The following is a 72,089-nucleotide window of genomic DNA, read 5'->3' as shown; positions in this document are numbered from 1 at the left end:
GATTCGAGGGACAACCGGATCCCTCTTGCGATGATTGTGTGCCATGTGTGAGTAAGGTTTTGCATTTGAATCCATGTTTGGTATTGACGTCTAGAACTTTCCCTGTGTGTTCGCAAAGCGAAATGAGGTCGGTTGAGCCCAGAAAATGATAGAGGAGTTTCTTTGATTAGTCACAAAAAGCCTAAAAAATTAACCTACCAACTCGCAAATAGCACCCTAGTTAACCCTTTTGAGCCTTTAGCCTTTCTTTGATAGCAGTTACTTAGCCTTAACCCCTTCGTTCTATTAAACTTGATTTTTGATCCAAACACTCCATGAGCACTTTAATCATTTACATGTATAATGGGAGTTGGGATGTGAAATAAAGAAGGGAAATGGTTGTTAATTGTAGTCTAGGAAGACAATGGGAGCACCGAATGAATAGAATTAATTCACTTATTAGTTGGGAATTGAAAAAAGAAAAAGAAGAAAAAAAATGTAGCGAAAAAAGTTTACCTTCTAACTTGTGTGACTTTTTTAAAAAAAAGAGTGGTGCTTGAACAAAGAAAATGGGTGAATTGGGAGAAATTTAAAGGTTGGTTGGTGTCGAATCAGAGCTAATAAAGATATTGTGCAAGAATAATAAAAGTATATGTATTAAAGTGCTTAGGGAGGTTAGTCACTATTATCTAAATAATTCCTACCTGTCCCTTAGCCTACATTACAACCCTCGAAGTCCTACTTGATTCTAGGTTCGTCTTACTTGTATTAGTGGAGTGGTTACACTACAGGCAAGCCTATGGTATGTTGTATTTTACATGTGATATTCTTTGTGAGAGTGAGCGTACTTATTGATTTTAGGTCCATTGATTTAAACATATGTGATTCTTGAGAGATATGGACTACTTTATTTTGGTGAGGGCACATAATTAGCAATAGAGTGGTGAAGTGTTGATTTCTTGATCATAAGGTTGCTTATATACGTTAAAGTGGTGTCGTTAAGTCAACTGGTTTTTAAATTTGAAGTGTTTTTTAGGAAGGAGGTCCTTGGTGCTGAAAATGAGGTTTTTAAATCTTTGGCATGGCTTTCGAAACTTGGGTCATTGTTTTGGTTTTGGAAATCTTTCTTTAGAGATAGCCATACTAGCCAAATCCCGTTGCAGACCTATTTGAATGGGTGGAACTAGAAGTATAGTCTGGTGTTGGTTTGTGTTTGCTCGAGGGCGAGCAAAGTCTAAGTTGGGGGTGGTGATATTTGGCACAAATATCATGTTTTGTGTCATTTTACAGCCTACTCTTATGACTTTTATCGCTTAATTCATGATGCAATCGTCGTATTCGAACTTATGTCATTATATTTCATGTGTATAGGTGCGATGACGGCAATCGATGGAAAACTGTGCTTAAAGTGATTGAGTTTGAAGCATATGTCAAGTAGACGAGGTGACGAGTCGAAGCCCACAAAGGATGAACCAAAAGGAAAATAATTCGACTGAAGGGTCCGCTTTTCTTCCGCATCGCGTGAAGAAAGCGGACAAGACCAGCCAGGCAATACCATCAAGCGATCCTTCCGCGATGCGGAAGGAAAGCGAGAAGCCCCAGTACTTTGCGCGATCCTTCCGCGATGCGGAAGGAAAGCGGGGTTCTGCGAAAGTTGTCCCGATTCGACTAGGATTTGGATTACTTATTTTTTGTTTTTACCCTAGACTATATATAGATGTTTTAATAGCTGAGAACGGTGTGCTGGGATTATTCAAGGAATTGTAAGCCACCGTTCTATTTTCTCTCTCTAGGTTTATTTTATTTTTCATCTTTTTCAACCCTAGTTTATTCATGAATTCTTTTGTCTATGATCGAATCATGAGTAGTTAAACTTTTTAATTCTAGGGTTGTGGTGAAAGACTTGAAAGTTGGTTTGATGACAAGTATTATCTATTGATTTTCCATATTTTGGGTTGCTTATTTATTCTTGATCTTAATTGTTTGATTATCTGGCCAATAGTTAGACACTATCTGTGGTGCGCGAATTGAACTTGAGAAAGGGAATTCACGTACGTAATAAGAATAAATAGAGTTTGTTCGATTTAATCGTTTCGCTACTGAGGATAGAGATATACCCTTTAGCCCTACTTAGTTGAATACGGAGAAATAAATGCGTTCTTGTTACCTCTGATGACCATAGAGATATAGGCATTATAGTAACATCTACAGGCTTGTGAGTAGTTCGAGAGAATATCATGAAGTATAATTAACCCGTCAACTAGTAACCCAGGAAATAAAATAGGTGAAACTGTCTGAAGATCAACTGGATTGTCGAAAGCCATAACCCTAGATCTTTCTCTCATCTGATAATTCTTACTATCTTTGTCAAGATAGTCCCAGTCACAAAAACACCCATCACAAATTGTTTACATTCCAGTTTTAGTTTAGTACAACAAACATCTTGATTTTCACTTTCTTGAATAGTTTCATTCGAATTTGAATTAGCGTAACAGTAGAATCTAAGTCTCTGTGGGATCGATATCTGGACTTAACAGTCTATATTACTTGTACGACCACGTATACTTGCGTGTGCGTTTGGGAGCAACAAGGTGGGTCTGGAAACTCGACCTCTTCCTCGTTGGGAGTTGCCATCGCAGGCGCCGAAGGATGAACCTTAAAAATATATAATAATTAGTACCATTTCTTATTTATATTGAATACATTAACGTTTGTGGAATAATTAAACCTGTGTATCCATGGGCGCTTGAGTAGGCTCCTGAGGTGGGTCTGTAGACGTCTGAGATGGGACTGGTGCTGAATATGATGTAGTCTCCTGGACGAGATGTTGTTCGAGGCCCAAATAAAGGTTAAAAAATTAAGTTAACATTCACCTTATATTGAATAAAATTGGCTTTAAGTAAAAAGCTTACATGTGGCTCGATAGTCTCATGAGAAGGCTCATGAATAGGTCGCTCCTATGGACCCACTGACGCTGAATTCTAAAATACAAAAAATTACGAAATAATAAGTAATATATATATATATATATATATATATATATATATATAAAATATGTATTTTAAATATTCACCTTATATTAAATAAAATTAATTTTAATAAAAAGCTTACCTCTGGCTCGACAGTCACATGGGAAGACACCGCTGGTTCGGCAGGCTGATGAGAAACGCCTGAGTGGGTCGCTCTTGTGGATCCACTGGCGTCGAATCCTAAAATATGAAATAATAAGTAATATATATATATATATATATATATATATATATATATATATATATATATATATATATATATATATATATATATATATAAGTAATGATCAAATAAGTATTTTAAATACTAACAGGGATTAAAAATTCATCGGAGTCAAAAATCCTGGGTCCGTCTAAATTCCTCACAGGCCACTCATCAGCTAATGAAGCCGGTAACGCCGCCCAATCGACGTCATCACGGTCTTCCATGTACGCATTCTGGCTCGGCTGAGATGAAGACCCAGGTATCTCAATAAGTAGGAACGCCGACGTAAACGTAGGTGACTGTCCAGGTGAGCTGCCACTGGCCTGGAACGGCTGCTGATGGACTAGAACGGGAACAACCTCTGGAATGGGAGCAGCCTCATCTGCCTCATCTACTAGATGATATCCTCCACCACCAGGTCCTCTAGCAGCAGCATCACGTCCTCTACGCGCACCGCATTCTCTGGTAGCACGGCATCCTCTGGCAGCACCGCCTCCTCTTCTGGCAGCACTATGTCCTCCTTCTGACGCTGCCTAATACTCAGCCTCTGGAACTGGCTCCTCTATGCGCCTAAACTCTCCTGCTTGCCGGATACCATCCTCGGATATCCGTACTATCTCCGCCGCAACCCCGGGGTAAGGCATATGCTCTAACCCCAATATGCATAATCACTGTACGGCCACCAGCTGCATTTGTGTTCAACGGTAAAAAAAAGTTATTTTTAAAATGTAACAATTAATACAATTAAATATTCCAATTGCCATTACAAAAGTAATTAGTATTTTTTAATCTAAATACGATAAACTTACCAATGCCTCGTACTGCCCCGCAAGTGCTGAGTATCCTACATCTCTTGCAGGACGTAAAGTTGGGTTGTCGATCAATCAGCGTGTGATCCGATGATACCAGCGCATGTAATCCTGAATGGGAGTCCAATGGCCGACCACCGCTAAAGCGTCCAACCTGTGCTGCCAACGGTAGAGCTGGACAGCCATGAAATCCAGAAATGCATCATCAACGGCGGCCCAATCGTCCCGCTGCTAGTGTCGGAGCTCATGACGAACATCAGGGGGTATACTCTGTGTATGCCCAAACTGTCGTAAGACGCGCTAGGGCACATGGTCCTCAACGATGTTCAGGTGTATCAATGGACACAGTGACCTCCACACCCCCTTACCTGCCCTGCAAAAGGCCAACAACCCATACAATATAGCAGCGTACTGCATCCATATAAATAGCTGCATAACATATAAATACAAATTAGTGATTACCAAGTAGAAAAGACGTTTAATTAAATTAATAATGTAAAGGTAAATAGTTTACCGCATCGTCCGTCATGTGATCAAGCTAGTCTCGGAATGGAAGAATAATGTGGTGCATATCTACATCCCGGTCAAAACCAGCCGTCCACCTCCTCGCATGGGGCATGTCAATATTGAGGTGATGCCTAGGTACGGGTTGAAAAGGCAGCATCATCTCCCACGCCCATAACTGTAAGCGATATTAAAAAATACGATTTTTTAGTCGTCGTTTCAAGAGGTTTGTTTACATTAAAGGAACGCACACTTAAAATATTACCTGGAGAAGAACAAAAAATCCACATACGAGCAAAAAATTCAAACACATCGCTGACAGCACCAATAGACCCTCGGCATAGGCATCTGTAAAGGTCCGCCAATACAGCACCGCTCCAGCTGTAGTCTCCCAAGCGGTCCAGATGCTCCAAGAAGAACAAATATCGTAAACTGAAAAAGGCACCCGATGAGTTCGGGAACAAGATGCCCCTGAATATAATAAGCAGGTACAAACGGGCATGACGATCAACAACGTCTTGCTGGGTGTCGTCCTTAACAGGAGGCTCTGCCTCCAAATAAATGCAGAGTGCACTAATCTTCACCCGACTCTGTCCCGAGATCTGGGCCGCGTCATCAGGCACAAAGTGGGTGAGTCTAGTCAACTCTGTCACCCATGTAGTACCAGGAGGAGGCTTGTACCGAGTGTATAATGTCTCTTCATCTACCCGCAATTCAAACAGGACCTCCACATCCTGAAGTGTAATCGTAGCCTCACCGGTGCGAAGATGAAAGGTATATGTCTTCGGCCTCCATCGCTCAACCATGGCCGTAATGAGCGCCTAATCATGTTGTACCCGACCAACAGACACGCAATAATAGATACAGTCCCGAAACAATATCTCTAAGACACAGAGGTGTGGGCGGCTCTCGCGTAAAAGAGCCCACGCTCTCTGCAACCTACGGGGACAGAGCCTAGTCGATATCCTTATAGTATCAGCCCATAATAACTCTGACCTATGATTGGCTTGCAAAGACAATACCGATCTATCATCGGGCCCCGGGAGAACATTCGGATCCATAAAAGAGTCGGGTCTGTAGAAACTAAATTAGTCATTATTCTTGAAATTAAAAAAAAATTATATTAACTAATTAATCATTTGTAGGGAATATGTGAATTATGTTGTATTATATCTTGTGAATAATTAACACGGGATAAACAATTTCACAAATAAATAAAGTAACAATGCCATAATTAACATAATAGGAGATTACTATATTTTTTGTAACTAGTCTCTATGTACGTGCGTTGCACGTCTTGTCGATTTTTATAATATTATTTATATTATGTTGATAAGCAACTTGAAAAAATAATATCCAATTATTATCTTGAATACAATATTTATTTTGAATGTATAAAGATCAAATATTTATTGCCTCGCACGATTCTGAATATTTGATTTGGTAATTTTGTTAGCAATCTTTAGTAGATAGTCTTTTTCAAAAATTATTTTCACTCTCTGACCAAATATTGGAAGAAAATAATTATTTTTCAGAATAATTTTCGTCATATTAAATGTGCAGTAAATTTAATATATGATAATAAGGACACGGAGTTTTGAATTATGTGATAGTAAAGACTTTTAAGTTAATTAGTTTGGGAATCGAAATTCAGCATTAGTATTTGTTTAGAACTCTATTTTGTATATGTGATATATCTTTAGTTGGCCAAATAGCCAACACAAATATGGTAAAATTAGACTAAAAGAGTATATACGTTGACCACATATTTTTCGAGAAACTTTGCATTTTATCGTTAACGTATCTATTTATGATATTCATAATAATTTTTATTTCCGTGAACACAAATATTAAAAGAAGAACTTTAACTGTTCTTTTTTAGATAATCTTTTTTTATTTAACATATATATTCATGCTTTTAAAATAATATAGATTTAACAATTCATAATCAATTAACAAAATAATAATTCATAAACAATGAACAAAATATCAATTCATAATCAATAATTGACAACTAATTAATTAATAATTGCATATTTTACAAATAATAGTACATTAATATATTAAAAAATTCATAAATAATTAAAAAATTAACAATTCATAAACATTTAACAAATTAACAATTCATAAACAATTAACAACTCATAAACATATAACAATTAATAATTCATAAACATTTAACAAATTAACAATTCATAAACATTTAACAAATTAACAATTCATAAACATATAACAAATAATAAATTAGCCAAAAAAAAGGGAACAGTAGCAAAAGCTATTGAGCCCGATCAAGAACAAAAATAAAATTAATATTTTTTGAAAATTAACGACGATTAAATGTTAAACATGCTTACAATATAATGTATATAACAAAATAATAACAAAAGTTCATAATAGAAAACCTTAATCGAAGATTTTTGTAGGGTTGTTTCAATGGAGTTGTACGCTGATTTTTTCCAAAATTCGAGATTAGAATCTTGCTCCTTGACTTGAATATACCGAGAATCTAAATTTTCCCGACGAAAATTAATAGAAAACGACGTATTATGAAGTGGGGACCACCTTGAAATTGCCTTCAATGGCGTTTTTTTTTTAAAAAAAAATTGCCTGTAGAGGGACCAGTGGTGGAACCCGACGGGTTTTTATGGGGACTCCTATAGCGCAGTATTTTACTGCGCTAAAGGAGAGACAGAAATATCCTTTAGCGCAGTAAAATACTGCGCTAAAGGCCTTAATGGTGCCGTTACAGTTAAGTCCCTATACTGCGGTAAAGGTACTTTTGTACCAAATTTTTTTTGGGGGGTATTTTGGTTCATTTGAATTTTTATTGGGTCATTTTGGTTCCGGACTCATGTTAACTCGAACGCACCAATTGTTCATTCTGCTTCCTTCCCCCCCCCCCCCCCCCCCCCCTTTGTTTTCACTATCATTCGTCTCTACTTCTCTAGTCCTTTTTACCCTGTTATAAAAAATAGGGAAAATTTCAGAAGTATACAATTTGCTCACTTACATTGCCAAAAAATAGCCCAAAACTTACTTTACAAAGCTTTGGCCCAACAACACATTTATACAGTGTTATACACTTATATACAAAAGACAAGTACATCATGTATATAGCTGTTTGAAGGTATATAATGTGTACGTATATACACTAAAAAAATTTAATGATACGATATTATATAGGAAAATTCGCACGTATACATATTTATACACAATTATACAATATTGTATAAGTGGGTATAAACATAGATTTGGACTGATTTTGAATCAGCTTTATACATATTTATACACCTATATATATAAGTATACAAGACAAAACATTATGTATATAGGTGTTTAAAAATGTATAATAGTGTATAAGAGGGGTGTATACACCCATATACACTATTATACACTCACTGCCCCTGCACCTACCAGTTTCTCCACCTCCAGAGACTTCCCCACCGCTGATAACTTCATCTCCACCACCATAATCGTCTTGGAAGTAGTAATAACTAATAAGTCTTTTTCTTAATTGACCAGATATAACTAATCACATGCAAAAATAGTGTTAGAAATTAATGGAATGTGTCCACAGCTCTGTCGAGCACCATGCCAAACTTCCTGCCAGGCAATTAACAAATAATTTTAGCTTTTAACCTAAGACGAAAAAGCATCATTGACTGCTACTGCAGAGCAACAAATCAGAGTTGTATAAATGGAAATTGACTATATAGACTTATTTGAATAAAAAAATTGAAAGGGATGAGAGGTTTTGTTGTGGCAAAACTATAGCGTGAGAGGGAAGAAGAGCAGCAGCGAACAAAGTGCAAGGAAACGCAAGGAGAGAGAGAGAATGCGAGGGAGAGAAGAGCAAATATGGGTCACTTTTTGTAAGATTTATAAATATGGGTCAATTTTGATAGCATTATTACCTAATTGATATACAACATAAATATCCCTAAAAAATATTCAAATCTACCAACTTTACAAATGTACTTCTCAGAAACTTCCGTCATTTTTCAAAATTCCAAGGCTAGATATCGGGCTATTTTTTTCTGAAGGAAAGGACGTCAAATTAAAAGTTTTAGAACTATAAAAAGTCTTTGCGGAATAATTGAAATGCACAAATGTTGAAAAAGGGATGCAATGAAAAGAAAACAAATGGAAAATGCTAAGAAGACTTTCGACCATGCCAGACATTTACTTAAACTGCGACAATAATTTAGATATCATTTACAATTATATTGAAGAAATGTTTTTGAAAGGAACACCTAGAGAAGATCTTTTTATCATCTGTAGTCATAGTCAGTCATCTAATTGCATTAAGCCAGTGTTTATGATGTATAATAATTCAGTTTTTTTTTCTTTTGTTTATAGGAAAACAAGTATTTTTATACTTTTAACTTCAGCATATATTTCACACTTATTAAAAACTTTTGAGTCTTAGACCAAATTTTAAACCTAGGATGTGTTTAGTATGAATAAAAATGTTTTTTCTCAATAAATAAGTGATATTCTTATTTATTTTTTGGTGTTTAGTAAGTAAGTAGAGAATATTATCTAAAAACGTTTATATATAATCTAGACAAATATTATAGGGTAAGAGTGAGACCGTGAGAGCTCTGAGAGTGGAGGTAGAGTGTGTTGGAGGGTGTGGAAGAAACAATCAATGTCACTATTAGAAACAAAGGTTTTTTCTTACCAGCATTCAGTGGGAAATTTATGTTATAAAACATGATTTTCCCACCTCATTCTCACCGAACTACTCACTAGAAAAACGCATGGTGGGAAACAGTTTCCCATTGATACGCTGGAAAACTTCCTAAATTTTCTGTGTGAAAACATTACTATTTAAGTTTTTCTTACAGACATTCAATGGGAAATAGCTACTGGACATTTTTCAGTGGAAAAATAGATATTTTTTAGTAGTGTGCAAATACTAGTTACGAAACTTGTTTTCCTAAAGAGAAAAAACTTTTTCAAAAAAATCTGACCAACCAAACATGAAAAAAATTGAGAAACATTTACCAAACATACCCTTAGGGGCCGTTTGGTAGCCGTACAAGAGGCAAGTTATTCATGTCTTAAATTTTGCATTAACTTACACCACATTTGGTAGTTAGTAAAGAGACACCTTATTCATATATTAATTTCTGCATACTTATATCGCATTTGGTAGCTAGTTAGGAAGTAAGTTATTTATGTATAAAATTAGTATGACGTTTGGTTTGCAATTTAGAAATCCACATAACTAATACATGTATAAGTTATGAGAGAATCTATGTATTACTTTATGCGGAATAGAAGATAGAATAACTAGTTCATGAATAAAAAGTTGAAATGACAATATTACCCTTATCACCCTCAACTTAAATACTTTCCTTTTTTAAACTAATATTTTTATATAATATTTTAATATTTTGTAAAAAAATAAATAATTGCAAGCAAATATTTTAATTTAAAATGTATGTAATATTTATTAACTTTTAATATAACAAACCAACATCAAAAAAATAATTAATGCATAAAAATCTTGCATAACAAATACCTGCATTACTAATATTTTCTATTTTTCTAACACTTTTCACCATTGGTACACGATATATAGTGCAGACAAAATGTAGGAAAAGATAAAGAAAGTTGGCTTAATGCATACACGGCTCCTAAACTTAATTTAATTTTTACTTTTAATAAAAATTAGATTTAGGGGATTTGATAGACATACTTGAGGACGAGTTTAGCAAACAACACTTAATTAAGATATCAAAATAAAAAAATAAAAAAGAAAAATTTAGGGAATGCATATGCATTAAGCCAAGAAAGTTCATTTGTCATACAAACTGGGAGCATTTAAATATAAGTGACCTTTAAGTTTTAAAATTGAGGGGAGGTAATTCAAGTTTTAATTATTGAGTAGATGTAATGATTTTTTATTAGTGATTAAGGGGTTTTGAGCTTGCCCAACAGTTTTATTTTTGACACTTTGACCCTCAACTTTATTTTTAACACTTTGCCCTCAAGTTTTATTTTTAAAAACTTTGTCCCTTGTCCCCACCCCCCTCCCTGCCCCATGCCCCCACCCCCTGCCCTTGCCCCCCACCCCCCAAAAAAAAAAGTTTTTTTGAAAAATATTTTGAAAAGTTTTTTTTTTTTTTGCACCACCCCCATCCCTGCCCCCAGCCCCCGACCATGCCCCCTCCCTTTCCCCCCACCCCCATCCCCCACCAAGAAAATGTTTTTTTTAAAAATATTTTTAAAAGTTTTTTTTTTTTTTTGCACCACCCCCACCCCCTGCCCCTAGCCCCCGACCACGCCCTCTCCCTTGCCCCCCACCCCCACCCACCACAAAAAAAATTAAAAAAGATTTTTAAAAGTTTTTTTTTTGTTTTTTTTTTTTGCACAACCCCCACCCCCTGCCCCCTACCTCCACCAATTTTTTTTTTTTTAAAAAAATATTTTTAAAAGTTTTTTTTTGCACCACCCGACCCTACCCCTAGCCCCCGCCATGCCTCCATCCCTGTCCCCCTACCCCCCAACCCTACCAAAAAAAAGATTTTTAAAAGTTTTTTTTTTTGTTTTTTGCACCACCCACCCCCACCCTCCCAAAAACAATTAATTTTATTTTAAAAAAAAAAGTTTTGAAAAGGTTTTTGTTTTTGGTTTTTGGCACCCTTGCCCCCACCTCCTATCTACAAAAAAATTAATTTTATTTTTAAAAAAAAATTGCTTTTGGTTTTTTGCACCACCCCCACCCCATCCACCCCTCCCCCCCCCCCCCCCCCCCCCCCAGCAAAAAAAATTGTAAAGATTTTTTTTCTTTGGTTTCTTACTCCACCCACCCACCCCAAAAAAAATTGTTTTAAAAAAAGTTTTGAATTTTTTTTTTTTTGCACCACCACACCCCACCCAAAAAAAAATTTTTGAAAAGAAGTTTTGAATTAGAGAGAGAGAGAGAGAGATACCTCCTCCATATGTTGATCCTAGCAAACCCGGAAGAAGACGGACAAAAAGAAGGCGTGGAATCGGGGAATCATTGCGAACGAGAAAAAACAAATGCTCCTTATGCAAAACAGTTGGCACAAAAAACAACATGTCCAAACCGAAATGCTCCATAGTTGTTAATTGCACTGTGTTGTAATAATAGTTATTTGTTGGAATTTTATGACATTTTAATGTTGTTCTTTTTTAGAATGATATCTGTTCTTGGTGTTTGTGAACTTCGTTTATATGATATGTTGATCGTGTTCAATCACAAATGTGTGTATTATGAGGTTAATAAATTGCTGAACAATTTCCAACAACTAATGAATCTGTTGCAACAGCTCTGTAACTTATTGTGTTTTATCTAACAAGTAACAGGACTTGTTGCAGCAACTAGTATCTTGTTGGATTTTATCCAACTGCTAAAAGATTTTCAACAAGTAAGCAATCTGTTGCAACAACTGACAGGCCTTGTTACAACAACTAAGTTACATTTTGGGGGTTTTCCAACAAGTGGAGTGAGTTGTTGCAGAAATTGGGCAACTTGTTGTGTTTATCCAAGAGTAAGGACTTGTTCAACAACTATGTCACTTGCTGCAACAGATACTACAATTGTTGCAACAGATACTACACTTGCTGCAACAGATATTACAGTAGTTGCAACAGATACTACTTGATTCACCCATATTTAGTGATCAACAACGGGAAATCAATGATATTTAGTGATAAACAAAGGAAATCAACGATATGTAGTGATCAATTTATAATACTTAATCAATTTGATGGTATTTTGAGTTAGGAAAGATGATCTACTAAGTCAGTATGCACTAAATCCAATGATCATTAGAGTGAATTGATATCAACTACTTGATTCACCCATATTTAGTGATAAACAAATGAAATCAATGATATTTAGTGATTAATATATAATACTTAATCAATTTGATGGTATTTTGAGTCAGGAAAGATGATCTACTAAGTCGGTATGCACTGTGAACTACTTGGTTCACCCATAGTTAATGATAAACAAAGGAAATCAACGATATTTAGTGATCAATGTATATACTTAATCAATTTGATGTATTTTAAGTCAGAAAATATGATATACTAAGTAAGTATGCACTAAATCGAGTTATCATTAGAGTGAATTGATGTGAACTACTTAATTCACACATATTTAGTGATAAACAAAGGAAATCAACGATATTTAGTGATCAATGTATAATACTTAATCAATTTGATGTATTTTGAGTCAGGAAAGATGATCTACTAAGTCAGTATGCACTAAATCGAGTGATCATTAGAGTAAATTGATGCGAACTACTTGATTCACCCATATTTAGTGTTAAATAAAGGAAATAAATGGTATTTAATATATATATATATATATATATATATATATATATATATATATATATATATATATATATATATATATATATCCTTAATAGATTATATAGTAATTTCATGGATTAGATGGGCAATTCTAAGTGTATTCTTCCTAAATCGAGTGATCATTAGAGTGTTTTGACGTGAAGTACTTAATTCAGTCATATTTAGTGACAAACAAATGAATTCAATGTTATTCAGTATAAACAAAGGAGTTCAATATGATCAATATCGTGAATATGTTGCAACAATGGAGGAGTTGTTGCAACATATGAGATACCTGCTGCAACATATGAGTAAGTTGTTGCAACATATGAGATATCTGCTGCAACATATAAGTAAGTTGTTGCAATAATTCAAATATGCTGCAACAACTAAGTAACTTGCTTAAACATCTGATCCATCTGTTGAAACAGATTAATAACTTGTTGCAACTTCTTCAGCAAGTGTATGATCTGTTGCAACAATTAACTCATATATTGCGATATATTTTTTAGTTTTTGCAATAATTTAAGCCATTATTTGATTTTTTTCCAACAAGGTGAATAATTTGTTGCAACAACTAAGCAACTTGTTGAAAAAGATTAGTAACTTGTTGAAACAAATTAGTAACTTGTTGCAACTTCTTCAACAACTGCATGCATCTGTTGCACTAATTAGTAAGCAAAATAAATAAGTTCATAAACAGAAATTGTTCAACAGCCACCTTGGTTGCAAATACCACAACTAATCAAAATAAATAAGTTCATAAACATCATTCACAAATAACATAAAGGACAAAAAAAAAAAAAAACAGAAATTATTCAGCAGCAACCTTGGCTCTAAATACCACAACTTAAGTAATAATTTGTTCAGCAACTGCCTTCTAAGGTGTAGCAGATTTCCTTGATCTACTCCATCTCCTTCATTTCCATCATCAGTTTCTTCATCTTCTAGTTCTTCTTCATTTTCTTCATTTATATCTACTGCTTCTTTGCTTTGTTCTTCATCTCTTTCTAAGGATTGATTGTCAGTTTGGCTGTTCAATTTGACTATATCATTCCTCAACATTTGCTGATTCATAAATAAATTATCTACTTGTTGCAACACGTGTAGAAATTGTTGCAACAACTACAAATCTGTTGGATATCTTCTACAAACAGAACTAAATAACTAAAGCTATGTCCAACAGATTTGTAGTTGTTACAACAGATTGTCTACTTGTTGCAACAAGTATAGAACTTGTTGCAACAACTACAAATCTGTTGGATATCTTCTACCAACAGAACCAAATAACTGAAGCTATGTCCAACAGATTTGTAGTTGTTGCAACAGATTATTTATTTATTGCAACAAGTGTAGAACTTGTTGCAACAACTACAAATCTGTAGGATATCTTCTACAAAAAAAAAAAAACTAAATAACTGAAGATATGTCCAATAGATTTGTAGTTGTTACAACAGATTGTCTACTTGTTGCAACAAGTGTAGAACTTGTTGCAACAACTACAAATCTGTTGGATATCTTCTACCAACATAACCAAATAACTTAAGCTATGTCTAACAGATTTGTAGTTGTTGCAACAGATTATCTAGTTATTGCAACAAGTGTAGAACTTGTTGCAACAACTACAAATCTGCTGGATATCTTCTACCAACAGAACCAAATAACTGAAGCTATGTCCAACAGATTTGTAGTTGTTGCAACAGATTATCTATTTATTGCAACAAGTGTAGAACTTGTTGCAGCAACTACAAATTTGTGGGATATCTTCTACAAAAAAAACTAAATAACTGAAGTTATATCCAACAGATTTGTAGTTGTTGCAACAGATTGTCTACTTGTTGCAACAAGTGTAGAACTTGTTGCAACAATTACAAATCTGTAGGATATCTTCTACAAAAAAAACTAAATAACTGAAGCTATGTCCAACAGATTTGTAGTTGTTGCAACAGATTGTCTACTTGTTGCAACAAGTGTAGAACTTGTTGCAACAACTAAAAATATATAGGATATCTTCTACAAAAAAAACTAAATAACTGAAGCTATGTCCAACAGATTTGTAGTTGTTGCAACAGATTGTCTACTTGTTACAACAAGTGTAGAACTTGTTGCAACAACTACAAATCTGTTAGATATCTTCTACAAATAGAAGCAAATAACTGAAGCTATGTCCAACAGATTAGTGAGTCGTTGCAACAGATTGTCTACTTGTTGCAAAAAGTGTAGAACCTGTTGCAATAACTACAAATCTGTTGGTTATCTTCTACAAATAGAATAAGATAAATACCAGGACAAGAACAAAAAAACTATCTGTTAAATAATCAATAGTTAAAAAAAAAAAAATTGGTGGGGGGGGGGGGGGGAGGGAGGGGGTGGCTGGTGAAAAAGTAAATAAAATAACAAAACTTAAAAAAAAAAATTTAGGCCGGGGGGGGGGGGGTGGGGTGGGTGAGGGGTGGAAGGAAGAAGAGTGGGGATTGATAAAAAAAAAAGAAAAATCAAAACTTTTTTTTTGGAGGGGTGGGGAAGGGGGGAGGGGGTGATTGCGCGGGAGGGAGGGTTGGGAGGAGGAGGGGGGGTTTGAAAAAACAAATAAAGAAATTAAAAAAAATTAAAATACTTTTTTTTTAAAATTGAGCCAGGGGTGGATAGGTGTGTGGAGGTGGAGGAGGAGGAGGAAGGGGTGTTGGTGAAAAAGCAAATAAAAAATATTTAAACTTTTCTTGAAAAGAAAATTTTTGGGGGGCGGCTGGGGAGGGGTGGGAGGAGGAGAAGGGGGGCTGGTGGATTTTTTTGGATTAAGTTAGGATCTTTTTATATTTTATAAAAGATTAAGAAATTTAAAAAATATATATTTTGAACCCAATTTTCTTAATCTCAAATTTAATTAGATTTTAATTTGACGTGACCCCACAAATCACCTATACTAATTTGACAACTAAAAGACCACCTTTAGTTAAATCTTCCTACAAACTGCATAAGCATGATGCAACTGGCAAAACATCACTCTTTAATTGCTCACAAGAAAAAGATAAAGGTATAATTTAATAACAAGGAAATTGACAGGAAGTTTCCATTGACCAACTTTTGCAGTCTACAGTCACATAGACTAAGGCTTAGTCACTAAGACTAGTATATTATATATTAATAGTCGAGAAAAGGTGAAGCCCTGTTCTTCAGTAACAACTCAATATGTGAGTTTTCTCCAAGCTAAGAATTTCGATTTCCTGTTAGGGTTTGGCATTTACCAAAATGTCTTATGCTTCTTCCAGTACATCTTCCAATTCCATATTTAAGAAGTATGATGTTTTTTTGAGTTTTAGAGGTCCAGATACTCGCAGAACCTTTGTGAGTCATCTTTATAACGCTCTGGAACAAAAAAATATACATGCTTTCAAAGATGATGAGCGGTTGGAAACGGGAAAATCAATTCCCGATGAACTTTTGAAATCCATAAAAGAGTCTAGATTTGCTATCGTGATATTTTCAAAAAGCTATGCATCCTCAAAATGGTGTTTAGAGGAGCTTGCACACATAATTAAATGCCGAAAAAGATCTAACCTTAATGTGATTCCAATTTTTTATGATGTGAGTCCATCAGATGTACGTCATCAAAAACCCCCATTCGCTAAGTCGTTTACCCAACACGAGAAAAAATGCGAAGATGATATGGAAAAGATTGAAAGATGGAGGAATGCATTTGAAGTGGCAGGGAAAATAGCAGGACATGATGTAAAAAATTATAAGTAAGCTTTCTTTTTTCTTTTTCCTCTTTGCCTCCGTTTTACAAGAGGAAACGACCAAATTATTTGGCTACATTTCCAAAAAAGTATCTGTTGAAGAATAAAAAAAGTTTCTCATCGATGGTTAATGAGATGGTAACTTAGGAAATTCTCCCCTCATAAGCTAGCTTTTGATATTGAGTTAGGCTCATATTCCATTTCATTACATGGTATCAAAGCAGCACGCATCTTACTCGATGTGGGCTCACAAATTAAATTGTTCACGCATTAGATGTCCAGTCCTGAGCGTGAGGTGGGTTGTTGAAGAATGAAAAGAGTATCATCGGAGCAGAGACATATCTTATAACGGGAGAAATGGATTTTTGGCCCTTTACAATTTTTTTTAGTTTTATGACTTTTTTATACAAGAGATCTTCATTTTTTATACATAATAAATCTTAAAAAAACACATAAGAGATCTGAAAAGGATATTTTCTTCTATTCAAATTGTAAAAGGCCAAGAGATCCTATTTCCTGCAAGATATCCTATTTCCTTTCTTATAGCAAGAACGGATCGAGCATTTAAATTCAGGAGATATGATTATTTGGCCTTTTATAATTTTTTTTTTTTTTTGGTTTTATGATCCTTTTATAATTTTTTGTTTTTGTTTTATGATCCTTTTACGACAGATTTTTGTTTTTTACATATAAGAAATTAGAAAAAAATATATAAAATACCTGAAAAAGTCATTTTCTTCTACTCAAGAGGTTAAGACATCTTAACAAATAAGACTATTGCATTATGAATGTTCTTGTGTCCTTTATGACAATACTCGAGAGGTCAAGACATCTTAACAAATAAGACTATTACATTATGGATGTTCTTGTGTCCTTTATGACGATAAAGGATCTCCTAGAAGTCCAAAACTTCTCCTTCAAAGAATCCGTACCACCAGGAATCGTTTTGAAATAAAACACAATTATAGTAAAATTCAAATATGATAAAAAATTCAGGGCAAACCTTGGCATTCTGCTCGTTATCTAAGTATTTTTCGGAAGATATCCAACAAGTTTATCCTTTCATACTTCTCATCAATAGCTATGTCTGTTGAGAATCATGCGTTAAGTTCACAACTCAATTACTGTAACCCTTAGTCTAGCGTGAAGAAGAAGCTGAACCTAGAATTCTGGAGAGTGAACCAATGAAACTGAAAATGATTCTTAGTTGCTGAAAGAGTATTACAAGTCCATTTATACAGAGAGTTAACTGAGCTAAAGCTAACTACTTCACTAATTACATGATGGGATACCGGGTGACCATAATGAAATTAGAGGTTTCGTTCCGAGCTTCAAGATCCACACTATGCTTATGTGGTTATTTAAAGAATTGGGAACAAGGTCCAAGATAACTAGAAGCGCAAAATAAGAAAGAAGATCCGATGTCTTTGGTCTTCAATTAAGAGGCCCTAAGTTAATGAGTACTTTAGTATTTTTGCTTAGATATGAACCCTAGTATAACATAGGCTATTATGTCTTTATTTTGGAGGATGGATTATGTTGGATGATGAGTTTAGATTACTGTTTTGAGAGTCGGGGAATTGTCCCATACCTCTTCTTCAACCTCTCTTGAATTACGATAAATAGGTAATTCATGAATGAGTTCATTCTCTTCTCCCTTTGAATTATATCTTTTATTTGAATAATGTTAATCTAATTAGTTCCTAGAGTCTCTTCATTGTTTCTTTGAGTTAATTGATTGCATTTCAATTCTAGATTAAACATTTCTTTCTTCATATCCTAGATTTAAGATTATTGGTTGCATTTACATGTGTCTAGTTATTTAATTGATTAGATGTGTGTTTACCTCAACAATTATCTTAATCTTCTTATCCTTTTTATTGCTTTCCATAATTGTTCTTGGTGTTCATGTGGGGTTGAATAACCCATCTTCAATTTCTTTGGATTCCCGAGCATGTTTCACATCATTACTGTTACAACAAAGTTATTAACTGACTAACCACTCTAATAAGTAATACCAACTAACTATTACACAGTTAATGTTAGCTACAGTTGTTACACGTGTCCCATCAAGTCACACCTCCTTCAATTTCGTCTTCCATTTGTTTTGCAAATTTATGAAGTTTCTAATTCATCTATATAAATTTTATAAACATTTGTAGCAGATTGTTAAATGTGATAATTCATAATAGCTTCTTTACAGTACCTTGTGCATTATTATGTGTGATGTTTTAGAGAATAACTATGACAAAACTTTCCTTTTTTATTTTCTATATAACTTACACTCAGATTGTTTTCATTGTAATATGTAGGGATGATGCAGATTGCATCAAGAAACTAGTTGATGACATATTTCCTAAGCTTCAAGTTATTTCACCCTTTCAGAAAAGCTTAGTGGGTATGAAATCTCAAATTGAGAAAGTAGTATCATTATTAGATATGGAATCAGATGATGTTCGTTCTATTGGAATTTGGGGTATGGGCGGCATAGGCAAGACAGAACTTGCAACTAGTCTATATCTAAGTTACTGTCATCAATTTGACGCTCATTGTTTTCTTGGTGGTCTTGGAGCATCGTATCAGAAAAATGGACAAGCATGGTCAGAACAGGTCCTCATTGGCAAGATCTTGGGTGGAAAGTTGACTCTAACTAGTGAACATGAAGGGTTGAGTGCTATAATGAATATGCTTCACCAGAAGAAAGTTTTGTTTGTTCTCGATGATGTAAACCATCAAGAACAACTGGAATATTTAGTTGGCGAGCCAGACTGGTTTGGTAGGGGTAGCAGAGTTATTTTAACAGCAAGAAATAGGAACCTGTTAATCAGTCATGCTGGGGATAACGTGTATGAAGTCCAACTCTTACCTGAGAATAACGCTTTTGAATTGTTCAGGAGGCATGCTTTTAGAGAAAAATCACCAAAGAAAGATTTTATGGAGCTTTCAAGTCAAATGGTGGAGTATGCAGGTGGACTCCCTTTAGCTCTTAAAGTTTTGGGTTCCTCCTGTTATAACCGAACCAAAGAGCAATTCAGAGACATAATCGATCGGCTGAAGAAAATCCCTCCCAATGATATTCTGGGAAAACTTAGGATTAGTTATGATGGACTGGATAAAGATGAGAAGGCAATATTTCTAGATACTTGCAGCTTGCACAAAGATGACTCAGTAGATTATGTGAAACTAGTACTGAAGAGTCGTGGTATTCAGTTGATAGGAATAGATTACCTTGTCGAAAAATCTCTGATATCCATTTCAGGTTGCAGAATTGAGAGGCATAATTTGATCAGAGAAATGGGTGAAAATATCCTAAGGGAAGAGTACACAAACAGCAGAATATGGCTTCCTGAGGATGTTCATGAGCTTTTTGCTGGAAAGTTGGTAAGGAATATTTTGACAAAATTGATAATTTCATAAGCTCTTAGTAATGCAACTCTGTTCTGTTGAGGCTTTTCTGTTCATTTTATTCCTTTAACATAAATATGTGTTTCTTTCTCTACAGAAAACAGAAAAGTTGGAAAGCCTATGTATCCCAAAAGGTTACAATTTTGAAGATGCTCTTGTTAATTGTAGCGAGGTATTCAAGAGGATGCAAAGCTTACAAGTACTCAAAGTTGAAGGTGAAACCTCTCGCTCAGATTTTGCTATCAGTGATCTTCCTTCCAGCTTGCGGTTTATTGATTGATCGGGGTATTCTTCAAGATCATTGCCGCAGAGTTTTGAACCATCACAACTCGTTGGGCTTCATTTGAGAAATAGTCGGCAGCTTGCTGAACTTTGGTCACTACCGAAGGTATACTTGTGATCCCTCTCTCTCTCTCTCTCTCTCTCTCTCCAACAGAACAAAATGCCAGTGTTTTTTTTTGTTTTGTTTTGTTTTTTAACTTCCTTGGTTAGTCACGTGAATTAATCGCTCCACAATTGAGATGCTACAAGAAATAAACTTTTCCATACATATATTAACATCAATTTGTTTGGTAATCATTCACTTGAAAACTGATAAGTTAAAGCTTATGGATTCAATATACAAACCTCATCTATTTTTGAATCAAACATATGATCTCTCTTCTCTCCAACAGCTCATACTTCATCTTTGTTTCCCCAACAATATGCCAAATATGGTGAGATTCACAATCTAAACTACTTTAAAAATTGAAGCATGTCCCATTTTCAGTTAAATAAATGCTGACCCAAAGATGGAAGGAATTAAGGAAATTTGTTTGTGGGTGTAAACATAACGAATGAATCTAGCAACAACAACAACAAACCCCGTTTGATCCCACAAGTGGAGTTTGCAGAGGGTGGGGTGTACGCAGATCTTACCCTCCCTTGTGTGAGGTAGAGAACAAATAAATCTAGCATGAAGCACACAAAAGGACTTAAAACAATGCTTATACTTGTTTCTGTAATTTCTCTTCACTACACATACAAATTTATGTTTTATGAACCTTTAAAAGTGAAGAAAGCATTTAAATGCATTCCATATATATTGTAATTGCTTTGAGTTGGAAATGATAAGAGGAGTGATCTACAAAAGGCAAATATAGGAACAGAGTGATAATCTACTTGCTGTAATTATGAGCCAATAAAGTAATTGATTAAAACTTTATGATATTCAGAGAAACATTATGGTTTATATTCCATTTTTGTATGAAAACAGAAGTTGATATGCTTGAAGTATTTGGATCTCAGCTCCAGCCTTCAGTTAACAAAAACTCCTAATTTTGATGATATGCCAAACTTGAAAACACTAAGTTTAAGGAGGTGTGAGAATTTGGAAGAGGTTGATTCCTCTCTTGGACTTTGCAGTAAGCTTACTTATTTGGATTTGAAAGGTTGTGCCAAACTTTGGATGCATCAAAAATTTATCCCCATAGCATCTCTTGAGTATCTCGACCTCCGTGGCTGCACAAATTTAAAAGAATTTCCAAAAGTCTGTGGAGATATGCAGAGCTTATTGAAACTTTCTGTAGGATCCCCCCTGATAAGACGCTTGCCCCAGAATTTCAGCAGCTTGACTAAATTACATTTGGAAGATTGTGAAGATCTTGAAAGTATGCCGGATACTATTCCAAATCTTAAAGATCTCTGTATTTCAGGATGCAAGAATCTTGCAACGCTGCCAAATAGCCTCTTTGAATCAGATCAATTGGAGGAACTTGAAATATCAAAATGTTCTAGATTGGTAGACCTCCCCATATCTCTTGGAGTTCATAAGAAGCTTAAACAACTCGTCATAAGTGATTGTGAGAACTTAAAAAAGCTTCCGAACTCCATTCAGATGGAATCCCTGGAATATCTCCGCATATCTCATTACCCAAAATTGGATACATTTCCAGAAATCAATGGAGATATGCATCGCTTAGCAGAACTGATCGTACGATCTACTGGGATTAGAAAATTGCCTATGTCAGTCGGGAATCTGAGCGGCCTCATGCATATTGATCTGGAAGGCTGTGAAGATCTTGTAAGTCTACCAAACAGCCTGTGTAATTTGGAGAATCTTCAATGGCTTGTTCTTTGCGGCTGCAAAAAGCTAGAGAAGCTTCCAGAGAACATTGGTGATCTGCAAATGTTAGAAAAACTGGATGCAAGTGGAACTGCAATCTCCCAACCACCTCCCTCCATCAGGAAGCTTCGCAAACTGGAGGATTTAAATTTCTCGCAGGAACAACTTCAACATTCCTCAAGTTTGGTTTTGCATCAAGTATCAGGTTTATCCTCCTTGAAACGTCTTCATCTTGGTAATTGCTACATGCTGAGTGGACTTCTCGAGGATCTTGTATCTTTCCACTCATTGGAATGCCTGAATGTTAGAGGAAGCAATATTTCTTGTATACCCAAAAGCATCAAGGAACTCTTGTGCCTTGAAATCCTGGACGTGCAATTATGTAAGAATCTTAATGAACTGCCTGGAGAGCTACCCCCAAATCTAGTGGAGCTATATGCAGATTATCATTTGGCCTTGAAGAGCATTAGAGATCTACTTAAGTGTGTGAAGTTGTATGATATCAAAATATCCTGGCATGGTGTCTCAACTAACCAAGTTAATGTGTTGAGGTTCATACAATATTTTCTCAGGGCATATACCCAGGTTTTTATCTCTCTGAAACATATATTTGGATGTTGTTCTCATCAATTGATTTATACTAATATATGATTTATGTTGCAGTGTGACTTCCACCAAAGGAGATATTTTTGCATTTCTTCTCCCGAAGTCAGAATTCCGGAGTCGTTTGGTTATCAGTTAAGAAATCAAGAAAATATCTCAATCAATCTGAACCCGTTTTGGTATACCAATAAATTCATGGGATTCTCCATATGTTGCTATACTAATGGATGGCAAGATGCTGCTATAATAGCTACACTGGTCTGCAAATTTGGCCCTCGAAGAATACATTCCTTGAAGTGTCACATCAATCAATGTCGGCTCGATAATTCTGCTCCTTCTCTCATGTGGTTCTACATACCATTTAAAATGTTGTGGCATGTTTCTGAAAATAAAGAAGGGAAGAACCCAAATGATTATTGCCTATTTGAGGTATCTACAATGTGTTGTAATGAAGCATGTTGGGGAATTCGCCTGGAGTATGAGAGTAATGTTAGGAGAAGGAGAAGGCGAAGGATACATCGGGCGACTCAAAGTTCCAAACTCTTTCCAGTTCAGCAGAACAATAATGCAGTCACAACTGTAAATGGCTGCTCGATGGCATTGGAACAACCAGAGCCATCACACACTTCTAGTAGTTTGCAATCTTCTGTTGAGCATAACACCACAATAGAGGTGAATCAAGCAACAATGGCTGTTCAAAATGAACATGAATCTCAGAATGTTGAGCTGGATAGAGTTTGTGATAGCTCATCAAGGGAAATGGGTGATGCTTCAAGAAAGAGAAAGAGAAAGAGACAGAGACAGAGAAACAAAAACAAAAAGGGTAAAACAACCTCAAATTATCCAACTCTTCTCGATTCAACAGCAGGGACAATGAAATTAGCTGCTCTCATCTCACCAACTAGCATGCATGATTTTGATTGCAAAAAGGGTTATCCAAAGTAAATAATCAAGGTTTGCCTTTATAAAATATCTTCAGAATTCTTGTGTTCATATGTGATCTTACCCTTTGTTTCATGTTTCTTGTAGGTAGGAAGCATCTACCCGATTGAACTTTAGAAACAAAGAAGATGTAATGGAGCAACTACTCAACATCAAAGCCAAGTTCTAGAAGCTATCCAAGTAAGTTCTTTTTTTTTTCTTTTTTTTTTTTAAAGACAGAATGGACGGAGATCCTCTTGCTCACTGCAGGTTTGGTTACTCCATTATTTTTACTTTCTTTTTACCATTTCTCAAGAAAGGTGCCTGATGTTGCTCGTATCAGTCTTCATTTTCTTTTTTCTCTTGATGCTTCCATGTCTCTTTAAGTACAGCTATGCTCAAGATACCTAGCGATATCATTCAGGGCATTTCTATTTGTTCAGTGTTTCCCTGAACTGGTATATCTTTAAGCATTCAGTTCCCTCATTAGAAGTCAAAATGAAATTTAGTCAATAATTTGGAAAACAAGTAATCTGATTAAGACTGTCCTGTTCTCAGTGGTCTCAAATCTCCATCCTACCTAAGAAAGTGATACACATGGCTGAATATCTATGCAGGAAGTTTCTGTGGTCTGGTAGGCCTGAAAAATCAAAGACTGCTTTGATCTCTTGGGAAAGATTGTGCGGTCCACAAGCTTCTGGTTGTCTGGGGTTGGTTGATGTATCAGCTGGAATAGGACTGCTAATTGCAAACATCTTTGGAGCTTGTATTTGAGGAAAGATAAGCTGTGGATTCAGTGGGTTCACAGCTATTATATACCTGATGGGAACTGTTTGGGATGCACAGTCTATTCATGCTTCATGGATGATCAAAAAGATTTTAGGCTCTAAACAAACCTTTGAGGCAACTGGCCTGGCGATGAGGAGCAGGATCTTCATCAAATGAGTAAATTCAGTGCTAATGCTGTATACCAGAAACTCAGAGGTGACATACCAAAGGTAGAGTGGAGAAGACTGATTTGCATTAATCATGGCTCGCCAAAGATAGGATTGCTCAATGGTCAGTTTTAATTGATCTTTCATGTCCCTTATGCTGCTCAACTGATGAGTCTCTGAATCACATGTTTTTCACCTGTGCCTATTCAACTGCTGTGTGGGAGAAGCAACTAGCTTGGCAAGGCATTGTGAGAAGATCCATGGAATGGAAGAAGTCATTTGGGCTACTAGAAAGGCAAAGGGCAAGTCATTGAATGCTATCCTCTGCAGGATAATTCTTGCATATATCCTGTACTTTGTATGGCAAGAGAGGAACCTTAGGCTCTTCGAGCAGAAACGGAGAGAACCAGGGGTGTTGTTGAGGCAAATTACACAGGAAGTTCATAGCAGAGGATCAATTCTTCCTAGTGCATAGTAGACTGGATGAACTTAGTTACTATCCATAGTGGCCTGTTAATAGTCATAGATGTATAGATGCTTTGTTTTGATTATTGGTTGCAGTTCTGGGACTTGTCCATTACTGCATTTTTTTTTCTGAGCTGTAAATGATCACTTTGGTAAATAATCAGTTAGTGATCAAAAAAGAATCTGAATAACTTCAAATAACTATCTCAATGTATTTACGAAGATAACACGCAAGTTAGTTGAACTAATCACTAGTTTCTTAAATACTGGTGATTCTGATTGAAGAGACATTGATTGTTCATTCTAGCATACTTGCCAACTTGTTGAGGTCTACTTCTGGTTCAGGTCCTAGTTTATTTTACTGTTTATGTTACTTTGGCAGCTGATATTGGTGATCCATTTTTTATTTTCAGTAGACTAACAAGACTTGTATGCAATCTAAACAGATTGTCAGTCTATTATGTTTCTAGAACAAGATTTAGCTAGAAACAACGTTTGTTCTGTTTCCAACCATTTGTGAGTATGAGAGAATGAGTTTGAATCACTGAAAAGGTGTGGAATATAAAGACTTGATAAAATTTTATAGTCTTCTGGATACATGAACTCTTAATGTCAAGTGGCCTTTTACTGTATCACATAAGGACAAAAGGAGTAATATAAAAGTTAATCTTGTAATAAAAGGTTAACTGTACATCTCCAATGTTGCCAATGTTGTTCCTTTTTTTCTATTTTTCTTTTTTCCCATTTAAGAATTCTGCCACAAATTTGTCAGGGTTACGACGGCTACGTGGAAGAGACGATTACAAGAAAAGAGAATTACAATGATGAATCTTGGATGGCATTATAACATTTCTATTGAACTACTACTAGTTTGTCTTCTTTTAAATATTTTTAACTAAATAATGGTATCGTTAATGGTCATCTAAAGGAAATATAATATTAACAAAATTTAATATCCTATCGATGCTTATTTAAGGCTCTCTAATTAGCAGGCTCCAGCAATAAATAGTTGTATTGTGCTTAGATAAAAACAATGCTCTGAAAGAGAAACCCATAAGAACTTTTCATCTTTTGCCTCTTTTCTCTGATTATTTTTCTTCTAAACCTATATATATTAAACCCCATTTGTATCTCTATCGCTTAATTAATCATCATATTAGTGAGATTAATAATTTATTGAGGAGAGAATCAATGAGGGGATTACCAACATGGCTAGTTCCCTTCTTGATTTTATTCTCTATTTTTTCCATGCAAGTCATTATTGGAGAAGACATTTTCCTTGAGTGGCATGTTGATGAAGACCATAACATCAAACCAGTATCTGTGGATCAACCAGTACGATTTCAAAACTCTTCATTTTTTTTCTTCATTACAGAGTAGTTTTCTATTAGAGGTGAATCTAGAATTTAACCTTTACGGGTTTCTGAATTTAGATGGAGTCATAATTTGACTCTTATGAGTTCTGGATTTTAGGATAAGGTTTCAAGTGGAGTTCTGAATTTAATATTTGTTCATATTTAATGTTTTTTTAAATACAAATATAAGATTTAGAGAAAGATCATTGTTTTATGTATACGTACTACCTTCGTGCTTGTCTAAATTTTAGGACAACTGACCTCAAGTGCTAGTAATTGAGATTATAAAAAAGTTAATTTTCGTATGTATTTCGTGTAACTTCTGCGAAACCTGTGTATTTAAGCCTAAATCCGCCCCAAGGGTAAGTAGGGAATGTAGAGGCGGATTTAGGACAAAGTCAGTTGAATGCGTTACTTTACTATACGCACGAATTAAACTATATATATACATATGAGAAAAGAAGAAAATTGATACATATAACTCATTCAGAACTCACTAAAGTTATATTTACACGGTTTTGTAATTTTAATTAGTTCTTCATTTTTTCCAGGTGATAACTATCAATGGTAAGTTTCCTGGACCTCTACTGAATGGGACCACCAATGATAATATTCATGTCAATGTGTTCAACGATATGGATAAATATCCTGTTCTCATTACATGGTAAATTTTCTTCTTTACTACAACTATTACTATCCAAATGTATTCAATTCATTTTCTCCTTACGTTATTGGTAATTAAATAGTCACTTCTAATTCTCTGAATTTACTGTTTCTATCACCATAGATGGGTCGGTTATACTTGTCTTTTGATAACCTAGTTGCATTTAACACTATCTTATTTTCCTATTAAATCTAAGGATTTAGTTATTAATATACTGATCTAAATTTTATTAATTAGTAGTACTGAAGTAGTAGAGCGGACAGTGGCATGATTTGTATTTTCATTACAAATACTTTTTATTTTAATTATATGATCTTTTTCATAGAAGATAATAAAACATAACACGGAAAATCTTTGTAGGGGTGTTTTGTTATATTCGAATTGTAATTGGAATTAGGATTGAAGAGAATATTTAGATTTTGATTCTGTCAATTAAGATGAATTGGTTTAAACGTCTTTGTTGTATTTACACATGAAGAAAAGACATCAACGCTAGGAAAAAGGAACGCAATAACAACATCAATACCTTGCCAGGACGGCACTTATTTTTTTACGTACAATCCTAAGTTCTCGTTGTCTTTTTTTTTTTTTTTTTTTGGGTTAAATCAATTAATTCCACACTAACCTTTATTTCGTTTTTGCCGTTTGAAAAAAACCAAAGTGAAGGTTATCATTGGTTAAGATGTAGTTAACGTATATCCGATGTTACACTGAAGATAATAAAAAGATTTAAAGTTATATTTACTGATAATATATACATTTTTTATCCTATCAATTATTAGCTCATCAGAACAATTTCAGACATGTAGTGTTTGAACATTCAGACAAAAATGATTGAATTCATCCATATATGACTGAAGTCCAATTAAAATTTTAGCCATATGTGTCTGAACTTCAAACACCAATCCAAAGTTATTCTGATGTATAAAGAAGTTCAAAGTTTTTACTCACTACAAATATAATTTAAATAAAGGTCCCAAAATTGAAATATATGCACTTCGGCCAGTTTTCCTGTTGAAAAATTAACCATGATGATAATGGGCCAATTAGGAATGGGATCCAACAAAGGCACAACTCGTGGCAAGATGGAGTTTCAGGAACCAACTGTGCAATCCAGCCCAATACTAATTGGACTTATGAGTTTCAATTGAAAGACCAAATTGGAAGCTTCTTCTATTTCCCATCCATAAATTACGAAAAGGCCGGTGGAGCATTCGGCCCAATTCGAGTTGATAATCGGGTCGAGGTCCAAACCCCATTTGCAGATCCAGATGGTGATTTTGATCTTCTCATTGGTGATTGGTATGAAGATAGCTACAAGGTAAATAATCTTATTTGTAAAATTTGCGTATACTTTGTCCTCCCCAGACCTTACCTGATGGGATCGTACTGGGTTGGGTTTGTTGTTGTTTTAGTTATCTCTTCAACAATTAAAATTCATAAAAGTAATATTATTTAAAATTCACGTTTCATCTTTCTTACCAAAAGTTATACGCTGTTGTTGAAATTATTTTGGACCTGTGAAAAAATGAATAGGTTATTGGAGACAAATTGGCACATGAAGGCTACAATAAAACTCCAAACATGATGCTTATGAATGGGAAAGGCTCATATTTGGACTCAAAAGCAAAAACCAATATATCCTTTACGGTAAATCATGGTAATAAGCCCAATCTCTCTCTCTCTCTCTCGCTCTCATTTACGCAAATATCCCTTTTTTAGATCACTATTTAGATTATGTCCTTATTTTTAAAAATTGTGCAAATATAAGAAAACATTAGACGACAGTCTAATGTTAATAAAGGTTTAGACCATGATCTAATGTGTTTTCATAATATTTTCCGTTTGCTCATAAAGAATCTTTAGACCATAGTCTAAAAGGTCCATAAGTTGCAAAACAAACAAAAGAAAAGGTCATTAATATATGCTCTCTCTTTCTCTCTCTCTCTCACACACACAAAAAAAAAAAAAAAAAAAAAAATTAACAAGGGAGCACAGTAATGCCTAACTGAAACTTGCAGTATTGTGATATTGCATTTTGAATTGCGATCATTCACACACAATTATTTCGTGCAAAAGAATATATAAATATTGACAATCTTCTAATTGAACTTCAGAAAAGACGTATAGATTGAGGATTTCAAACGTGGGAAGTGAATGGAGTTTCAATTTTCGAATCCAAAATCATAGCATGCTATTGGTCGAGACCGAAGGCTCGTACACCAATCAAATTTGGTTAAGTTCTCTCGACGTCCACGTGGGCCAATCATATTCTGTTCTTGTCACAGCTGATCAAGATGCTGCTGATTATTACATAGTTGCAACTGCAAAAATGGCTAATTCTACTCAGCTCAAAACACTAGAGGTTGTTGGTGTGTTGCACTATGAGAACTCTACCAAACCTGTTGACGGGCCTATTCCAAATGGGCCTGAATCATTTGATGTGAAATTCTCCATCAATCAAGCTAGATCCATCAGGTGGGCCATCTAGTTGCAACATCTAATTGGATAAAAATTGTAAGGATTAGCCACTTTTCATTTCAGTTTTAAGAAAATACCCAGTGTTTGAACATTCGTTGAAATTAAACAAGTGAAAAATCCAGGATATCGTCATGATTTTTAAATGCATGACACTGTCATCGATTTTGAACTTTAAAAAAAGGTGAAACTCCATGATAGTTATCCTGGATTTCGTCCAGGATATAGCGATGGTGTTTCACCTTCTTAAGTTCGAAATCAATTGACTATTTTTCCTGTGACTTTTGATTATATAACTATTATAAATTTTGAAATGACTATTTTTGAATATTTCCCTCCATTTGGAAGTTGAATTTCTATTTCTTTTGGGCAAGCAAGAAAAAAAAATCCCATTTACGTGATACGTTCAAGTTTAATTGTAAAAATTGATTCTTGCAGGTGGAATTTGACAACAGGAGCAGCAAGGCCTAATCCACAAGGGTCATTTAACGTATCAAATGTGACATTGTCACAAACTTTTGTTCTACAAAATTCAGTGAACTATAAGAATGGCACGATAAATTATGCCATTAACAATGTCTCCTATGCCACACCACAAACACCATTAAAACTGGCGGATTATTACCTCAATGGCTCCGGAGTTTACGAACTCGATAAATTTTCGGGGAACAGTAGCCTACCGGAGACTGTTTATGGAACATTTGTTGTGTCTGGAGAACATAGAGGGTGGCTAGAAATTGTCTTTAAGAATGAGTTACAAGTCATGGATTCTTGGCATTTGGATGGATTTGGCTTCTTTGTTGTCGGGTAAGTATAAAAATGGTTCATTCTCTTAGGTTCAGTATTCATTTTGGGGTTCGACTAATTTAGATTGGTATTGCTCCCTATCAAAGGCGACTCCATTCTCATGACTCAAATCCGAGATCTAGTTAAAGATGGAGGCGTATTTATTAATCCACCACAGCCTTTCATGGTGAAGTTTTTTTTTTTTTTTTTTTACTATAAAAATAAAGTCACAAAACTATCTTTTGTCATATTGAAGTAATTAAACTTTATCACTTTAACACTAAAGTCAGAATAATATATTTTTGTCGCATTAAAGTTATATAACTTTAACAATTATAATAACAATGTCACCTTGACGGGTAGGTTTTGTCATTATAGTAGATAAAGCTTGGCGACTTTGCTATTATAGTTACAATTAGTTTAATGGAAAAAATAGTTTGTAACTTTATTGTTGCAGTAGATATAGCTGAGTAATTTCTTGTCCTTGGTGATAACATTTTGTTACTTTAATATGACAAAAAATTTGTTTTGTTACTTCATTATTATAATTCATAAAGTTTGGTGATCATACGTCAAATTAACCCTCAAAAACATATGTGAGCTAAGATTTATTTAAATGATTTGTGAAATTAAATGTTTTGTCGTCATTTGACATCTTTCCATCTTTTGGGCCTCCTTTTGTTGAAATCTCAGGTACGGTTTTGGAAATTGGACTCCTGAATCGCGATATACGTATAATCTTTATGATCCTGTTGTTCGTTCTACTGTTCAGGTAATTTCATTGACTTTTTCTTTTTCTTTCAATAAATCTATATCAAATCCCTATCACTTTATACTATTGTAACATTTTGTAAAATTAATTAATTATGTTCATACGTAGGTGTACCCAAAAGGATGGACAGCAGTATATGTATATCTGGACAATCCAGGAATGTGGAATTTAAGGTCACAAAATTTGAAACATTGGTTCTTAGGACAAGAGCTTTACATCAGAGTTTATGACCCTGATCCAAATCCAGCCAAAGAACACCTTCCCCCTAAAAATCTACTCTATTGTGGTTAGTTCCAATGTTAATTTATTTACTCAAATAAATTTATCTATGTTCTTTTTAATCCTTTGAAGAAAGAGAAGAAATAGTTTTTCGGGATGGAAAATATGATGTCATTTTATTTGATTTTTGGAAATTATAGGAAGCGTGCAACCGCCTCCGTCAACACCACCACCAAGTCCAATGCCGGCTCCAGTACCGGGGCCTCCAGCGCCAGCTCCAGTACCGGGGCCTCCAGCACCAACTCCAGTACCTCCGACTCCTCCAGCACCAACGTCTACAACTGCTACTACAAAAAGGCAATGGTAGTGTATTTATTTATTGAAATATTTACAATCTTTTTAATTACTATTCAAATTTAATTTGTCGCATTTATTTTTCCATTATTTAATTTGTGTTGGCTTTTACCTATGTTGGCAGGTTATATATTATTGTGGCTATCTTTGTGAGTTTGATCATATGAGATGCGAGCTCAAGTAGCGGTGGTGCTTAGTGACATGCAAATCAGTTTCTTATCGTCTTCGTTCTTTCTTATTTTATGTTTTGTTTTGCCTTTTATTATCCTTATTATTATGTACTTTATATACTCAGATGTTATGTATTGTTATACCTTAGAATTGGGGTTTAAAAGCCATTAGGATTTATTGGTTGAGCAACTACTACAATATTAATCAAGATTTCTTTTATACACAATTCACATACATATGTCAAATCGATTATAGTTTCTTTGTTAGGTTACCAAAAAACTGCTTCTTATATTGAGTCAACGCACAAATGTGTTATGTTACTCTGATGTTTTAAGAATATTTTAAAGTTAAAATGGAAAAGCTCACCCTTTAGAATTCCTATTTTCATAATTACTTAAATGATCACTAAACTATTGAAACTTAGGTGACTTTTCTTTTTCTTGTATAAAAAACCACTTATTTTAGCTATTTCACCGGAAGATCATTCAAGCCGAGAAGGTATATATCCAATTACTTTTTAACAGCATATATAGCACCTGATTTTTAAGCCAATAAATAGAAAATAAAGAACGTAGGTCTCTTTGTCTATTATCAGAAATTTCGTTGGGGTTATAGATCCATACAATATACTACATAGAATGCTCAGGAATGGAGATCATTATCCACCGAGATATGAGTTGCAATTAAATTAAGCAAGCATTATTCTTAATTGTATTTGGCTCAAGACACCACAAGATCAGAGATTAATTAACATATTATTTTTCTTCTAAGGAAAAAAAGAAGAAGCTCGGACACTAACCTAACACACACTGGAAACACAGAGCTGCAAAGTCAAAGAAGAAATTTATTTGCTCTCGATATTTTTACCAAACTAATATAGATAAAGTAAATGCTCTGCATAAAACTTTTATCACTTAAATCATATATATTCTTACTTTTAAATTACTGTATTTAATTTGATGTAAATATTAGTACGAATAAGTACTTCCCACTCATATAGCTAACTACACATACAAACACATTAGCCACAACTCATCAGTGTGAGACATTCAGACAATATAATAAGTCTATGACCAATTAACCAGAACTTAGTTTAGGACTTGGTTGTCACTTGTCACCTTATAAATTTTTCCGTAAGAAAAGTTGAATACAGTACTATTTTCTACTCATAACTGAAATCTCATGTGCAATACAAACGTGGTCACACATACAAGACTCTCCATACTTCACTGCAGATCTAACTCATTTGACACTCATTATCCAACTTGCATATCTTATTATTATTATTATTATTATTATTATTATTATTATTATTATTTTATTTTAAAAAAAGAGCCAGCAAAGCTACGTGACGATTGATTTTATTAGTCTCAACCTTTGTGGGTGACAGGCAGATTATTAGTATATACTACATATGAAAATTTACCCTATATGAATCTTGCACTACTAGAAATTCACCAAATTAAGACGATATGAAATTAAATAAAGGAGAAAAAAATATTAATATTTCCAATCCAAAATTCGTTAGAAATCTTAGCGCCAAGTACCGTATAATAGCAAGTCCGGTCTAAAATCCCCGATTTCCGACGTGAATGTTCGTTGGAAAATATAGCGAATTTCTAGTAGTGTTGATAAATTTAGCTGCTATTGATTATTAATATAGGAGAATTGTCAAGAAAGATTGTAATAGTTGGAGGAAAATAAAAAACAGATTTAGTAAATTAAAAAAAGGGAAAATTTAGTTATCTCCACATCTTGAATTACAATGGTCATTGTCCTACCTTGAGTTCTCTCTATCCAATTCTCCCCATTTATCTCTCATTATCTAGTTTTTTTAAGACCTTCCTATAATTAGCTTTTCTCTCTCTATATGATAGATAAAAGACTAACCTCACTTACTATATATCAATTTCTAGTGGTGCATTTTCTCACTCCTTTGACTACTTTTCTCATTTAGTATATTTACACATATATATCATCAGCAACTCTCCTACCATCAAAGCTTCCTCACTTTGTGTTTTTCGCCCTATTTTTCCTCTTTGTTTTTTTTTTTCTCCCATTCCTCCAAATTTTTCCTTTTTTCCTTTTGTTTTCTTTTCTTGCTTTTCATTTCACATAACTTTTTTGTGCTAAGGGAATGTGGGAGGCATTTGATGGTGGATGAAAGGAGAGTGCTATGGCCGAGGCTCTTGAGGAAGTGGTAAGTGGCCCCTCTAAGGACCTCTTCCACATCGTTAAGGGCAAAAGAACCAAACGTCTTCGCCTTCAATCTCCAAGTATCCCTTTCGCCATCACAACATCACATGATTCATTAAACGCATACGACAAAGATAGTAGCGACGATGTAAAAGACAACGTCCCCTGCAGCAGCAACAACAACATCGATAATAATAATATCAAAGACGGTACCGGCAATGGAGAAGATATTGCCTGCAACAACAACAACAATATCGAAGGCATTGCCTATAGCAACAACAACAACGATGAAATTCCGTCCTCAGCCGCCTCGTCTGAGGTATTTATCAACACGTTCACCGAGGAGGAGGAGGAAACCGCCAAGTGTCTTGTCCTCTTGTCCAAAGGCAGTGATGATTATCCTCGTCCTCGTAGGTTTATTACAAATGACAATAATGTTGATTTTTTCAACGATGATTTAAGGTTGTACCAACCCAAATTCAACAGTAAAAGGTACATTGAGACGTCCACCAATTCAGTGGATGGTACAAAGGCAGGAATATATGTGTACGAATGCAAGACGTGCAATCGTACATTCCCATCTTTTCAAGCGTTAGGTGGACACAGGGCAAGTCACAAGAAGCCAAAGACATTATTAAACACTGAATTTAACAAGAAACCATATTTCGATTTCTCAGATGAAGATGATTATCAACAACATTCACCATCGACGACAACATTATACAACAAAAACAAGAATAACATCAACAAGAATTTGCCAAATTCTTCCAACAAGTACTACTCTTCTTCTCCTAGGATTCATGAATGCTCATATTGTGGTGCTGAATTTACCTCAGGACAAGCTTTAGGAGGTCACATGAGACGCCATCGCGGGGGCGCTAACGTAAATTCACCCTTGCATTTGAGCAATTTAAGTCCTGCAACTTCTATAGATCAAGAATTTGCTAACAATATTATGAAGAAACAAAGAGATGAGTTGTCTTTAGACCTTAATCTTCCAGTCACAGATGATCCTGTTGTATCTTTGAAGCAACAAGATCAAGAACAAACACAAAGGCAACTTGTTGATTGTCATTATTGATTATGCAGGTTCATATTCTTTTTTCTGTTTTTTTTTTTTTTTGTTCTTTTATTCCTTCCGACCTTTTTTACAAGAAAGACTGCTCCCCAAGAATACATTGACATTGTGAAAAATGTAGATAACTGACAATTCTTTTTTTTTCTTTTGTAATTGTTATATGAATTCTTTTTCATTTCTGTAAAATACTTCTCTAATTCATACATTCATTGGGGTGGATCAGTAATATTTCTCACTTAGTGATTAATTTCCTATAGTGCCAGCTTTATTTGCTTCACGTTCCTAGTACATAATTGTCACGTACCAACCAGCTAGTAGAACCTTTAAGAATTTTTTATTCTTACCAAATTTTACGGATTCTCTCTCACTAATCAGAGGTCTCATGCATGCTTGAGCCTGGAAATTGATAACTTTCTAGTATGAAGCGGTTTACCCTTAATAGACAGTGGTGGAGCCAAGATTTCCGTCGAAGGAGTTCAAAATATAAAAAAGTAAACATACGAAGAAGCCTAAGGGGGTTCAACATCTACTATATATACAGAAAATATAATTTTAAACTTATAAAAATAGTATTTTTTTCCGCCGAGGGGGTTCGGATGAACACCCTCGGCATAGTGTGGCTCCGCTACTGTTAATAGACTTTCCATATTTGAATTAATTGAGCCAGTAAATTTTGGATATCGAATGGTTTAAAAAAGGAGGTTGATCTCTCTCCACTATTCAGCTGAAAGTTGCTAGCTTAGTGATGAAATGGCAGAAAAATGACTATGCTTTGGGATTAGAAGTGGTAAGGTTAGTTTATGGTATTCTTTTATATGCCTTTCTAATTTGAGTGCAACGCTCTATAGATTTAGTTCAGTTAGCTAACTTTATAAAGTTTATATTTGAAAAATGCAAGGTTTTAATAAACGATTATCACAGTTTACACAGTACTTGGTTCCCCTTGTAAGGCCTTGTACCTATATATGCTTATAAGCTTTTTCAGGATCTGCAAATCTTTTTTTTTTTCCTTCACATTTCATAACGTGAATAGCAATAATGTCCTTATAGTTTAGCTTTTTTTTTTTTTTTTAATATGTTAGTATCTTTTTTTATGTTAGTTCTTTTGGATGGTACAATACTTTATTACTCCATTACTTCTGTACCATAAATGCATCCACACTTCCATAAAACTAGGATCCCCACATGCACGTTCTCAATAGTTCTTTGCCACTCTACACTTCTCACCAGATTCACAGCACACACAACACACACTCTCAATAAGGTCCTCTCTCTCATATTCATAAGGGTGTGACTGGAAAACGAGTGATCTTTTTGCTTTCTGGTAAGCAGAAAATATTAATCCCTAATTCTTTGAATTGGATTTTGGATTGAACGCCTATATGGATGAAATCGAGTTCACATCGTCTTAATAATGATAAAAACTCTTAGAAAAATCGAATGATTGTTGATTTTATGTATGGATGATATTTATTTTCCCCATTAATGGTATTTATAAATAGGGATATTAAGATATTATTAATTCCTCTAACCACACCTTAACATAGACTAGCATTAACGTGTGAAAACGTCACTGTCTTTATGTAGAATCTTGTCATCATGGAATATATAGCCATATAGGAACTTCTGTTAGTGCATGCATATAAATTCCAAGTGGCAATTTTCTTTACTCTACTCCCTTTTTCTGCGAATAAAAGATGGTGAGGCCAACGGGTTAAGGCAGGCAAGTCAGTGGCATGAAGCAATTTATTTAGGTTTGTTTATTGCACGTAAGGAGTACATTCTCTTTTTTGATAGTTTAAACTTACAGATAAAATGATGGCGTAATTCAACATGATACTAGAGTAGACAAATATATTAAATTCACGGACAAATGACCAAGTACCAATAGTATTGAATTGCCACATATTCTCTTCACGTCATTATTGATCGATACATTTTGAAAGTTCTACTTCCTTTTCTCTTTCCGGAAGTGGGTTGCCAGTAGGGGTAAGGTTACCCTCCCCATACCCCGCTTATAAGATTACATTGGATATGTTGTTGTTTTTGTTGTTGGCTTTGCGGGTAGGAAATACAGTAGTTTCTGAGCAACTCAAGATGACATGTTTGTCGCAATTTTACAACCAAGCAACAAACATGTCGCAAATAAAATAATCATTTGTGTTCATTGAGAGCCTAAGAGAACCCATCAAATAATAATCATTTGTGTTCATTGAGAGCCTAAGAGAACCCATCAAATAAACTACCACCGCCCACCCCCACCCAAATGCCCGCACCGAAAAAGAAGAAGCTATAAGCAATTAATTATGTCAGATTAGTGCACAAATATTATTACTTTATATGCAGCACCAACAGCTATGAATAATGCTGCGTACATGTAGAGTCTCTCATCTTTAATGATGAATTAATACTTTTAATGGGTCAATATAGTCCTATTAATTTTACACATACTAAGATTTGGGATCAGAAACTTCCCTATGGCCAATAAATTTGGTTTTTTGCTTGATTAGATTATTGCTTTAAGATAATATTTGGCTCTACTGCAACATTAAAGAAAAACAATGAAGTCAATGTTCCCCTAGTCATTATCTATTCTCTTTCAAAATTCAACAAAAAAGTTGATCAATAGCAGCCTGCGCGACTTAGCTCATTAGTCTAACAATTAACCAACGTGGAAACCTAACAATTTAACTCTTAAAATTTGATACAAAATAGGCACTTAAACAACTAGAAAGACAAATATTGAATTCAAGACACTAGTATTAGACAAATATTTGACATATCAATCCTCTCTGATTATCAACTTAAAAGATAAATCATCTTTCTTGTTACTCTCCTGTTAAATAAGCACAGAAAAGGGATCGTTTTGTGGTGTTATTTCTTCTAACTGAATCTTTGTGGTATATTTACTTCTTGATTCTCCATGGCCGTTTTTCTAAAACTGAACATAACAAGTACAAGTTTGTTATAAGCAGACGGCCTTGCGTAAATTTTGCTGAACTATATAGCACAAGCATAACTCACCGACCCAGGTTTCCCTATTCACGAAGGCGAAACAAGATTTTACCGAGGCTCAACAAACACAGAAGTTGTCCGGGCAGGCACATTAAAGCAACCCGAGGATGCATCATATGTTGAGTTCTTAACAACATCATCGGTTGAGTTCATCTGGAGATGCAAAAGTGAACAATGAATACCATGAACGTCATACAAGTAGCTAGTCAGTTGTGAAGATGAGATTGTATTAATATTTTTATTGAATTCCTTCAACTACTTCTATTGTTGCTGGTTTCATCTTTTAGACAGTTAAATATCATGAAATAAACGTAAGACACTTGCAGTAAAGGCCCAAATCCGACCTAACAATGTCCCAGATGTTTAACTCTTCCTTTTCTTTACCTACATGCTCAGGTACAGAATCTCTTTCTTAATGCTATTGGAAAAAAGCTACTACTGAAAAATGGAGATGCTACTCCTATCATCCCATTTTATAGAACGTTATCAGATTGAATATGAAATTTAAGATATTAATTTAATTTGTTTCTTGTATTAGTGGTAGTGAAAATATGAAAGTGATAGTTGAAAATTTTAGAATTGGATTAGTAATGTGAAAATTGTGAAAGTTGTACAAAATAGTATAATACGTAGAATAATATTTAACATTTTGGAAAGAAATTAAAATGAAAGTATCATATAAACTGCGATAGAGGGGAGTAGATTACAGGCCTATATCCTGGTTCCTAAGAATTAAGTCGCATACAACATCCCGACCCTCTTTATAAACTCCACAGAGAAGCTACAACATGTGTTAATGGAAGCACACTGCAGAGTCGGGCATATTCAGATATGCATGTCAATATTGCAACATAAAACAAATATTACCTGTACTGGATGCAATTGAAGAGATTTTGCTCTTAGTGCAAGATTGGCGAATGATACATCAGTCGGGCAAGGATTAATGATGACAACTATAAAGGAATAACTGGTAAAACGAAGAAAAGACATTGTCATTCAGTTTATGGTTCAGGTATCAACAGAAAAACAGCAGTTTGGAAGCCTAACGATGGATTAGATTTACCCACATTGGATCCAATTGAGAAAGCCCTGGAACTCCCTGATGACCATCTTCAATGCTCAATACTATAAGTCCAGGAATCCATGAAGGACCAGTATTATGAAATCGTACTCTTTCCTGGTGAAAGATATCAATTTGTGACGTTCAAATACTGAAGTAATTGCAAAACACTGAAGAAAAAAGAGTCAAAATATTTTCAATTAGACTTCAATGATTTTATTTACATTCTAACCTGGATAGCGTTGGCCGTCCTAAGCCGGAAGAGTGGTGAAGAGTATCTTATTTGCATTAGAATAGAAAAATTTTCAACAGCTGCAAGGATATGACTCTTCTGGGGCTCGTAGGATGGATCTGCTAGTCTGGGTTTGATTCTGAAAAAAAATATTAAATGAAGTAAAGACTGTTAGACGGGTCCCCAACAGGAAAACCAGACAACACATGCACCTTCCCCCACCCCAACGACCATACTGGCCCAAAGAAAAAAGTCCTAACCCTCTCTTTTTCTCATGGAGGAAATATAAAGCTAGAGTGGTAGTAATGAAATCACTAACAGTGGCCAGTTTCTTTCATTCTTCTCCTTCGGAGGGAGACCAACACCCCAGTTGTTAGAGTTGTAGCTAAAGTCCAGCCTGAAAAATCACAGTATACAAACATCCACTGTAACATAAGAAACATTTATAAGGAAAAACACTGACTAAAAATAAAAGACGAAAGATTTAGGACCAGAAACTATGCCAATATCCAGATCAAAAAATGAACAGTAAAAAGGGAGTCTCCACTTCAAAATGGCTGATCTTGCCTTCTCTTTGCAGAGCAGAGATATTAGTAATATACTAAAGTATCAGAAAGAAAATAACTTGTAAAAGGGAAAGGTGGTGGACCTGTTGAACCAATCACCAGAGTTGTAAGAGTCACGATCTAGTGATTTTGAGCGCAGCATTTCATCTCCAGCATGGAAAAAGGGTATTCCCTGAAAGGTTAGCAAGTATCAGTACTGCAAGATGAAGAAAATATCATAATCAAATATACCTTAGAAGTTAGCACGATAAGTGCGTATTATACAAGACTTATCATGCAAATCACAATCAACAGTATTTTTCAAATTATACAAAGTTAACTAGTTAAGCTTGTGAGTTGCATATAAATACTCTTTTCTTATAAGGAGGGGATGAATGAATTACAAATAAATACTCCGGAGAATACAAGGATACATGTCTTCATCAAAAAAGAAAACAAGGATACATGTGTTTCATCATTTTACTCTTAAAAAGAGTACTTGACAGAAGGAATAGTAAAATTATAGTCTCCGTGGCCCAAGACAAGGGAGTTTTCATAAGGGGCCACAATAACAACAATATACGCAGTATAATCCCACCAGGTGAGGTCTGGGGAGGGTAGAGTGTAGGTGAGGTCTGGGGAGGGTAGAGTGTACGCAGACCTTACCCCTACATTATGATGGTGGAGATTTTTATAAGGGACCAAATTAGAAAATATTCCCTTAAGTCCAAAAAGAATGGCACCAATAAGAATTTAAAAATTACTGGGGAATCAAATAGTTCCTTTTTTTAACAAAAAAAAAATATGATTTCGTCAAACATTCTTTAATGGCGAAAGACATAGATTCCCTTAAACTTTCACCAACTCTCAAGTAGATACATTAACTCTTCCTATGAACTATGACGCAAAAGAGTAAAACAAATAGAGAAAGACAGAACGAAGCGGCTTTAAAAAGCTTTTATTTGAAACAGCATAACCTAAAAATATATTGACATATTGAAAGTAGGCAATAGTTAAAGTATAAGATGCATAAAGTCTTCCAAGGAACAAACTGAGTCTGACCTGAGAAAGGGCTATTACACTGGTTGCTAAGTGGTTCATCCTGCATCTCTCCTCCACAGAAATGTCCTTTGGAGTCTATCGAAGTGAAGCGACTAATTTATACAGGAACGAAAACAATGGGACATATAGGTTGCATATTATCCACCGAGTTTTCAGACCGTGGACCAATGGTCCTCGAGGATTTCTCGGTTATCAAAAAAGAAAAAAAAGTGGCATATCGCAAGATAAGAATATACCTTAAGACTAATGATGTCGAACAGTGTCTCATTGTCATGAGCAGACACATAGTTAATCTGCATATAATAAAAAGCTATTAAATTGCTTTGGAATGTATTTCCATGTAGAACTAACTGGGAAAATGTCTATAAGGCTGTGATAGCAATTGCATTGTCTTACATAATTGGAGGCGATAATCTAGCTCTAACTGAACTGAAGTAGTTCAATCATAGAATGCAATAGACACATAGTTCCTTACTGTTTCTATGGGCGAAGAAGCATATCCAACTGGCTTCCCATCATGCAGTAGCACTTCAGATCCTTTCACCTAGGCAAGAAGATTAAGCAATATTCAACATACCATCTCCAGTGTCAAGTTATGTTTACATACTAGAAGATAAACTATTAGTTGAAATCGAAAGAGGGTTTCTGAGGAACCTGCTTAAGGTAAATTTCACATTGGAACGGTAGGCGAAAGTTGGGGATCATATAAGGGCGAGTTTAGGATTCAACTGTTAAGGCGCCTTTTGGGTTAAATCTAAGGGGAACCATGAGGCGCAAGCGCCTTGAGGTAGCCTAGAGGGGTTGGACCAAAGCGGACAATACCTTGGAAATTGGGCCTAGGCCATGACAAGTGGTAATAGAGTCGGTACCAATCCTAGTATGATAGTGGGGCAAACCTCTGCTTGGACGTTGAGTCCCTAAGGGGAGTGAGTATCACACCTAATGGACCGCTGGAGGTTAGAATTCGAAGCGGGTTCGCTATAAAACTTACTTTAGGAAAATCCCATATCAGAATGGGAGGGAAAAGTCAGGAGCCATATCAGGGCAAGCTTAAGATTCAACATTTAAGGAGCCTTTTTGATTAAAGCCCAAGGGGACAAAACTGTGAGATACAAAAAGCCTTGAGGTGCCTAGAGGGGCCGCCCCAAAGCGGACAATATGCTGGAAGTTGCGCCTGGACCTTGACACGTATTAACACCTCACGTTGTCCCTAAATCTTACTAGCTTGACGTCACAATGATATTTGAGACAAAGCTTAGTATTTGACTTAAATAGCCAGTCTAAATTGTTTTACTTCATCATTCTCCGAACGACAATTCAGTCTTGCTTCCGCTAGTGAGTTTATCTCAGACCAGATCTTAATCTAAATGCATCTTTTGAATATTTCACTTGTAAAATTCTTGAACTGGTAGTATTTTTCGTTCAGTTACTAAGACTATGAAGTCTAATTCCAAAAGAAGATTAATGCAATTTCACATGGATATCTGGTCAGATCGACCCTTAAGAAGCTAAATAAGATTATCTATTTGAGGTGTAGTAAGATTTAATAAATGCAATTATTTAGCTGGGCAAACTAACCACATTGATGGTGAAGGTCTCATTCACCAAATTATTTCAAGACCTTTGAAGTCAAATGTAGAAACAAGATCGGGACAAGATGCATCTGGGACATCGAAAATTCGATGCCCTTCCTGTCAACATAAACTAGAAAACACGCAGCTTTGACAGAGGTAACACTTAGTCTGACTTACAAACAAACAAAATCAGTTCGAATCTGTGTTTGTAGTATCAAAAGGATATGAACACATGGATAACAGATCTAGCTAATAAGATGTCCAAATGATTAAAGCCTGTACTCTTGCTCTGCAACAAACTAAATAGGTTAACAATATCAGAAATTGATAAATTGGACGTAACCGATTTAGTAATAGGATGCCCTGATACGTTACAAATGTTTTCTTTGGCTTATTGGCTAATGATTTGCAGTATCATTGCGATGTGAGCATGATGCAAAGTAAATAGCAATCGAATCTATGGATACCTCTTGACCATCGCAGTTTGTTAGCACAAAATCCTTTAAGTTTGCAGCCATTCCAACCTGAAAAGTAAACATGCTCTTTTCAGATAAGGAAGAACTACTGAAGAAATATTTAAGCCATGATAACTTTTCCACCATAATAGTGACAGTATTATAGTACTACGATTAAAAAACACAAATCGCCTAAAATGTTTGATGATTATAATACTAAATCACATTGAATTTTTCTGGATTTTTCTTTTTTGTCTCCAATGATCATCACCTCTTTCTCTCTCCTCTCCTCTCTCCCAGATATGCTCTTTCTCTCTCCTCTGCTCTCTCCCAGATCTGCCCACCCGCCACTCCGTCCGGCGACCATACGTCACCACTGTTCAGGTGACGCCGGCGACCAGGTAACGCCGGCCACTTTTCCGGCTAGATTTACTTTTCTTCTCTCTTTCCTTTTCTTCTTCTCTTCTCCTTTTTTTTCCTTTTTTAATCTGCTCCTGGCGCTGCCAGTACGCCGCTGCGCCATCGCCGGCGACTTTTCCCGGCCAGCCCTCTCTTTCTCTCTCCTTTTCCCCCTTTTCTTTTATTTTTCTGTTCTTCTTTCCCCCCCCCCCCCCCCCTATTCTCTTCTCCCTTTTAGGTATTTGTGAACTTTTTTCCGACAGTGAACAGTACTCGGCAGTGAACAGTGTTTTCCGGCGACAACCAGGTTCAGTTCAACTGGAGTTGGTACCTCCGGTTGCCATATCCATTATTTGTCCATACAGTTGTAGTTATATTTTGCTGATTTTAGACCTTTGAATAATTTATTAATTCATACTTATTTTCGTGGCTTTGGTTAGTGATGGTAGACTAGGGTCATGTCTCGTTCGGGGATGGGGGCGAGGGTTAGGAGGGGTAAGTGGGTTAAAGGAGCCTCTAGGTTGAGAGTAGGGTCTTGGAACATTGGGACATTAACTGGGAAGTCCATAGAGCTAGTTAAGATTCTTAAGAAGAGGAAGATTAATATAGCTTGTGTCCAAGAGACTAAATGGGTAGGTCCTAAAGCTAAAGAGGTAGACGGGTATAAGCTGTGGTTCTCTGGTAGGTCGAAGTATAGAAATGGGGTGGGCATTTTAGTAGATAGTGATTTAAGGAACCAGGTGGTAGAGGTTAGGAGAGCCACTGATAGGATGATGTCGATTAAAGTGGTCGTTGAAGGGCTCACTTTGAACATTATTAGTGCATATGCGCCGCAAGCGGGCTTAGGCGAGGAGGAGAAGAGGCGTTTTTGGGAGGATTTGGACGAATTAGTGGGAGACATACCGCCTACTGAGAAGTTATTCGTGGGAGGTGATTTCAATGGGCACATCGGGCCTATTTCGGGAGGTTATGATGATGTGCATGGAGGCTTTGGCTTCGGGGACAGGAATTGAGGAGGAGTCTCACTTTTGGATTTTGCAAGAGCTTTCGGGTTGGTGATAGCCAATTCGAGTTTCCCAAAGAAGGAGGAGCACTTGGTAACCTTCCGTAGTTCAGTGGCTAAGACCCAAATAGACTTTTTACTCCTTAGGAAGGACGATAAAGGTCTGTGCAAAGACTGTAAGGTCATTCCGAGCGACTATCTTACAACCCGGCATAAGCTCTTGGTGATGGATCTAGGGATCAAGATGACGAGGAAGAAGAGGGTCGTGGATGATCGACCTAGGATCAGATGGGGGAGTTTGACCACGACTAGTGCCGTGGAGATGGGAGAGAAATTGAAGGTTATGGGGGCCTGGGATAGTAGTGGGGATGCGACAAGTATGTGGGATAGGACGGCTAGTTGCATTAGGGCGGTAGCAAGGGAAGTGTTGGGGGTCTCGACAGGTAGTCGTGGCCAGCATCGAGGGGACTGGTGGTGGAATAAAGAAGTTCAAGGGAAGGTGGAAGCAAAGAAGGTGGCGTATGCGAAGTTGATAGAAAGCAAGGATGAGGTAGAGCAGTGGACGAATAGGGAACTTTATAAGATGGCGAGGAAGGAGGCGAAGTTGGCGGTTTCGACGGCAAAAACGGCAGCTTTTGAACGCCTTTATGCTGAACTAGAAGAGAAAGGAGGGGATCAAAAATTGTTCAAGCTAGCCAAGGCGAGGGAGAGAAAGGCACGTGATGTGGTTCAAGTGAAGTGCATCAAGGATGAGCATGGCAAAGTATTGGTAGAGGAGACTCTCATTAGACGGAGATGACAGTCATACTTCTCCAAACTCTTAAATGAAGAAGGGGACAGAGACATTGTGTTGGGAGATTTAGAACATACAAGAAGGCGTCAAGATTTTGGGTATTGCAGGAGTATTAAGGTTGAGGAGGTTAAGGGTGTTGTTCGTAGGATGCGCAGGGGAAGAGCGACCGGACCTGACGAGATTCCTGGGGAATTTTGGAAGAGTGCGGGCCCGACAGGTTTGGAGTGGCTGACTAGGTTGTTTAATGTCATCTTTAAGACGGCAATGATGCCTGAAGAATGGAGGTCGAGTGTAATGGTCCCTCTATACAAGAACAAGGGAGATATCCAGAGTTGCAACAACTATAGAGGTATCAAGCTGCTAAGCCATACTATGAAAGTGTGGGAAAGGGTGGTGGAGATGAGAGTGAGGAAAGGCGTGTCTATTTCAGAGAATCAGTTCGGATTCATGCCGGGACGCTCAACTACAGAAGCCATCCATCTTGTGAGGAGACTGGTGGAGCAGTATAGGGAGAGGAAGAGGGACTTACACATGGTATTTATCGACCTAGAAAAGGCTTACGACAAAGTTCTAAGAGAGATCCTATGGAGATGCTTGGAGGCTAAAGGTGTACCTGTGGCGTACATTAAGGTGATCAAGGACATGTATGAGGGAGCCAAAACCAGGGTAAGGACAGTAGGAGGAGACTCAGAGCACTTTTCAGTTGTGATGGGGTTGCATCAAGGATCAGCTCTTAGTCCGTTCTTATTTGCCTTGGTGATGGATGGATTGACGTGGAAAATTCAAGGTGAGGTGCCATGGTGTATGCTGTTCGCGGATGACATAGTCCTGATCGACGAGACTCGTAGCGGAGTTAACGCTAAGCTGGAGGATTGGAGACAAATTCTGGAGTCTAAAGGGTTTAAGCTGAGTAGGACCACGACAGAGTACTTAGAGTGTAAGTTTAGTGAAGCACCTCAGGAGGCTGGCTTGGAAGTGAGGCTTGGTACCCAAGCCATCCAGAAGAAAAGTAGTTTCAAGTATCTTGGATCTATTATGCAAGACATCGGGGAGATTGACGATGATGTCACACATCGTATTGGGGCCGGGTGGATGAAATGGAGGCTTGCTTCCGGAGTTCTATGTGACAAGAAGGTGCCACCACAACTTAAGGGCAAGTTCTACAAAGTGGTGGTTAGACCGACTATGTTGTATGGGGCGGAGTGTTGGCCAGTAAAGACTTCTCACGTTCAAAAGATGAAAGTTGCTGAGATGAGAATGTTGAGATGGATGTGTGGCCACACCAGGAGTGACAGGATTAGGAATGAGGTTATTCGGGACAAGGTGGGAGTGGCCTCGGTGGAAGACAAGATGCGAGAAGCGAGATTGAGATGGTTTGGGCATGTGAAGAGGAGAGACACGGATGCCCCAGTGCGGAGGTGTGAGAGGTTGGCCATGGATGGTTTCAGACGAGGTAGAGGTAGGCCAAAGAAGTATTGGGGAGAGGTAATTAGACACGACATGGCGCAGTTACAGCTTACCGAGGACATGACCTTAGATAGGAGGGTTTGGAGGACTCACATTAGGGTAGAAGGCTAGTAGATAGTCTCATTATCCTGTCTTATTAGTAGTCGCATTATCGTAGTATAATTTCTTGTGCTCTGATTTATGCTATTATCTGTTATTTCCTGTGCTTTGATTATTTTATGGTATCTGTTTCGCTTGCGTTACTTCATTTCCATATCGCTTTGAATCTCTTAGCCTTATCTGACCTCTTTTTATGTTTTTATTGAGCCGAGGGTCTCTCGGAAACAGTCGTCCTACCTTGGTAGGAGTAAGGTCTGCGTACACTCTACCCTCCCCAGACCCCACGTTGTGAGATTTCACTGGGTTGTTGTTGTTGTTGTTGTTGTTGTCTCCAATGATCATCACATTTCACTTCTCGATAGTAAAACGGAGAGATCTCTAACTAGGATTTTAAATTAATATATCATCATCTAAAAAATAGAAAAATTGCAACATATAGCCTTTACATTTACCGTTTTATATATCTAAATTTTAGTGCATTTTTCACGTATCCAGTATATGTACCTCCATTTTTCACGAGTTTTTAGTGCATTTTGAAGGATCCGTATGAAGCAACCATATCATTTTCTCACTCACACAAGACGTCAAGACAGTCATGTCACACACATAGGAGAAGACGATATAGAACAACAATTTGGAATAGATTTTCTCTGAAAAAGTTTTGGCTGAAATATTAGTTTTGGATCTTGATAAAGAAACTCCCATGATCTTATCAAGCAATAGGGATTAATAACTCAGATTACATAATTCCCCCATTTTCAAATTGATTTTTTGGTTTCATGACTGCAAGTGTACTCTTTTTATTTTTATAGAATAGCAAAACAAAGTTGTATTCAAAAGATTATTGAACACTTCGTTAAATATTTTGTGCAGTATAATGTGTTTAGAAAGCTTCCGTCGTGCATGTTGTTCTAACAAGGACTAAAAAGGAAAAGGTAAATACTCAATCCAAAACAGAGGGTGTAAATAATAAGAATCAATTGTCTTACAAGCAAGTCTCTTTGGCCATTATGTGGTAAATGATAAAATACCATGCTACTGGAATAGGAGTGAGTACCTGAATGTGATCCTTCGACACAGTAAGCATACGTTCTACATTGGCTTTATCACCAAGTTCATGACCATTAGGCTGAAGAGCAGCATGTACAAGTTATTGAGATGGTTTCATGTAGATATAACAACAATTGCCATATCATGAACGATTATTTAAAACTGAAAATGGACAAATGGTAGAAATTTATCACAAACATTATATTTCCAAATGCCTAAAAGTTTATCATTACCTCCAAATAAAGGCCAGTTACAAAACCTTGATGTAGAGGGTGACCGAAAGGTGATCCACCCAGTAAAGCATCCCGAATGCGATCATTGAAGCTGGTGACGAATCAAGAACAGACAATGAATAACATAATCTAACATAACTTTATGAGATGCGTCGAGTAGGGACAAGAAAGTATTCCCTTTAAACCTAAGAGCTCTTGAAAGCATTAACCCCAGCACATTTGGAATTGACACAGGAACACCCACAATCATCGGAAAGATAATTAATATTTTATAGCACAACGATTCAACATATCGCCCAATCTCAAAAGGTTGTGTTTCTTTCTCCGCATTCATCTTTTTTTTATCCTGGGTTTCTGGAGGTTTGCATCTTGCATTTGCAAAATTATCAAATACAATATGATTTGTTCGTTACATCGTAAACCCAAGCTGGTGGCGAGAATAAGGTCTCACGAAAAGGAGTAAAATAAGTAAACTTTTCCAACTCTTACTATATGTAATGTTGAAGTGTGTGACAATCTCATCTAAAAGCTTAAACTATTAGACAAAGCATACTTTTATTTAATTAATTAATTATGTCTTCAACACGTAAGATCTCAGTTATATGACTGCATATTTATTATTGTTCCACAAGTCATAGGGGAACCTGAGGCTCTATAATAGCCCACTCCACTAGTGATATTGTCTTATCTAGGCCTAGCCCTGCACGGCTTTAAAATGTGTACTAGGGTTTAAAGCTAGCTTCATTATATACCATCATCTCTCATGTTTTGTCGATGTAGGATTTGCCTAGTTGATAATACTCAGCGTCCTTGCTGGGTTTTGTCCACAATCACTAAGGTTGCACACAGAGTGACTCGATTAACAGCTTTACCATGGTCCAAATCAAGAGATTGTGATTTGTAAAATAGAGGGGGCCTCCCAACCTGGCAAGCCTAAGCCCAACATGCACAAATAGAGTTCCCTTGAACTAGAGGAACATGATCTTTACTTATATTATCAGTTCACAAGTCGTATCTTTCTTAACATTAGATCCAACAGAACAAACCGATATACCATCATCACATATATTCCACTAAACAAGACACACAGGAATACAGAGCCTGCCTAGCTGTCTGAGTATGGCCTTTCCCATGGCCTGCAACCCTCTCAGGCTCATCCTCGCACTCCGGGAGTGAAGGGCCTGTCTGAATCTGCATCAACAGCTTTGGATGCATCAACCTGAGTCCACAGTCCACACTATCTAATGTGTAGTGATCTGGTATAAGGACAAACAGAATCGAATACCTATTGTGGCTCTAGACAATGCATAGGACAAAAGGAACGAACTAAATAGACTGAAACACAACCATACAGGCCCCTGGTCACGATTATGAAAATGGCAGGATTTATACAATCATACCCATATTTGAAACTCTATTATAGAAACTTGCTCCGTAAGTCGTAAGGGAACTTAAGGCTCTAATGACATATTATACCCTAAGGCATGCATGGTCCCTAGCTCGTTTTTGCTGAGCTATGCTATTTTATTCTACATAAAAGGTAAAGATAAGAGTAGAAATTAGACTAATGCAATAATATATGTCCCGTAATTGTCTTTATATTCCTAGCTAGATGGTAGACTTCAACTAAATTAAGTAGAATTTGATCCCACACTAGCTGGTATAATGTCATATTCTTTATTTCCCTCAAATGTTAAGAGCTTCAATTTGCAGTTTATTATTGGCTCATAAGAAGAGCAAATTTCACATGCAGACACACACAAGGAACAGGAAATCATCTTCTTTAGACAGGGAAACTGGAATAAACTCAGAAGTAGCACCTCCCAATTCCAGCTCCAAAAAGGTTGGATTGCGATGCATTTATCCCACGTCCGTTGTTTGCCACTTCACCAAAATCCCATCCTTCACCATATCTGAAATGAAAATATCATTGGGAATCAACTGATAAAAAGTACACAGAGAATCAATGTAATGTTCAAGAACAACTAAAAGTACCTAAATAATCGTGCTTTAGTAATGGTTACAGGCATAGAAGATTTAACCTTAGGGACAAGATAATACCACTACCCAACATGAAATATCTAGTAATAAGGATAGATCATCGCTGGAACAGTCCTTACAGATAAATGCTTGATCCATCCACGCCACTTTTTTCTGTTGACAAGCTATTCAACAATGACTTTGCCTTCAACTGCATTCAAAGACACGAGGATCATATTGTTAGCACGCTAAGCTTTGAGTACCAATAATTTTAAAAGAACCACTTAATCAAGAATTTGAAACACAAGGAGCATAATTAAATATCCTCTTGTTCCTAGTTTTTCAAACTACTGAAATGCACAAAAAAGTGTTGCCCTATTTAAATGATCTGCAGCTAGCAGACATGCCTACAACCAGAGTAATCATGTTAGCCTGTGCATGTCAACATTGTTATGTGACATCATAATTTTCGTATAACGATGTCAATTGGAAATGGGTTAATCATAAAACTGCATAAAGTAAAATAACAAATCAAACCATAAACAAGAACAAAAAAGAATATCCTCCTTTTGATTTGAAAGAAAACGGCCTCTTGTGATTAATCCTGCCTAAAATCAAACCCCAAACTCTCAGGTAGTCTTAATTGTATTAAACAAGATAACAGCAAAACAATAGTATATGTCATGCCTTGAAGCAGGCATCATGGAGGTGATCTTTCCCAACATTAAGAATTTAGTTCGATACCAGCAAAGGACTGTGGCAGAGCTATGGGCACCTCAAGGATGGAATTTCATTTTTAGAAGGCAGATCAATGACTGGGAAGTGCAAAGAATAGCTAATTTTTACAACATACTGGGGAATTTCAATGGACTCCAGACAGGTAAGGATGTTTTTTGGTGGCTGGGCAACAACAGAGGAGTTTATAAGGTGGGTGCTGCATACAAGATGATGAATCAAACAAATCAAAAGATAACCAATTGGCCTTGGAAACACATTTGGAGATCCAAAATTCCACACAAATTATCATGCTTTGTATGGCTTCTAGCTAGAGAAGTAGTTCTAACACAGGACAATTTGATGAGAAGGGGGACAATCTTATGCTCTAGATGTTTCCTTTGTGGAGAAACAGGAGAGACAGTCAGCCACTTATTCCTACACTCCAAGTTTACACAACAGCTCTGAAGAATTTTCTTAAACCTCGAAGGCATATCTCGGACCATGCCTAGAAAGGTCTTAGAGGCCCTAAAGAGTTGGGAGGAAGCAGGATTACAAGCCAAGGATAGAAGCAGATGGAGAATTGTTCCTGCTTGCATTTGGTGGACAATCTCGAAGAAGAGGAATTCTAGATGTTTTGAAAGCATAGAGAATGGTGTGCAGAAGATCAAATTAAACTGTATCTTGCTGCTTTGTTTTTGGTGTAATCAATTATACTCAAATGATACTGTTTCTATCATTGACGTTTTAGATTCTATATAAACATAGGGCAGTAAAGTTTTGGAGTACTTTGGTAAATATGGTTTCAGTACAACCCATGTACTGTTTTGTTCAGATGATATACAATACAGTTACCAGTTTTTTTTTTAAAAAAGGTATATGTCATGCCTATGAAACAAGCATGATAGAAGATACCGCAGAAAAAATTAGTTTTGTTTTCAACACGCCTTACTTGAGGGCTTTATTTTTCACTGCATCTTCTATAATCATAAAAATTTCACTCGTTACGTTTAAACATAGCTCAACATAAAAAAAACGCTTCTAAATTAGTCAATGGCCCAATAAATCCACAGATCATCAGAAAGATGCAAGACAGCGATCTAGAAACCTACTAACAACATTATTATTTAACACCGTAAATTAGCAAATGACAAACCAAATAGACAAGTAAATATACATTACTATCTCTATCACAATTTTTTTTGCCATACCTCTGGTTTTATATTGTCCCAAAATATTATCCATTTCCTTAAATATAAAATTTTATTGCATTTTACATCATGTAAAGTATCAAGGGACCCACTATTACTCTTCAAAACACAACCTTTTCCTCTATTCTACTCTTCCAAAACACAAAGGTTTATATAAGGCCAACATGTTTCCAAACAAATATGCCAGGACTCATCATTTCAATGTTTCCTTAATCTCCATGCCAAGTCATATGGGCCTATCAAGTTGGGGCAGAGGGAGTAACTAGAACTTGGACTCAAATATTAGGTCCCTGGGGATAATAATCTCTGCTTCATTTATCTTGATTTTTTTCTCCAGAAGTTGTATGTTTTTTTTTTTAATCAAGTAAATATATTTTCATTCATAAACATGGCCAAAAAGCTGGCCGTATACAACGGGTGTACCAAAAAGGTAGAGAATCTACAAAAAGAAATGATTCTCTCCAAAATCCACCCATTCTATACAAACAGGGACTCTATGGGTGCACCCAAAAAAAAAAAAGTAAGTGAATGGAGACAACTTCTTCTTCTCCAGAAGTTGTATGTTCACACGAGACATCCCAATTCCGGAGGAAGATCCACTGATAACTACCAGGACTATATGATACTTGCAACAGCCTAAAATACAGAGAACTAGCTTGTCAAGTTTTTAGCCTTTCTTATCTTTCAATGTCATGCATATAACTTGTACCAAAAACCACAGGGAGCATTATCTTGTAAAATTTCATCTATAACTGAAAAACTAATAAAATATAATTACTGCATAGCACTTTGCCTTCCTCAACGGACGAAATGGAGAGAAAAATTCTCTCTCAGACAAAAAAGAAGCTGTAAATACTTACCATTGTACGCTTCATTATGTGACCCATCAGGTCAAACCGAAATCCATCAATCTGCAGAAGACAAAGACGGTTAACACAGTTAATTTGTAGGATCTTCAGGAAAGAGGTAAGCTTCACAGTTGTCACAGCATATATATGTGATCTTTCAGAGATGAATGGGAATTCTTACCCAAGGACTAAAGCATCAGTGAGTACTGAGTACACACATAGCGAGCAAGAAATGGGATATGTGATATCAATTGTGTGAAATAAGTAAGATAAAGGTAACTTTTTTTTTTTTTTGATGACATGGGAACCTGCAGCCGCTACCTTTCGGGTGCGCACAGGGTAAACCCAACTCCTGTGCAATAGCTCGCAAACCACACAGGAGAGGTAACCAGCACTAGGCAAGCTGCGTGCGACGAGCTCGACCCAGAAGGCAAATCCCCTGCTGTCGTAGGCAGGGGGTTTCGAACTTGAGACCTCCATTATGAAAGCCCCGTGCTCAACCAACTGAGCCACCCTTGCGGGTAAGTAAGATAAAGGTAACTTATTTTATTATTTATAAGTTGGTTTGACATATAATAGTGTAAAATATAAATTTCTATGTTCCTTGAGAAAATCACTTAATTACTGTTTAGGCATTTGCCATGTTCAGCCATCAACCTCTAGAACATAAAGCATGGTTTTGGTGGGATGTTTGAGCAATAAGAACTGATTAAGGGACTTTTAAATCTATGAACTTCCTCATCTAAAAGCTCAAAAGGTTAGAGAGAAGACACTTCTATTTATTAACTTTAGGTCTTCTATACATTCCTTCACATGTCGGATCTTTTTCTTGGGTCAAGCATGTGGAAATAGTTTGTTGTCAGTTAGCAGTAAGGCTCGAACTCAAGATCATTGAGGCTCCATCCACTCTGATACCATTTTGAATGTATAAACCATCTCATTTAAAAGTTTAACCTGTTAGGCGGAGACACTTTTTTACTTATTTTAGGTCTTCAGCAGAGCCTTTGGGGTGGTATACATATTGTTTCTAATAGTTTAAACAATTAAAGTGCAAATGACCCTTCAAAATTGCTTAATAGTCAGTTAACTTAACCACAAGAAAATCAAGGAACCATTATTCCATTTAGCACCAGCTAGTGTCTTCTTGTGCTAATTAATGACTAGATAAGATACATTAGTCAATCCATTATCAGGAGCACATTTCATTTCACTGAGAAAAAATATATCATTTTAAGAGCCTCCCGTCCTACTTGAACGCATAGGTAGCATAAAATGCATCTTACGGGATTATGGTTCCACGTTTTCTGAGTTTTTTCATTCCATTTAAAGTACTTTTGCTTGCTCTAGATCAGTAACTAAAGTCACATGTCTCACATTCTCTAAGTTGACTTACCACGTTTGGAGACTCAGCCCGTTAGTCGTGACATATATCCAGTACAATATTTCAATGCTATACTTCAAAACTAAATCTTCTCATCATCCTAAACTCCCATAGCAATAGAGTGCTCCTACTCTCATGCATGTAATGGCGAAGTAGTTCAGAGGTTTTCAGATAACGGTTGGATAACGATATTCAATGTAAGAGTTCCTAGCTTCAGACTTCCTACAAAACAAATTGGGCTGGAGCTTACAGAGGTTTCAGTTGCTGGAAGATCCTGTTGACTAACTTATGGTCTAGCTATCCACATCCATCTCCCGTCCAATCTCCTAATTTCAAAAAGCCTTTGATAACAACTACATTTGACAATCTCCTATATCTTTTAAAATGCCAACCTCGAAAGTTAAGCATAAAAATTGTGGATCTCATAAAATACGAAAACAACAAAGTCGAGCTGCTTAATAAACTACATACATTCACGCTGTCCCTAAAATACGACTACACAGGCCATAGCTGTTAAACAAAGTATTCCTATTCCACCAAACAAAACAAGACTGAAACCTTAAAACAGAAGAAAAAAGAATTTAGGCTCTACAATTCCCATATCACAGCAATTGCATTGGAGGGTGGAGGGTGGAGGGAAATATACCTTATAATGAACTGCCCAGCACTTGAGGTCGTCAAGAATTAAGCGCTCAACCATGAAATGCTCACTGGCAGTATTGTTTACGCAGGTGCTATTTTCAATACCACCATCAGCATTTCTTCTTAGAAAGTAACCTGGAACAATCTGTTGATAGCAGAGCCAATGAAAAAAAATACGTATAAGGAGAGCAAGTCTATTATAAGGCTATAAATAATGAGGTGGAACACAATAATTTGTCACCTTGTCTAGAACAGAGAAGTCATCAAAGGGACCACTTGCATGTAAATGATTGTAAACAACATCCAATACAACACGTAGACCAACACGATTAAGTGCCTGTGAACCAATTAAGCCTTAGAGTGGAACCAAGGAATTGAACAGTAAAGGTCGATGGACTATTCAGTATAAATAGAAAGGTCGATGGTTTCTATTTGGTATAAACATAAGAAAACAAAACAAAGTTGGATAATAAAAGATCTACCTGCACCATTTTTCGAAACTCAATGATCCGACAAGGACCGTTTGCATTACTGGCGTAGCTTCCCTTTGGAACTCCCCAGAGAACAGGATCATACCTTTTCTTAGGCAGCCAACAATTCAATTTTCACACACTGGTCCAGGAAACTACTATCAGCTTAGTTACAAATTGAAACTCTAAGCACAGTTATCTTACCCCCAATTATAGCCATCTTCATTTTGGATGGCTGTGATAAGAGCCTGCTGCTCCTCAGAATCTGGTGGAAAAGAGTTGAGTTTCTCGATATCTGATAAAGAGATCACATGAGAGACCACAAAACAAATATGAATGAGATGAGATCCCGAGGCAAACCCAAAAAGGCAATTAACGACCTTTCATTAAATGCTAAAACAGAAGTGGCACTAAACTAATTTGAATATTTCTCTTTTTAGTTAGTTACACACTCTGTCCTGGCAGCATGTGACAAAAAAGCAGATCCTGTTTGAGAGAAGTAAAACCCTCGTTTTGGTCTTTCATTGCTTTATTTTTAAATTACCAACTTCAGCTTCATTTTATAACTTGTGCTGAAAATAAAGAAGAACAATGGAAATACTAAAAAACCTTAGTGGGGTACCCCCTCTCCAAACTGAAAAAAAGTTGAAGTGCTTTACCTAAATGCTTCCATTTATGTTTCTCATCTTTGACACTGGCAAATTGAAAGGTTGGCAGCAGATGGACATGAGTGATACCAGCACTGGACAATCTTTTCAAATGTTGGACACCAGCTGAGTCCTTCAAGCAGAATGAGGTCAGGGCGACATGCTTATGGGACATATTCAATGCCACCTAAGTTCAGCCCTTATGTTCTAGAAAATTTCCTAATGCATTGTGGCATGGTGTAAATAGTGGGTGCTGGATAGATGTTTTCATTACCCATTAATCAAAAGCTTGTATGACAAACACAAAATCAAATAGCTATAAAAGCACTTAAAACATGGTCATGAGAAGGATATTCTCTAACAACACGGGGGAAAAAACTGCTATAAATCATAATGCACAAATAAATGAAGGAACAGAATGAATGTGTGACACTTGTTTGACTTGCAAGCTGATGCCAGACTAGTTGTCAAGATTCGAAATGCACCAATGGGCTACCAAATTGGGGCCAACTTTTAAAGATAAACTAGGTGGCGAAGCCTAAAATGAGACGCTTATATGTACTGTTGGTTTAAAGAACTCTCCACGTTTTCTTTCCTAAAAAGTGTTGACAACAACTTATTAGACCAAGCCTAGGTTGCAAGGTTCAGACCCTTCGGGCTTCGCCTTAGGTTTAATTGTCTCTGGTGAAAGAGTAACCTTTGTGCGTAATTCTTGCTATAATTGGGTAAATTTGTCATTAATGACTTGTCGCAAATAGTACATTAGATAGTAATAAATTTGAATGTATACCTCTTACCGATAAGTCCATAATATTATTCGGCAACCTCGTTCACTCAGGCCTGCAGCTCAATAAAAGAATGAGGGAGCTAATATGCCTTCCCGTGAAAAGTGAGGCCTTAATCATTTCGCATGGAAAGTTCGAAAAAATTTACTAACAAGAATGAGAAAACTAGTTTCTTCTGGAGAAGTATATCTGCGTGTGCGCGCGCTTGTGTATGTGTGTGTGCATCCTCGTTTCAAACATCAAACACACCATCAGATTGGTGTACCAATCTAAATCCCGTGCCTCTCCAGCTGCCTTCCTTCATCGGCTGCATCACCCAGCTCCCTACTTACCAAATAGATGTACCTAAATAGTCTTCCCTTCTAGAACCACAATCCCACCGCACACTACACCATGCACACTAACAACCACCGTCTCATACGAAGACAAAAATATGCACATACACATGCATCTTCAGATACACATTATCATGTATTCAATAGAATCAGATATATATGACTTTGATGATATTCATATGTAGCTATGCATTTAGGTCCTAAAGTCCAACTTCTAGTGCAGACACGAAACCAGGAACTAGCTGCAGCTACATACGTCTTGTTTACTGCTCCCTCAATAGAATCAGATCAAATGTTAATTGTGATCTTCACCATTAATAATTCTCAGTGTTCATCATCATAACTATATGGTTCCCACCGACTTACACGATGGACAAATTTTAATGTAAACCTTTAAATGTCATTTTCACGAGATAGCATTTAGGCTTCTGATTTTCTGCCTCACACAGAAAGGGTATCAGGTAAAATACTATAGCAGTCTTTTTCCTGTCATTTCAAATTGCATTTTCGTCATAAACACACTTGGTACATATTATAACTTGCCTATGAGTTGGATTCCAGTGTAAGTTTACCTTCTACAAAGCAAAACTCATTAAGGGATAAGAAGCAAATGAAGACATGAAATACCATTGGTCAATGCACCTACTGATTAAAGTTTATGAATCTGGCCCCAAAATCTTTACACCCATATAAGACAAATCAGATAGAAAGTAAAGCTACCTGCAATGTGAAGGCGAGATAACCACCCTGAAATTCATGAGGCACAGTAGGGTCATTGGCACTGGCAAAGTGAAAATCATAGGAAAAGACATGTTATTCAAAATCTACACTAGTGCCCAAAAAATGCATTTTGATTATATATGCATTATAAGTTTCTTCTCTAGTAAAATGAACTGCTTGATCAAAGGAAACGAGTAAACATCCAAAGTCACGTCGCAGTAGGAAGAAAAAAAAATCTGGTTGGACGCAGTGAAATTTGAACATACAATGCACAGGCTACTGGTTTTCAACGACTATTGACTAATAATTATACAGTTACAACTCATTATTATCATCAAGGAATGAATGTCTACAAATATTCAGCAAGTCGTTTCCAATAAGATTTCAACATTAGCAAGATCACTTATCACCTGAAATCTCTAACATGCAGCTCATAGATGCTGATATCAGAAAAGGAAAGAAGATTTGGCTTCTCGTTTTGTAGATTATCCCATCCTTCAGGTTTTACATCATCAGAATCGAGATTAACTAATAATGTCCGCTTGCCATCAGCAGAGAGACTGCCCATATAAAACCGACAAGGTGAATGTAGAGAACAGACTTTAGATCAGCAAAATCAATATCTTTGAGAGCAAGTGATTAAAACAGACCAGCATACCTTCTGGCATATGGATCATTGCTCACACATTTCTCAATACGTAAGGTGCTAGGATGGTAAACAGACACTTCATAAACATAGTAGCAACCCTCCCAATGTCTTGGCCCCTTAGCACTCCAAACACCATCTAACTCCTTGAGCTGAACAATTTCTACTGGGTCAACCTCTGATGGACTCTTATAAATGAGGGCTTGCACTGCCTGGTTTGGTAGGCGTAATCAGAAATAGCACATTAGTGAAATAAGTAATAACACATTAATCCCTCAATATCAGTAGATAAAAGATATTCATTACAAACAAACGCATAATAGTAGCAGGAAAACATGTGAGTCAAAAGAATAGTACAGACTTGAGCAGTTGGTGCCCAAAGGTAGAGAGAGACAGCTTCAGTAGCAAAAACAGCACCAAGGGGCCCAGTATAGGAGAATAACTCATCCAGAATACCAGGTAACTGCAATCCAGTAGCACTTGCACATTTTCCATCAGCTACAAACAACATATACCCATTTTTGCCAAACATTAGACATGCTTACGCTTAGTGTGTGATACACTGATCCAGACAGTGGGGCTGTTAAATCAGCTAACCCAGAGAATAAAAAGGTATTGAAGATTTGAAGTCTCAAACCAAGACAAACAATGAAGGAACAACATAGAAGTATTGAAGTAGCATGGGACTGCTTGCATGTTTATCTTTACTACTGACAATTTAAAAAAGCGGTATGTATCAATAATCACCACCAGATGAATCAGATTTCCCTGAATTATGAGAAAACTACACTACCTGAAATTCCAGTCATCAAATATGAGTTCTACCACAAGATATTAATAAGATAGACAAAGGCATCGTTTTCTTAAGTACATGAATGGGAAAAGGGTGCATGCAGAGCTTTACACTTTAATGCATTAGATGGAAAAGTATCATTTCAAGTAAAGCAAAATGCGGAGTTTTGGTTCCTAGTAAGTGCCGTCTTAGACTCCGACAAGTGATAGAAAGAGAAAACAGGGGAAATACTTACAATTGAAGATGCCAACAGCTAATTGGCACTTGACTAAACTTTGGAAGTCCAGAGTTTGAGGGACCTCAAATGCTGCATAATCTCGAATATGAGGAAATTTTTCAATAACCTAAATCACGAAAATACGTAAGGAAACAAAAGAACACACATAAATTTACTTCATCTTTGCATCAATCAGAATAAAACTTCTTCCCACAACTAAAAATTCCTGTCATGACTCAGCGACTCACCTGCTGTGGAAGTCCATAATTTGTCCTTTCAAGTTTGATTTTCACATCATGGCCTGTTGTGTACAAAAATTCAAGCTTAGCATCAAAGCTGATTACCATCAAACAAAGCACCCCAGACGCTACTAGCATTTAAGTAACAATCGCCTTAGAGTACACACCTTGAATTTCATCATCAGCAACACATAACGCAGCGTTTCTACTAGCATATAAGTAACATTCACCCTCTCCAGCACCCACATTCCAAGCAATTATTGATTTGGTAACCCAAAATGCTCTGCTGTAAAACAGACTATCCTGAAACCATGAAAAATCAAGCACTAAGGAGCTCGTACAGTCTCAGATTTAAAAAATAATACTAATAGTCCCCCGCATAAAACCTCAACTTTAAATTACTACTCCTCCGTCCCAATTTATGTGGCGCTTTTCGTTTCTCGAGAGTCAATTTGACTAATTTTTAAAGTTCAATTGAATTAGATCAACTCAATATTTTAAATCAAAATTTAGATATTCAAAAACTATAGGAGAAATACAATAAGTTGCAATTCTTCTCATGTCAATATGACGAAAAAATACATTAGACTAGCACTCTCTCCCCAATCAATCGCAGTAACTGGCTGTAAATTCACATAGTTAGAATTCCGGGAAGCGAAAAGTGCCACATAAATTTGGACAGAGGAAGTACTACAGTTCACATTTAATAAAACATTTCGGGCATAACTTATGCGGTAATTTATGTACTCCCTATGTCCCAGTTTATGTGGCACACTTTCCTTTTTAGTATGCCCCAAAAATAATGTCACTTTTCTATAATTAGAAACAACTTGACTCTAAGATTCCTCTTTTACCCTTAACCAAATACTCCTTCCGTTCACTTTTACTTGTCCAGTATTCCTAAAATAGATTTTCATTTTTACTTGTCATTTTTCACATATCAAGATAAGACAATATTTTTTTTCCTTTTTTACCCATAGTATTAATTACTCAATTCAAATCATTTTTCAAATCCAATAAAAATATGCATCAATATGTACTCCATTTATTATTTCTTAAACAGCGTGAAAAATTCAAAGTGGACAAGTAAAAATGAACGGACGGAGTAATTTATAACTAAACAAATGTCTAAGGTTTGTTTTAGACCACAAATTTCAAAAGTATTCATGTCTTTCTTAAACTTTGTGTTTAGTCAAATAGTGTCAAATAAATTTGGACGGTTACATGATTTATAGTCACATAAATATCTATAACTTATTTTAGAACACAAGTTTCAACAGTCTTCTTTCATTCTTAAACTCTGTTTTCAATCAAACACCAGGGGTGGGGGTGGCATGGCACCCCCTCGATTAATAAATTTTTTATATACTTATGTTGTAATTTGCTTAAATTAGGTTAAATATTTAATCCTGCCACCCCCAGTCGTAAATTAGACAAAGGTGTCATGGCTAGTAGACACAAGTTTGAATATATCGTTAACATTTTCCGATTCCCCTTTTTCTTTGCGCTTTTTACTTCCTTTGTACCAGTAATTCCCTTTTCGGCCCTCCCAATTTTCTATTTATCTTTTATTATTTATATTGCCTTTCCTCTTTTCTATTATTTTATCTGTGATCTTTAGCGAGAACACACAAATAAAAACTTCAAAATCTTAAATTAAGCATTTGTCTTAATCTCAAATCTGTGAGTATTTAAATCGAAAAACTTGGGTTTCAATGGGAATTTTGGATTGAGATCAAAATTCATTTTTTTTAATAATTTCTTTTGTTTACTACTCTCTCCGTCCATGTTTACTTGTCTATATTTGACTTGGGACACTCTTAATAAGCAATAAATAAAATGAGAAATGAATTGGAGTACTTACTAATAAGGGTAAAATAGGTATAAAATGATAAATTATGTCTTGATTTTTCAAACTATATGACTTACAAGTAAAAGTAGACATATAATTTTATTATAATGGACAAAGAAAAATGGACGGAGAGAGTGTATTATAAAAAATTATGCTATTCTATATTTGTTAAATTCAATTTAAATCACTCTACTACTTAAATTGTGATGGAAATTTCGTAAGCACTGCTTAGAAAAAACATGAAATTTATGATTTATTGTTGAGAACTTGTAGTTTATCTAATTCTACATTTACTTATGGGGCGTATTTACATATTAAAGAGTTTTTATATTATTTTTTTTATTTTGATTGGTGTAATTCCCTTATTGAAGATGTTATTTTACTTGTGCAAATTCATTTTTTAATATACATAAGAGATGCAAGTTCTTCGGTGAAAATGTTAATGTTACTTCGGTTGTTAATAGGTGGTAATGAGTGTGATTCCTTGTTTAAGATGCTAATTATGTTCGTTTCTTGATTTTTGAGATGTAATTTTCATATTTGCAAATAAAAAAAACTATTAAATTGACCCGAATAAACTAAAAAGAGATGGACCGGACCCGACCCAAATACACGTTCCTAACAAGATGTATATTGAAAAAAATTATGGCACCCGCCAGCTTCAAATCGTAGATCCGCCTCTGTCAAACACCATCACATAAATACTAATAGTCCCCATTACATTAGTAATACAATTCTACATTGCTAATAAAACATTTATGTATTATTTTATACGGAATAAAACCTGAGAACAGGAAGGGTTTGTAGATTGGTTCTGAAGGGGCATTGTTGAGGCGCACCGTATATTTAAGGGACGAGAATTTCCCAATTTGAAACCGAGTCGGTGCCGAGTCAAGGAACTGAGTTGTAACCTCGAGTGAGTTGGATGAAGGAAACGAGTCAACTCAGAAGGTGCAAAAATGGCTGATGAAAGTAAAGTAGACATTTGAATTACAGTTAGTGAACTTTCTGGTTGTTTCTGGGTAGTTCAGTTTCGCTCCTTCGATATTTTGTTGCTTCTTTTTTGTATTTTATTTATTCTTTAACCCAATATTATGGGAATACTTTCATTTTGGCCCCAGATTTTCTTTTGGTTTTGCTTAATTAGTACTTTATATAAACTATTAGTATTAGTATTTTACTATATTAGACTCATGTTAAAAAAAAAAAATGTGGACCCCAGCCTCCTACTCCTGTAAAATCATTATCTATCAACACAAACCGGCTCTTAGTTGTAAAATCATAAAATACATTAGATCGTTACTTGAGAGTTTCTTGTATCCATACTTGTGGTCATTGATCATTTTACTTGTTTTCTAGGTTAATTTACATTTCCGCATTAGTTATAATTTTCTCAAAAACCAAAATATTATCTATCATTTGGCTTAGCTTGGTAAGTGAAAGTTCCTTACTTTCTTAATCGCCTAGTATATTGTTCCCCGTGGGATCGACCCCGACTCATAGTTGGGTAAATTATATTGCATACGACCGTGTACACTTTCTCTTTGAGGAGTGGATTTGGACGTTATCAATTTTGGCGTTGTTGCTGGGGAACAATTTGGCGTATTTGAGTTAGTTTGGGATTTAAGCTTATTTTCTTTGATCCAAACTTGTGAATATTTGTGTTGTTGTTCGTTGCTTTATTTGATTTTTATATTAAAAAAATAAAAAAAATGGCATCATTCCATGAAAATGGGTCGGATGGTAGTTGTTCATACTTTGATGACCCTTGTCCTTATTGTGGAGGACCCTACTCTTGGCAAACATGTTTAAAGTCTCCCGGGAGAGGATTGTGCGCACAATCTCGAACCCATGAGTGGAGCATATGTGATAGATGTGGCAGTCAAAATGGTCACTGGGCTAATTGTAATTATTTGTTCGTCCCTTCCCCGAACCCCCACTATGACGATTTTACTTTTTGTTGTGACAATGATAGGGAAAGGGAAATGGAAGAAGTTGAGAATAGTCAAAATGGAGAATTCAAGCTCATGATGGAATGCCTACTTGAAGGAGGAAATGAAAAGCAAAAAGTCTTGGAGGAGTACTTGGAAACTAGTCTCCAAAATGGCTTGATGATTGAAGACAAAAATCCTCCCTGGGCATTTGAACAAAATCAAGAAGAATTCTCAAATGCTCAATATGAGGAGAGAATGCCCATGTTGGAGGCCAATCATGAAAAGGAAGAATCAAGAATTGAACATCCTCCAACCGAATCCATTTTCATTAGAGATGCCAAAGAAGAAAAGAAATTAGAGTCAACCGTTGTCTTGAGAAAAATGGTGGAAGTTGACTCTAGTTTGGGGGAAAATGAGAATGTCAAAATCCGGAAAATTTTGCAAATTGGGAGGTTGAAGTCTCACTCTAAGCATTTTTCAACATTAGATTTGTATGGTGATATGGGAATTAAGCCACATACATCCATGTTGGATGGTGAAGAAGAAAAAAAATGTCTTACATCTTGCAATTCGAAAGAGTAAGAAGGCAAAATGACATTCCTCATTTGAAAGCCAAGAAGTGCAAAATGAAGAAATTAACGTTTGGCTTGTTCATCTACTTACCACCTCCCACCGCTCGTGGTCACAAACTTGAGTCCAAGTTGGGTGCCCAATTCATAAGCTCCAAATGGCGAGAAAAGCGGTAAAGTTGGCAATCATCGTGCTGCGACATTAAATTAAGCACTTGGTGGGAGGCAACCCATCGTTTTCAAAATTTTAAGTCGTTTTTGAAATTTTCTTTTTTAGAATAGCTTAGTAGATTATTTTTGACTAATCCACAAAGTTTTAGAATTTTTGGAGTTGTTTTGAGCAGGTCAGGTTTTCAGAGCAGCCCTAAACCAGTAGTTGCTACTGAAAAAAAGTTTCCAGGTGACATCACCTGCGATTCGCAGGTCATGCCTGCGTTTCGCAGGTGCTGACAGTAAAAGAAAAAAAAATCCGGTGACATTACCTGCGAATCGCAGGTCATGCCTACGAGTCGCAGGTGCTGACAGAAAAAAAATTATTATTTGCCCTCAAACTATTTTATGTTTTGTTTTGATTATGTGCAGTGAGGATACTGCAATGTTTGTAGTTGGGGGTGGCATGTGGTAGCACATTATATTTTGGTTATGCTTGATTTGTGCCCTTGCCGGGCTTTTGTCTTATGTATGGATATTGTGGGCCCTTGCCGGGCTTGTTTTGTGACTGTTGGTGTGGTTGTAAATAGACGTTGTTGCAAATGGAACTTGCTCAAATTTTTGAAGATTTTGTTTTGTTGGCATGTTGTGGATTAGTCACTTTTATTATTTTATTTTCTTTCTTAGCTTCTTTAATTAGTCTTATAGTTTAGGTGTAGGTGCTCCTTTGAGAAAAAATATGAAAACTCTTGGCTTGTTTGGTACTAATAGAGTTAGTCTCTTGCATGTGAAATGTTGAAATGCGAATGCCCTCCAATTTTTTTGTGAAAGTTAAAAAGCAAGGTGCATAGGAAAGAATGACCTTTGTGACAACTTTTTAGCTCATTTGGTGACTATTTACCTACTAGTTAGGTTTACTTTAGATTATGAGATATTACTCTAGTTGTTTTTGCCTAGGAAGTGAAATTGCTCCATCTTGACTAGTTCATATGTCATGTGTGGTGAGTGTTTGTTGAATAATTCTTGTGCTTACTTTTATCATCTAGAACTTGCCCGGTTAGTCTTTCAATGCTAATTTTGATTATGTTGGTTGGAGAGATGACCTTGGGCTATCTTTGTAATTTTTGAAAAAGCCTCTTTAGCCTTTCTAGCCTACCATTACATAAATAATATCACTAATAATCCCATTTGAGCCTATGACCTTTTCTTTGATTGCCACATTACAAGCTTTTACCCTTCTTGACGAAATTCTCTCTTTTGAACATTTTCCTCCTTGAACGTTAAATTGTGAATTTGAGGCCAAAAGCCTAAGTTAGGGGTGTTAGTGTTGCTTGAGAAGTGGTGAAGATTGATGTTGTGGAAAAGTCAAAAGAAATGAAGAAACTTTGAAAAATACAAAAAGGTTGCAAACTTTTTGTGCAAAAAAATGTATCTTTGTGAAAAAAAAAATAGAAATCAAAAAAATAGTTGCACAAAAAGAAGTTGGAATAATTGGGGAAACTAGTATGCAAAGGAAGGAGTGATGTTTTGAAATGAAGAGGAAAGTGGACAAAAGGTATTGTGTAGTGTTCAAGGAGGGCGTAGTCACTTGTATCCCAAATACTTATCCTACCCTTCCCTAAGCCCACATTACAAGCTTAAAAAGTCCCTATGTGATCTCCAACTGAATGTTCTTGAGTTAGTGATGATTGAAAATAAGGGCAAGCTTATGGTGTGATATTTGTTAGCACTAGAATTTCTTTGTTGAGTGTGAGTGACTTTGTGTTTATGTCCCCCGTGTTGTTGTTGTTGTGAATATAGTGATTTTGGGACTTTCTTTCTTGTGAGGGCATATGAATTAAGATAGATTGGCAATGTTAAAAAGTTCCAAGTTGAGTCAACTGGACACATCTAGTAAGCTAGTGGTTTTGAGTCACTTATTGAGGCTTGCGTGTTGTTGCTTGATTGTTTTGAATTTCTATTGCATTCTTGAAATTGTATTTTGAAATGAGGGAGTTATTTGGTTGAAGTTTCACATGCTTGTAGTCTAATTGTTGGTACCAACCAAAGTCATGAGGGTTGTGCTTAGTTGAAGAATATGCTTTGAAAATGATAGTAGCACTACCTAAGCTTGTATTGATAGATCCTCATTGAGATTTTAGTTTTGTTTTGCTTGAGGACAAGCAAAGACTTTAAGTTGGGGTGTTGATGTGCCGCGAAATTACGGGATATTCGGTGCTAATTCCTTAAGCTTTTGTGACTCTTCAAGTACTTTTGTTGTTACTTTTTGTGTATTTATGTCGTTTTGTAGGATAAGATGCCCGGAGAGCATAACGGAGCAAAACGGAGCAAAATAGAACAATCAGCACTTTCTGGCAGCACATGCTAGCAGCACTTGCTGCAGCATGTTGTGCATGCAGCATCTGTGAGTAGCACTTGCAGCAGCATGTTGTGCCTGCGAGTAGCACTTGCTGCAGCATATGCTGCATGCAAGGCATTTTTGTCCACAATTTGTTCCCGTTTTGGAATGTTATAAATACTCTTTTAAGGTTTGTAAAACATTATCTTTGGTCATTCAACACAAGTTTTGGAGACTATGGTTCCTACATCACACTTGGGGATTGAAGATTTGAAATTTCGATAAGAAATTTCTTAACCCTTCACTCATTTCTTCAATTCCTTGTTTTGTATTGTATAGCTAAGTGTGTAGAATTTTATTCCATAACTTTAATCTTGTTTATGAAAATATTCAATTGCAAAGTTGGATGAAACCTCTTGTTATGCTTATGTATTGAATGATCTTTATTGCTATTAAAGTGGGTCTTTGTTGTTTTAATTAATCTTGTTCTTTATTGTTTCTTAAGGGATTAGCTAACCCTAAGACTCGTCCATTTACTTTGATTGAGCTCAGAAAAGGAAATCTAGGTTGGGAAATATTAATTAACAAGAATTTGGGTCATTAAACCCATCTAATAACTTGAGCTCGGAAGAGGATAGTTACTTAAGGTTAAATTGATTATGCCTAATATCACACTCTAAGTCTTGGAAAAGCTTAGAGTGAAATTCATTGATTTGGTTGGAAGACTTTCAATGAAATTTTAGAAATCATTATCTATCAACACAAATCGGCTCTTAGTTGTAAAATCATAAAATACATTGGATCGTTACTTGAGAGTTTCTTGTATCCATGCTTGTGGTCATTGATCATTTTACTTGCTTTCTAGGTTAGTTTACATTTCCGCATTAGTTATAATTTTCTTAAAAACCAAAATATTATCTATCGTTTGGCTTAGCTTGGTTAGTAAAAGTTCCTTACTTTCTTAATCGCCTAGTATATTGTTTCATGTAGGATCGACCCCGACTCATAGTTGGGTAAATTATATTGCATACGACCGTGTACACTTTCTCTTTGAGGAGTGGATTTGGACATTATCAATTATCTTGTATTAATTGTACAAATATTTAAATTTTAGTTTGTAGTGAATTACTGCTTTTCTTTTAGCAGATAATTAAATGGAAGTTGATATGACAAGATGGCCTATGAAGAAATAAGTTAGCCGTCCATGGCTTTAGTGAGATGAACACCATCCCACATAATGTATTGAGAAGGATCAGGACAAGAGCGGAGAACCCAGGTGTTGAACACGTTAAAGTCAATATTTGGTTGCACCATGTCGCTTTCAATTCCGCGTTTCATAAGGAGGTAATGTGATAACAGTGAGACAATATTTGAATATGATCACATTACTGGTTATTAGTCATCTATTTGGTTAGGATTAATTTATTTTCAACGGCCTGGCCTCTTAAGTAGAGGTACTCATTACTAATTGTAGGTTTTGATTACACGTTGATTACGACCTTGTTTTGAACACCAAGGAAGAAGCTATGGGTTGATCAAAATCAGGTTAAATGTATGTGTTTCTCAACAATTTATTTTAGAATTTTATCTTATTAGTGTTTGCATTATACATCAGGATATTTATTTGACAGGACTCATATCGGTTTTATTTATAACTCAAACACATTATTTAGGGTCTGTTTGGAAAGCCACCTGGTAATTGGAATTGGTGTAATTACTACCCTAGTAATTACACAGCCTAGTAATTACACAGTATTGTAATTACAATGACCTGTTTGTTTGTCATAATGTAATTACAGTGTAATTACAAGCGTGTTGTTTGGTTGCACAAGTGTAATTACACAGTTAATTTAATTTTAAAATAAAACTTCACTATAAAAATTTAAAATTAATATTTAAAAAATATGTGCCTTTATACATGATGTTAAATTAACTATTTAATAACACATTATTTCTTGAAAATATGTTAATTAATAATCATATATTTGTAAGTAATATTGTAAAAAATAGTTGATATATAATTTCAAATTAATAATATTTTTATTTTAATTGATTATAAATACTTTTTTTGTGAGAACATCATGGGATTTGATGTTTGAGAAAAAAAAAGAATATTTATAAATATAATGCTACAATATTATTCAAATGTTTAACAAAAATTCTATCAATTATAAGTGAAAAATAAACAACAAGTAATGTGAAGTAACAAGTCAATAGTATTAAAACAAATAAATTAAAGTAAAAAATATAACCTAAATTCAAAATCCAAAAGAATTTTTTTTAACATAATACTCTTATGTCAAATTCCAACATTACATAAGTAAGTTACAACGTAACATAAGTAAATACTCCTATAATTCAAAAGAAATGGAAAATATAAGTCTATAACCACATTCACAACGAAATTATACTTTAATAACGTCACTCATTATATGCCAAGTTTGTTGATGACTCATTCTTTCTAATATTAAGAGATGTAGTTTCAAAAATTAGAATAATAATACTGTTATGCGAAATGAATAAAATAAAATAAAATAAAAAATACGAGCAATTACATGGAACCACAAGAAGTAAAGGTTGGAAATGAGAAGAAAGGAAATGAAATATAAATAATATAAAAATAAAAATATATTTTAAAAAATAAAAATAATTAAAAAGTAAAAATAAAAAATAAATTAATTAATAGAAATAAAAAAATAAATTAGAAAAGCAAAGAAATTAAAATAAAAGAAAAAAGAAAATAAATAAAATAAAATAAAAAAGAAATAAACTAAAAAATAACTCTGTAATTACAGGGTGTAATTACACCCAATTCTCAGCCCCCCCCCCCCCCCCCCCCCCCCTTGAGAATTGGAGGGTGTAATTACACCCTGTCAATTACACCCAATTCCCACCTAACTGTGTAATTACCTGGTCAAACAAACAGGCCAAACTGTGTAATTACACCCAATTCCAATTACATGGGTGGCTTTCCAAACAGGCCCTTAATAATATTCGTTTGAATTCTTAGCATGTACTCATTGATATAGGTATATGCGTACTCTAGCATTATGGTTCTTTAAAATATTGATTGAATTTTTTGCCCTTCATTAAAAGACTTTACAATAGACAAAATCGTAATTTAAATATTTTCCTTATAATTAGGATTTTAAAATCATCAAAAAATTTAGTTATTAAATTTTTTCTTATTTGGACTATATAAGAAGTCCTAATACTTAGGACTTTGAAATTTACTATAAATAAACCACTTTGACTTTTCTATATCTTTTTACGGAAAACTCCAACATTTAGATCTAATAAACTAATATTTAGGAATTTAAATTCAACTATAATTCCTTGAACATGTGTAAGAAGGAAATTGTATCTACTTTTGCCGTGAGAATTTTTTCGAAAAGGAAACAAGTAACCTTTGAACAATATCCTGAGTCTGCTCTTCCTTTTTGACAAAGGATTCTTTGACAAAATTTTATTGTTGATATTATTACTTTACTTTACTTTACTTTAGTACTCTTTAGAAGAGCCGGTTTATGGCACTTTCGTCGTCTGTTTTTTTATATTAAATTGTAGGCCCCACTCATGTTTAATTCCCCAGTCATATATATTAAACAAAACAACTATTATTAAACAAAACAACTAATATAAAAAAAAAATGTGGACCACATAATTTTAAGGTGTATATATATCCGTTCCAATTTTTTTTTTCAAAAAAAGTTATGAGCCCCACATGTATTAAACAATAATTAATATTAAAAAAATAGTACAAATTAATAATATTAAAAAAAAATTGCCTCCAAATTAAAAAATCAAACAATATTTATGTAATTTTCAAAGTATCTCATTAAGTCAATAATGATAGATTCATTGCCACGTGCGTTTTCGTAACAAACAATAATATACGGAGCATAAACTACAATGTTATATTAATCGTGTTTTGAATATAGTATTCCATGTGTATATATATATATATACTAAACAACACCAAGCAATATAAAAAAGGAAAAACTACGTATATATACATGTTAAGGAGAAATATTTACGAAACGTAACGATAGTTTTCCTTATTTACAAAACATAACGATATATTACGAAACATGACATATATATTTTTTAATTTTTTTTTTCTCAAAGGCTTAAAAAATTACCTCAAATTTCTGTGTATGAAAGTTGTATGAGAAATGTATGAAATATGTATGTGTGGGCGAAATTTTTAATATAATTTTCATATACAAAATTTTGAGCGAAAACTTTAAGCCTTGAATATTGTATGAAAATTGTTACAATGTTATTGTAGTTATATTAATTTTCCAGAAACCTAATATGAACTTTTATATACAAAAAATGTGAATGAAATTCTAAGTCTTGAGGGAGATATACACATTTCATACTATTGTCATGCATAAAATTTTGAGCGTAATGTTTAAGCCTTGATCAAGATATACACATTTCATACGTTCTTCATACATAAAATTTGAGGGAACTTTTTAAGCCTTAAGCAAGATATACACATTTCATAAATAAAAATTTGAGCGATTATTTTAAGTCTTGAATATTGTATCAAAGTTGTATACAATGTTATTGTAGTCGTATTAATTTTACAGAAATCTAACATGAATTTTATATACGGTAATGTGAGCGAAATTTTAAGACATGAGCAAGATACAAATTTCATATTATTTTTATACACACAATTTTGAGCGAATTTTTTAAGCTTTGAACGAGCTATACACATTTCATACCGTTTTTATACACTAAATTTTTAGCAAACTTTTTAAGTCTTGAGCGAGATATACACATTTCATACAACTTTCATACATAAGTTTGTGAGCGAAAAAAAATATTAATTTTTTTTTAAAAAATAAAAAATATTTAAAAAATATTTAAAAAATAATTTTTTTTAAATAATTTTTTTAAAAATAAAAAAATTAAAAAAAATAAAGCATGTTTTGTATAGGATTTGTAATGTTATGTTTTGTAAATATAAAACTATCTTCACGTTTCGTAAATATTTCTCCTTAAGATGTATATATATGTCAAAGACCTATAAAAAATAAAATTAAAAAAAAAACTATATAAAGCATGGGTTTAGACCCATGCTTCGTCGTCCGTTGTCCTTAAAAAAAAGGAGTGGGCTCCATACTAAATAACACCGAGCAATAAAAAAAAGGAAGAAAAAAGTGGAACTCACCATCTCCAAACTCATGGGAAAAAAAGTGGACCCTATATTATCAAAATCAAGCAATATAAAAAAAAAAGTGAACCCCATATTAAAAAAATATAATGTTAAAAAAAAGTGTTGGCTTTGTATTCATAGCAAACACTAATATAATAAAGTTTTAGATACGGAGCACAAACTACAATGTTATATTAATCGTATTTTGAACATAGTATATGTATATATATTATATGCATAAAATAGTACAAACTAATAATGTCCCAAAAAAAAAGTGCATCCCATAAAGGTTGGAACTCATACTAAACAACATCAAACAATATAAAAAAAAAAATTGGGACCCACCATCTCCAAA

General features: G+C 35.4%; 4 protein-coding genes across 8 annotated transcripts; 3 read left to right on the top strand and 1 right to left on the bottom strand.

The window, feature by feature from the left end:
• The first annotated feature begins 16,020 nt into the window (after window positions 1–16,020).
• Window positions 16,021–25,234, top strand: LOC132612689 (disease resistance protein Roq1-like). The gene is made up of 7 exons (XM_060326799.1): window positions 16,021–16,606; window positions 18,913–19,981; window positions 20,103–20,282; window positions 21,261–22,694; window positions 22,773–23,653; window positions 23,746–23,834; window positions 24,251–25,234. The coding sequence occupies exons 1-6, from the start codon at window positions 16,113–16,115 to the stop codon at window positions 23,762–23,764; spliced, it is 4,077 nt and encodes a 1,358-aa protein (XP_060182782.1). The 5' UTR covers window positions 16,021–16,112; the 3' UTR covers window positions 23,765–23,834; window positions 24,251–25,234.
• LOC132612688 (monocopper oxidase-like protein SKU5) lies at window positions 23,875–31,379 on the top strand. The gene is made up of 14 exons (XM_060326798.1): window positions 23,875–23,908; window positions 24,021–24,091; window positions 24,192–24,399; window positions 24,537–24,692; window positions 24,796–25,035; window positions 25,319–25,378; window positions 26,289–26,368; window positions 26,940–27,052; window positions 28,103–28,373; window positions 28,589–28,712; window positions 29,170–29,530; window positions 29,969–30,337; window positions 31,010–31,088; window positions 31,197–31,379. Exons 1-14 carry the CDS (start codon window positions 23,875–23,877, stop codon window positions 31,377–31,379), a joined length of 2,349 nt encoding a protein of 782 aa, XP_060182781.1.
• A 1,864-nt stretch (window positions 31,380–33,243) lies between these two features.
• Window positions 33,244–35,126, top strand: LOC132615906 (zinc finger protein ZAT5-like). The gene has a single exon (XM_060330502.1). The coding sequence runs from the start codon at window positions 34,009–34,011 to the stop codon at window positions 35,107–35,109; it is 1,101 nt and encodes a 366-aa protein (XP_060186485.1). The 5' UTR covers window positions 33,244–34,008; the 3' UTR covers window positions 35,110–35,126.
• On the bottom strand, window positions 34,639–62,612 carry LOC132615905 (pullulanase 1, chloroplastic). Of its 5 annotated transcripts, none has more exons than XM_060330500.1 (29): window positions 62,358–62,612; window positions 59,889–60,024; window positions 59,731–59,783; window positions 59,501–59,609; window positions 58,834–58,970; window positions 58,485–58,684; window positions 58,237–58,386; window positions 57,827–57,887; window positions 55,999–56,119; window positions 55,544–55,634; window positions 55,352–55,445; window positions 55,111–55,206; window positions 54,874–55,014; window positions 52,859–52,909; window positions 50,214–50,284; window positions 49,914–50,006; window positions 48,094–48,184; window positions 47,868–47,939; window positions 43,062–43,118; window positions 41,496–41,564; window positions 41,257–41,313; window positions 41,021–41,095; window positions 40,063–40,151; window positions 39,733–39,810; window positions 39,414–39,552; window positions 39,189–39,298; window positions 38,989–39,088; window positions 38,131–38,274; window positions 34,639–34,945 (listed from the first exon to the last, which is right to left on the bottom strand). In XM_060330500.1, exons 1-28 carry the CDS (start codon window positions 62,556–62,558, stop codon window positions 38,170–38,172), a joined length of 2,847 nt encoding a protein of 948 aa, XP_060186483.1. In that variant the 5' UTR covers window positions 62,559–62,612; the 3' UTR covers window positions 34,639–34,945; window positions 38,131–38,169. The 5 variants fall into 5 exon arrangements, with proteins under 5 accessions (XP_060186483.1, XP_060186481.1, XP_060186482.1 ...); XM_060330498.1 differs by having other exon boundaries at window positions 38,174–38,274; XM_060330499.1 differs by lacking the exon at window positions 34,639–34,945 and adding an exon at window positions 36,137–38,047.
• Window positions 62,613–72,089: the final 9,477 nt, after the last annotated feature.

This window comes from Lycium barbarum, chromosome 10 (genome assembly GCF_019175385.1).
Source record: "Lycium barbarum isolate Lr01 chromosome 10, ASM1917538v2, whole genome shotgun sequence".
NCBI classification, from domain to species: Eukaryota; Viridiplantae; Streptophyta; class Magnoliopsida; order Solanales; family Solanaceae; genus Lycium; species Lycium barbarum.
The sequence above is the reverse complement of the archived record's forward strand: the minus strand, read 5'-3'. Positions and strand labels throughout refer to the sequence as shown.

Excerpts from the sequence above, each read along its gene's own strand:
- LOC132612689 (XM_060326799.1), top strand. The coding sequence starts at position 16,113 with ATGTCTTATGCTTCTTCCAGTACATCTTCCAATTCCATATTTAAGAAG. Across the intron at positions 16,607-18,912 it reads CATGATGTAAAAAATTATAA|GGATGATGCAGATTGCATCA; the intron begins GTAAGCTTTCTT and ends TGTAATATGTAG. Across the intron at positions 19,982-20,102 it reads AGCTTTTTGCTGGAAAGTTG|AAAACAGAAAAGTTGGAAAG; the intron begins GTAAGGAATATT and ends CTTTCTCTACAG.
- LOC132612688 (XM_060326798.1), top strand. The coding sequence starts at position 23,875 with ATGGACGGAGATCCTCTTGCTCACTGCAGGTTTG. Across the intron at positions 24,092-24,191 it reads TTCAGTGTTTCCCTGAACTG|TGGTCTCAAATCTCCATCCT; the intron begins GTATATCTTTAA and ends TCCTGTTCTCAG. Across the intron at positions 24,400-24,536 it reads TGCAAACATCTTTGGAGCTT|GCAACTGGCCTGGCGATGAG; the intron begins GTATTTGAGGAA and ends CAAACCTTTGAG.
- LOC132615906 (XM_060330502.1), top strand. The coding sequence starts at position 34,009 with ATGGCCGAGGCTCTTGAGGAAGTGGTAAGTGGCCCCTCTAAGGACCTC.
- LOC132615905 (XM_060330497.1), bottom strand. The coding sequence starts at position 62,558 with ATGTCTACTTTACTTTCATCAGCCATTTTTGCACCTTCTGAGTTGACT. Across the intron at positions 56,120-57,826 it reads ATCTCGCCTTCACATTGCAG|GACTCAGCTGGTGTCCAACA; the intron begins GTAGCTTTACTT and ends TTCTGCTTGAAG. Across the intron at positions 55,446-55,543 it reads GAAGATGGCTATAATTGGGG|GTATGATCCTGTTCTCTGGG; the intron begins GTAAGATAACTG and ends GCCTAAGAAAAG.